This window comes from Bidens hawaiensis, unplaced genomic scaffold, assembly GCF_021521415.1.
Source record: "Bidens hawaiensis isolate Kalapana, Puna unplaced genomic scaffold, B.hawaiensis_p1.1 tig00004364_1, whole genome shotgun sequence".
Lineage (NCBI taxonomy): Eukaryota > Viridiplantae > Streptophyta > Magnoliopsida > Asterales > Asteraceae > Bidens > Bidens hawaiensis.
In genome coordinates this window covers 1486539-1558627 of record NW_027491263.1, presented here as the reverse complement: position 1 = coordinate 1558627, position 72089 = coordinate 1486539, and the positions used below count along the sequence as shown (strand labels likewise).

The window sequence follows — 72089 nt, the reverse complement described above, 5'->3', positions numbered from 1 at the left end:
TAGGACTCATTCGATCGAATGAGTCCTGACCGAATGGCAGCGGGTATAAATACCAGCTTTCAGGCGTGAACAGGTAAGGGTTTTAAGAGTTTTTGCGTGCCCGGAGCCCAGGTGCTGTCCGGATGAGGGGGGAGGCCATGCTCGACCTCCCCCTGCCATAGATCGTGATTTCAGTGTTTAACCAAGCATGTAATCTTTCGTTTTTATCAATGAAATCGTTTGTTTCGTGTTTGTTTTCTATCCGTCTTTGGTCTTCAAGCCTTCCGTCTCGAACGCGCTCGGATCGTCTCGGTCCCGGGCTGAACCAACAGTCAGTCAATTAAAGATTTATGGGATTACGTGATCCCTATTAAAATAAAAGATAGAAAATAAAAGCAACTCAAACCGAGTACACATGTGTCTGGTGTAAGGCCCCAATATCGGTGCCCTACGTTTGGTTGTTGGATTTACTCATAAACACAGTTCTCAATATCAGAGTTAATTAAAACCTTCGCGGAATATTAAAACTTTCATAAAACATTACATATTAAATTTATAACTTGTCTTAAGCAAACGTTCTTGTCTTTTAAATCAAAAACATTAAACATAAAACATCTTGGATCTTCATATGCCAACCTCTTATTCTTCTACCATGTGTCCCTGCTCAAGCCAGCTGTCTCATTCTACTTACCTGCGTGCATACTAAAAGTCAGCTACGCTGAGTGAATTCTAGTTAATCATACATCACATTCATAACTACATACTTTCGTACATACTTCATACTTTCGTACTTTAATATACTTACTTACTTTCATACCTTCTTTCATATTCACACCTTACGTTTTAAAGAGCATTACGCCATATAACCTTCGCATATATTATTAGGGTATGCAACCCTTTAACCTTCGCATATATTATTAGGGTATGCAACCCTTTAACCTTTGCATATATTATTAGGGTATGCAACCCTTTAGCATTTGCATATATTATTAGGGTATGCAACCCTTTAACCTTACATTACTTTCATCATCATTATCATTCTTACGTACCTTTAACAGTATCATACATACCATATTCATACATACTTCCTTATTCCTATACTCATATCATACATACTACACTATACTTCACTTAACAATGCGTGCAATATCCGAAGATCGTTCACGTACCATTAAGCATTCATTCATATTATAAAAATAACTATCACATTAATCATTAGGACATACAGTTACCATTTAAGGTAAGTGTATTAGCATTCACATAGAGTATGCACATAGCCCAGAAAACATAACAAGGAAGTGGGGCTAGAAGCTCACGTGGGTCCTGTTTCTTTCTCCGCTAATTGTTCATCCCTTATTTAATTGATCTCTGCTAACTGTATAGGAGTTACACGTATCAATACTTGTCCTATTTGTATTTCAGCCAAAAGTGGCTAGGTCTTGTCTAATCAAATGGCCTCGTTTTAGATTGATTTTACTTAGATTTTATTCTTAAATCCTAACATATTTGAATTTGTGGTTTTCATTTACTTCAATATTCTGTCTTTCTTTGGTAATCTTTCTTTCATTCCCTTGCATTCGAACCATCAAGGTATTCCAAAGTTAGCGAGCCTTAATGTAATCGAATCTTGGATTTGTAAGTGAGCTTAAATGTAAGCGAACATAAATGTAAGCGAACTTATATGTAACCGAACTTTTATGTAAGCGAACATAATTGTCAGCTAACTTATATGTAAGCGAACTTGGATTAAGCGAACTTGCATGTAAGCGAACTTGATGTAAGCGAACTTGCATGTAGGCGAACTGCTGCTGTCAAAGGTTCGTTTTATCGTCCAAAACGCACGTTTCGTGACTTAATTCCCTTATTATGGTTCGGCCTTAGCCACAAACGTTTCCTTGACCGTTTATGGTTCAAACTTGACCCGAACGAACGTAAAGCTTGGATCTTTTAAGGCTAAGATGTTCAAAACTAAATCTAGGGTTTCTTTAAACGAGCCGTACATAGTCGTAGGTTCGTTAAGTTCATTTCTAACATCAAGTTTGCTACTTTATGTTTTGTTCATACCCGATCTACTCTACGTTTAAGTTTTGAGGCAAACCGTTCATAAAAATGTAAACTTTAAAGATCAAGAACGTACATTCATTCATTTTAAAGCTACGGCTTTTGCTTGGTTATGAACCTTTATCTTGCACCCCACGAGGAAACACTTGGTCTAATAAAACCCTTGTCGAGGAGTTCTTATAGTCGGGGCATCAATTCTTTCATCTCGGACGGTGCTAGAAGGTAAGGCGCTTTCGCGACGGGCTGGGCTCCTGGTACTAAATCTATCTGGAACTCTATCTCTCGCTCTGATGGCAACCCTGGAAGATCCTCAAGGAATACTTCTGGGTAGTCGCACACAAAAGGAACATTTTTCATTTCTTTCATCTCGGCCGTAGCGTTGACAACATACGCCAGGTAGGCACCGCACCCCCGCCTTAACAAACCCTCGGCTTTTATCATCAAAATGACATTAAGCCCAGAATTTTCCTTATCACCATAAACCGTCACCACACTACCATCCAAGGACTTTAACCTTATCATCCTACTCATACACACTATCTGAGCCTCATACTCAGACAACCAATCCATTACCAAAACCACATCGACCCCTCCTAAGGTCATAACATACAATATAATAGGGAACTCTTGTCCCTCTAACTCTATCTTATAGTCCTAAACCATTTTCATTATTTTAACCGAAGTGTCAATAGAGTTTTCTACTATACAAGTTTCAGACACTCGGAAACATTACATTTTAGCTAAATTACTAAATGGAGTGGCTGCGAAACTTTTGTTCGCACATGAATCAAATAATACTGAAGCGGAAATATCGTTTACTAGAAACGTACTTGTCACGACATCTGGAATCTGCTTGGCTTGCTCTTGGGTCAACATGTAGGCCCTGGTCTTTGGTCTTGATGGTTCAACATCCTTATTCCCACTTCCTCCAGCTTCAGTACACTCTCTGGTCATGTGGCCCGTCCTACCACATCGGAAACATGCCGGCTGCACTCATGAGTATAGTGCCCCGCCTTTCCGAACTTATAACAGGCGTTTGACCCTACCCTGAACTCTCCTCCATGCGCCTTTCCACATTTATAACATACATCAAATCTTTTACCCCACTTGCAATCACCACCATGCATCTTTCTGCAGGTCTTACACGACCTCTTCTCCCAAACTCTTGGCTGCTTGTTCTTAGGGTTCCACAACTGAGTATCGGGTCGTTTAATAGGAGCGACCCATTTCTTATCCTTCTTCTCTTCCGCCACCACAACATCTGCTGACAAGTCGTCATAAACCATTTCTGCGATCCCTGCAGCAGAATCAAAGGTACCAGGTCTACTAGCCTTGACTAAGACGCGAACATTCTGCGGCAGTCCCCTAATGTAACACTTGATCCGCTTGGCCTCAGTGTTCACCATGTCTGGCACCAACCTTAACATGCGGTTGAATTCAATGGTGTATTCGCGGTGTGTCATCTTACCCGCCTTCAGACTCAAGAAATTCATTTCAGCCCTTTCAACCTCTGCATCCGCACAAAACCTCTTCATCACCAATTCCTTCAGATCATCCCACCTGATAGCTTTGATCTCCTCCCCGGTCATCCTCAGTTCAACAGATTCCCACCAGTACGGCTTCATCACCAAATGACTGGGTAGCATAACCCACAACTTTATCGGGACGGCACTCTCTAATGCGAATAACCTTGTCCATAGAGGTTATCCATTTAAGAGTAGCAATTGCGTCTCCCAAACCGGTTAGCTTCGGCGGGTCACAACCTTTGAAGGACTTATAGTTGCACCCACCTCGGCCTCTTTTACTATCATCAAACTTCACAGACTTAACCACACTTGATTCTTCCTTCTCTCTCTCTCTCTCTCTCTCTCTCTTACTTTTCTCCCCAGACTTCTCAGCTCTTCCCTGGCTTCTAGCAGACCCTTTAGGAGTCAAGTTCTTCACATCAGTGGCTACATCTTGAACAATGGCTGCTTGAACTGCAGGGTCAAGTTGATGCCCTTCGTTGTTGCTCGGGTTTCGTCCAGCTACGCTTCCTTCGTCTTCCATGTTGGAAGTTGTTTCTACCTAAGGTTGTCGAACAAGACGAGGCCTGCCACGGCATCCAGTGCGACCTCCTGCGCTCACAATTTCTCTAGCTCCAGCCATCGTATTCTAAAAGGGAAAACATAAACTTCATCACTCAAGGAACTATTTAGTACAAGGATAGTAAGGCTAACAGGTAATAGCAGTGGCCAGCTGTGATTAGTTGATCACTTTACTCTCTGTGTCCTATACACTTCCCTTTATGAGTCTATTTGTGCTAAGTTCCACTTTAAACAGTTAATCAATCAGATGATCACATAATCCTATCCCTAACATTCACATATCCTTTCTTTAGCAATTAAGCTAACATTAACATACATTATTTAATCATACCTTTACCTTTCCTGAGCTTCCTTGAGAGACACATGGCATTCTTGAACTGGCATCTGCTTTCTTTTCTCTTAAATCACATTTTCTTCTCGAGTCTAAGCATGTAAGATGCTTAAATCTCTCAAACTTTGCTTTGATACCAACTTGTAAGGCCCTGTTACAGGTGCCCTACATTTGGTTGTTGGATTTACTCATAAACACAGTTCTCAATATCAGAGTTAATTAAAACCTTCGCGGAATATTAAAACTTTCATAAAATATTACATATTAAATTCATAGCTTTTCTAAAACAAACGTTCTTGTCTTTTAAATCAAAAACATTAAACATAAAACATCTTGGATCTTCAGATGCCAGCCTCTTATTCTTCTACCATGTGCCCCTGCTCAAGCCAGCTGTCTCATTCTACTCACCTCCATGCATACTAAAAGTCAGTGAACTTGCATTAAGCAAACTTGCATGTAAGCGAACTTGCTGTAAGCGAACTGCTGCTGTCAAAGGTTCGTTTTATCGTCCAAAATGCACATTTCGAGACCTTAATTCCCTTATTATGGTTCGGCCTTAGCCACAAACATTTCCTTGATTGTTTGTGGTCCAAACTTGACCCGAACGAACGTAAAGATGGGATCTTATAAGGCAAAGATGTTCAAAACTAGATCTAGGATTTCTTTAAACAAGCCATACATAGCTGTAGGTTTGTTAAGTTCATTTCTAACATCAAGTTTGCTACTTTATGTTTCGTTTAAACCCAATCTACTCTACGTTTAAGTTCTGAGGCAAACCGTTCATAAAAACGTAAACTTTAAAGATCAAGAACGTATCTTTATTCGTTTTAAAGCTACGGCTTCTGCTTGGTTATGAACCTTTATCTTGTATTTAGCTTTTATATCAAATATCTATCAAGATTCAATGTTCTTTTGATCTCGGATCTTCCTCTCTCTCTCTCTCTCTCTCTCTCTCTCTCTCTCTCTCTCTCTCTCTCTCGGTCGTGTATGGTGTAGGTGTATGTGTGTGTTTTTGAGTGTGTAGGGATTATGGAAAGATGGAAATGAGGATTTAGAGTTTTAGAGGGGTTTAAGGGAGTATTTATACTCTTCAAGGCCCATGGACTTAAGGCCCATCCCATCCTTTATTCCATCTCTAATTATCCAAGTCCATACACTTTATTTAATCTAATTCAAATATTAACACACGCCTAACAACATAACTCCTTTTTATTATTATGAATTTTAGGATGTTACATCTGGATCCAAACATAATCAATCTAGTCTTCAATCAAGGCTAAGTGGCCGCAGACTAGAGGTCATAATAAAAGTTCTCCAATGGGCGTCAGTTCCCGGAGAACCGTAATTATGTGTGTATGGCAGTGGCACCATCCCAAAAATAAGAGACGTTTCTGCTGAGTGTGTTCAAGAAAACTATCTTGTCAGTCAAAGAAAGATTAATAAATGTTTTTAGAGTCAACGATTCACCAGCATATCGCTGACGTATTTTTCCCCCCAATATTACAGGAAATAAAGTTAGTACAGGTAGCAAGGAAGTAGACCCATTCAAAAAGATAGACGCTCTCAAAGTAGAGATGGCTAAGTTTTTAAATTATTAAAAGATTGTAAACAATATATTTTGTAAAATCAGACGAGGTTTATAAATTAAACACTCGGGTATTTATTATCCGAAAATATTTTTAATTAAATTAATATTTTATTTTATTATTATAAACAAAAGTTTCAAAATATATATATATTAATATTTTATTATAAAATAAAGAATTCCGTTAAACTCTGATGTATTTACAAAACAGGTACCAACTATTGGTCACACGCCTAGGTCCTAAGTCGGGGTGTGACACGAGAGTTGTTATGAAGTTTCTCAAAAATTTGTTCACTCGTTTCGGCACTCCAAGGGCGATTATTAGTGATCGAGGTACTCATTCTTGCAACGCCGTCATGGAGAAGGCATTAGCTTGTTCTGAAGTTACTGATCGCACCTTTACCGCTTACCATCCACAAACGAATGGTCAAGTTGAGAATGCAAATAGAGGGGTGAAGAGAATTTTAGAAAAGACAGTGGGAATAAGTCGAAAGATTGGTCGGAGAAATTGGATGACGCGCTATGGGCATTCAGAATCGCGTATAAGACACCGTTGGGTACTACATCGTTTATGCTAGTTTACGGTATGTCATGTCATCTTCCCGTTGAGTTAGAGCATCGGGCATTTTGGGCATTGAAGAGGATTAATCTTGATCTCACCGAGTGCGCAAGGAAGAGATATTTTCAAATTCATGAGTTGGAGGAACTTCGTGATGCGGCATATTCTCGATCGTTGGATATCAAGGAAATGACGAAAGTGTTGCACGATCGACGTTTGAAGGTAGGTGAAGACTTCATGAAAGGTTATAAGGTATTATTATTAAACTCTTTTTTGAAGTTATTTGCAGGTAAACTGAGATCGAAGTTGACGGGACCGTATTTGGTGAAAGAAGTGTTCCCGTATGAAGCAGTGGAGCTAGAGAATCCGGACAACGGAACGTCGTGGAAAGTGAATGGCCATCGCTTAAAGCATTACCTTGGAGGGCCGAAGGATTCAAACGAGGTGAAGGAAAATCCCCTCGACTCATCGACCTGAATCATAGAAAGGGTTCTTGAGTGAAAACTCAAGTGTAGAATTTGTATATTTTATCTTATTTTCATTTAATTTTTAATTTTCTTTGAGTCACTAACGATAGTTTTTGAAGTTTTGTTTGCTTCGTTGAGTCGTTTCAAGGAATCATCACCGTCATGGAGAGAAGATTTCACGAGAATTAGAGAGGTTTTAGATAAGTTTTGCACGTAAAAATGACATAAAATGGGCATAAAAAGATTTGGTAGTTTTTTTGAACATTTTTTAAGGCAAAAAGGCTTCAAAATTTCAAAACTTTCTGGAAATCACGCCTCGTCGTGCCACGCGACGAGGTACATAACCCCCCCCCCCCCCCGCGGCGCGGGCTTAAAGTGGACACCAAGAGGGCGCTGCGCGGTCAGGTGTCCATTTATTGTCGCGTCGCGCGGCCAGGTATATACACATCATATTTTTTTGTTTTTTACCACATTATAACACTTTTTCACCAAATTTTCAGAACCCCTTTTCTCCCTCACCCAAAACCAATGAACCCTAACCCCTTTCTTCATCAAATACACCATTTTCCACCAAATTAAACCTTAAAATCATCATTATATCATCACATTATTGTAACCCACCATTAATTTTAACCCATTCTTCATCATTCAAGTCACTTGCACTACACTAAAATTCAAAATTTTTGCAACTTTAATCCTTATTTGCTTCACTCAAAGGTATGGTTTCCTGTATTCTTATATTTTTTTATGTATTTATAGTGTTAGTTTTTTACTTTGACTTGGTTAGTTGGTTGTCGGGTTTGGTTAGAAACTAGTTGTAGGAGTTCGTTTTGGGTGCGGGTTGGTAAGGTTTGGCACATTGTTTCAGTTTTTTGGGTGCGGTTGGTTGGGTTGGAAATTTTTGAAAGATTGTTTTCGTGGTTGTGGTTGGGTCGGTTTGGGATTAACCGAGTATATCTAGTGTTGGGATTTTGGTTTTGGGATGTTGAACATAAAGTTTTTAATGGTCGAAACGTGATGGAAAACGGTTTTATAAACTACTAGTGGGAGTCCCTGCGCGTTGCGGCAGGGACCCCACGGGGTCGTATGAGGGTTTTAGCGATGACGTATTTGTATTTAGTTTACAAATAAATATTGATGAACCGTTAACTTACTTAATACCATAAACTTTATTAATTGTAAATTGAAAGTGTTAACACCCACGAATTACGATGGAGCAAGTCAAATACATTACATGTTCAGATAATTTTTAACATGTTAAATTTAAAGATTTACTTAAAAAAGAAAACCCGAATAAATGTGTGGTTAACATGTTAAATCTAAAGATTTAATCAAATGCATAGACAAAATTTATTTTGTCGTTATTTCTCAAAATGTATTGTTAATCAAACGGCAATCCTGGGATATTTCAACCAGCTTTACTATCCAATATGGTCATCATAATAAATTTACCCAAAAAGTATGCTTGTCATCTATACTTGTATGCTAACCCCACGGCTGGAAATTTTGTTCCCTTTTAACCATGACTCCAATAGTCCTATGCACAAAGCTAACTTGAAAGCACTCAACTATTGTGATATGATAACTACAAGATGAAGACAAAATGTGCCGGTCACCTCGCCTTATAGCAACAGTTTCTTTCACAACACTGTTTTTTTTTGTTTCTCTAAAATAAATGTTTCAAAGACAAAAAGGGTCAAACTATCATTAACAACTGCAAGTGTAAACAAACTGACATACCGACACCAAGAATATGGCTCCCGGCTTCTAATACCTAAAACGAAAAACCAAAAAATGAAAGAGAAAGAAAACCCTGTTCACCAATCAAACAATTGTGTTTTGTTGTCCAAAGTATGTAGAAAATCCCTCCACAAAACAACACGCCTTGCTATAAGGGGATGCCAAATAGTCTAGGATTTTATACTTATCGTTAATTACATTATGTTAACGACACCTTGCTATAAGGGGATGCCAAATAGTCTAGGATTTTATAGTTCCACCAACCAAAAGCGATAAACACATAAGCATATAATCATAGAACACCAAATCGAGCAATTATTTAAGTAGAGTATACAATAACGTTTGTGGTTTAAGACTCAATTATAAAGCATTTAGTTTGAATAAGTATGAAATGTCACCCCCAAAACAAAAGATGGAAAACAGGGTATGAAAGTACTCACGTTCAAGTAACAAACTTAATAGGTAAAATGACGAGTAACCGGAAGGATGAGGTTGATCGAGCAAGGTGTAGGTGAAAGGAAAACTTGTATAAGAAAGGTTGTCTAAGAAATCTTTAAATAAAATAAATGAAAATAAATGCAAACAATTTAAAGTTTAAGGTTTAAAAATATAAATATTTAAGAACTTATAATAATAACCCTTTAAAAATGAAAGTTTACTCGAAACCGAGTTAAAGTATCTAACCTTAATATTTACTCAACCTATGTTAAGTAATAAGGTAGGTAAAATGCAAGAATGCAAGTCCATTTGAAATAAAGATACTAAAACGGGTTTTAACGAGTGTTTCGGTTTTTGGCTCGGGTCTTGATAATTGGTCAAACCCAAACTCAACTTTCAAAGATAATGAATGTTATGAGGTAACTCAATAAAACTTAATAAGACTTAACCAAGTATGTAGTTCTATTGTTTTAGAACTAACAACGCACGTTAAGCGAATGTTCTGTTTTGCCGGTCCAAATTTTGTTATGAGATCAAGTTGGATCCAACATTTCCAAGTACTTAAAAAATAATTAAAATCTGTTTATAAAGTATTTTTGAAGATTTATACAAGTCTTGATAGCTAAACACACATTTGTGTGTCTTAAGCGAGTGAAAATCAGTTTAGTTCGGTTTCCATCTCACAATAAGTTCATAGATGGTTTCCACATGCCCAAATATCAAATAATTTATAAATGATGAAACTTAAGTTTTGCAACCCAAAAGTTAACAATAAAGTCTTTAAACGAAAGTTGGTTTGGTTCGGTGACGTGAGGTCGAAGACTCACTCAAAAATAAACCGATTATAACTAATTTGATAGCTGATGTACATAAAATTATACATATTTTCGGCATCAAATAATCTCTAAAAACTGCAATTTCTATTAAATAACATAGCACAAAAATCTACTTATCATAATAAAATGTAATTTCAGGTGAAACCAAGCCCCAAACGAAGAAACAAGCGAAAAGACGAAGAAAAACGAAAGAAAAACAAAGAAACACGCCCCCATGCCTCAAGAAACACGCCCTCATGCTTCTGAACACCAGAAAAGACAAAAGTTTACAAGAAAAGACAAACCCTGGGAACAAAAGCACGGGGCCGTGCCTCTCAACCACGGGGCCGTGGTCATCTACAAGAAAAGACAAAAATGAATTTGGCACATGTCATAAAAATGCATGGGGCGGGCCTACGTAAGCACGGGGCTGTGCCCCTCACTCCAGATTGCCTATAAATAGTGGTTCATGTCACACTCATTTGGTGTGCCTTGAAAAGAATTCTATCCAATTTCACACTAACACTCATATTGAAGGTCTAGTGAAGAGTTTGAAGGATTGGAGGTCATCACCATCAACCATCATCATCATCATCATTAAGAAGGAAGATTCATCTACATTTGGTTAGATTGTTCTAGTTTGATCATGTGTTTATTGTTATCATCCATCCTAATTTAATCACCATGCTCATTATGAGCTAAACTCCATTTACCATCTAAAATCTATGAAGAAGCTTTGTTTTACTTGATGATTATTTAAAACATGTGGTGTAGTCTAGTAAAGTACATGGTTATCTTACAATTATCTTTTGATAAGAAATGTTTCACCATCTTAAAATACTAATTCAAAGTTGGTGATTGCCAATTATATTGGCAATCATTCATGATCGATTCATGTTCTTGAAAGATAGAAATACTTTGATACATTATCGAAACATGGATCCTTATATTGTACTTAGAAATGATGAGATATAAGTTATGATGTATTTCTCTAAGTCTTGGTAATCCGAAAATAGCTTTGCTTAGGATATCATGCTAGTTAAAGAAATCATATGTTAACGAAATGTGTAATTATAACCTACATAAATCAACCAAGGGGAGGTTGTGAGACTAAACTACAACCACCCGAAGTTGTTAGAATTGGTATTTGACAAATCGAAGTCAATCCTAATCTTTCTATTTTATGAAAATACTTGCCAACCTAAATTGACATTCTGGAGGTGGCATGACATTAGGAAAGGGTTGACTTTAAAATGCGCATGTTACCTCCCTAGTGCCAAAGATGCTCACTTAAGGCTTAAGGCGCTATCTATCATATATTGTGCTACGGGCAAGTTTACCACATGTTTGAATATTAATTTTCAATGCTAAAATGGAGTGGATTCTTGAGCTGAGATGTTAACCTTAACGTAATTGAAATACTCGTTTAGAATCTCTCGTCTTGGTCACCTATATTATATATATAATTATTTATATTTTATACAAAGTTCGAAAAAAATTAGCCCCAAAATGATTAAAACCTCCGATTAAAGTAAAACAACGATTTATCATTAGAAACATTTGTGTCCACGGATCGATACTTGGTTCTTACCAATACTATTCTAAATGTACGATAGGTACACTTGCCTATTTTGTGTGTATCCAGTCTTTGTAGAAATCACTTTTATAAATTTAAAACACGATCTTGTGCAAATGCAAATCATTCCATCTATTAATATTTAACCGCAACACACAGCACACATCAATAGCGATAAGCGGGTATCGAATACAAGGAGTTTGTGGAAAATGCGTTAATAAGTAGCTTTATAATTAAACTATATTAAACTAAGTGCACAAATTAAATTCAATGATTTTGTTGTTGATTTGAATAGCAAAAAGAACTAAAGCAATTAAACGAGTTTTAATCAATATGAGAAAATATGCCTTCCCTCGGTTTCAGGTTTCCATGAGTGTTACAGTTAATGCTTAACTGAGATGAACACTAAATAAAGTTCGTTTTTATGTAAAGGATTGCGATAATTGAATATCAAGTACTTGGATTATACAACGCAAGGTAATCGCTCAAAAACCAATTAGTTTATCCAACACTAAATCCCTCCCGATTAATCTCGATTACTTAAAGCACCAAGAACTGACGGTTTAGAACACAAAATCGATAAACTAAGAATCTATCAACCAATACACAAACACCATAATAATGTAATCAATAAGATCAATTATTATCTAAGAAATTGTCTAAACATTCAACCAAACAAACAAAGCAAACCTTACAATCTGAGGGAAAACATAAAGGAATTTAGCCGAGCATGATTCGGTTCGTCATCCCTTCAATTATAAAAGTCATACGAATTAAAAACAAGTGTCTAATGATTACCACACTCACAATAATCTCCAAAAATCGCCCTTGGGTCGTCTCTAGATGAAAAGATGTGATAAATATATGAAAAGTCGTCCAAAATACAAGTGAATATGGCAGTTATGAAGTGCAGCGACGCGTCCATCGTAAGCTACGGTGGCCATCGTAGCTTACTGTGGCTTCCAAAAGCTCTACGGTAGCTTTAATCTACCATACGGTGGGTTTTTTCTTCAGATCCCACCACCGTAAGCTACGGTGGGTTTTTTCTTCAGATCCCACCACCGTAAGCTACGGTGGCTTTAGCATTGCCTTCTTATTTTTTTCTTAACTTTCTCGTTCCAAGTCCGTTTTCTTCACCGTTTTCGCCCACGTTCTCGTAATTCCATCATCTAGCTTTTCCTACCTGCCATTATATGATTAAACGTAGTTATCTAATTCAACAAGATAAACCAATTAAACGCATGATTATTAATGAACTTAAACCACTTAAGGGTTGTCCTATGGACCACCCGTCATTCGGTTTCCATCTCACAATATGTTCATAGATGGTTTCCACATGCTCAAATATCCAAGAACTTGTATAATAATGTACAAATGAAAATACTTAAGTTTTACAACCAAAAAGTTAACAATAAAGTCTTTAAACAAAAGTTCGGTTTTCAGTTCGGATCTAATTTCGGGTTAAGACCGAGGTTAGAATCCACAAACCCATAACCATAGAACTTATAAAACTGATTTTATAAACTGATATCTAACATTAAACATGTTTAAACAAGTATTTAACAAAAACTAGTAATCAAAGTTCAATTTACGGTTTAGAGCTATTTACGGTTAAACCAAAGCATAGACTCTTAAAACCCATGACAATGGAACTTGTAAATAAACTAAAATGAGCAGAAGTTAAGCATTTTTAGTATGTATAAACAAGTTATATAAGTATATATATATATATATATATATATCAAGAACACGAAGTCCTTCATGAAGCCTTGCCTTACAAGGTCCGAAACCTCACCGATCGAGACAGGAGAAGTAACTACCAAAGGTGACAAGGGGTGTATATTATATATATATATATATATATATATATATGTTGCAACAACAAGTTTGAATCATATGGAGTTAGTAGTAAACAAAGGAAAACTCTTGTTTGACTCTTGAAGGTCAAACAAGTAAGAACATGAAAGTTGGAGCTTAGAACTTAGGTTGAGAGTGTTTGATGAGTATGAGCAGGTTCAAATGAGTGGTGAGGTTTGGTTTTATGAAGGATAAGGTGTTAGGGTTATTCATAAGGTTGCTTTATAGATTTCCAAGCTTTCTCATTGGTTTAAAGGGTCAAAAAAGTGATAATAACAACAAATAACAATTTTGGTGACTGCAGGTCTGAGGCCGCCACACGCGGTTGCCCTAGTCTTCATAGCCGCTGGGCGCGGCTCCCATGAGGGTGGGGTTTGGTCAGCTCGTCTTGTGTGGTTCGTTTTGCGTCCCGGAAGTTCGTTTTTGATATAATTTGATCGTTTTAAAGGCGTTTTCGAATCCATAAAAGGGGTTTTTCAAATTGAACATGCGGGAATGATTTAGTAACATAAAATCCAATGTTTTATATATTTGAAATGTTCGGGATATAAATCAGGTCGATTTACATGATAAACGAATACACAAAAGAATACAAATGATACCCGAAATTGACGAATGTCACAGTATTCCCAACTTCTTGGAAATTTCGTCCCGAAATTAAAATAAACTCAAAAAAAATAAATAATTACTAACGAATGTCGCTTTTAGTAAGACAATTGCATGAAAAATTTTAAACAAAAGAATAACATCAAATCATTGCATGATTCGAAAAACGCTACAAATGAGAATCATAATAAAGGCACTTATATATAGGATGTACCGGCGGCGTATCCACCATACCTTATCATAATTCGCATTTCTACCATCTTTCCGCTATCATCCTCGAGTCTGAGTTATCGCACACAAGTGTACTTACTATGCCTTCCATACCGGGATTTCGATAATTAAGTGTGCACCCCTAATTATTTTGATCGTCGTACGGTCCACATGGTCCGTTCTATTGTGTGGTTTAATAGACATAAGTTTAAACGTTAGAAACATACATAAAGTTGTTGATTTTTACAAATTATTGATAAAACAATACCAACGGTTGAAATTTTTTTTTGGGGGGTTGACTTTTAAGTAAGTAGGAAAATGGGATAAATAATTGAAAAAACTAAAATCTTAGAATATAAACCAAGGTGAAAATAACAATTCGGTTTAAGTAAGTAAAGACGATCGAATAAATAAAATTCAGGGTAAACAATTACGAAACGAGATTTGAAGTCAAAGGTCATCAATGTGAAGGAATAAACAAATCATTAAAATCCATGGTTGAAAGTTGGGACTAAATTAGTATAAAATCCGATAAGTGAAATTTTAATAATGAGAACTCTGATAAAATGAGAAATCCAATAAATGAAAACGAGAATCCAAAGAGTGAAAATGAAAAATCCGATAAGTGTAAAAGAGAAAACCCAATGAGATCGCGATAAACAACGTTACAATCAATAATAGCGTACGATGAGTTTCTTACGTGAACAAACTCGAGGTTATAAGCAGTCGAGAATATGATTTCGTGAAATGTAATAATATGAGAAAAGAGGTGAGTTCCTTTGGGTGACGCATACATGTATCAAACTTAAAATAAATAGAATTTGATTATCAACCAAAGCAATCGGTGAAATGTGATAAAACGTGAATACGGCCACTATTGTGAAACCATTTATATAATCTTCATTATAGTAAAGGTTTCTAATAGCGCCAAAACTTGCGGACAACCACACATAGTCCGCTTAATAGATTAAATGAAATGATGTAGAATAATACATAGAATCGTGCTTCGCTTTGAAATGCATAAATGCTCAAATATGAATAACATAGTTATGAAAATATCGTTTAAAAGATAAACGAATTTTTTTTTTTTTTTTTTTGAGAACTTGAGGTTTTGAAAGCTTTACACAAATTGTTATTGAATAACTTGAATTCGGTCATGAATAACCAAAACTCAAAATGAAATCTCATGTGTGTAATATTACTATCGAAACATGTCATCAATTGAAAAGAAATCGTAAATAAAAAATCTGTGAGACTCGAATAAATGACGAAATATATAAGTCGCGTGTCATATAGAATGAAATTGAAGAATGAAGTCTTTAAGTAAAGCCGTTCATTCGTTTCCAAGAAAAAATGAATATAATACATAGCCTCGCGGTAACGCGTAGCTAGAGAAACGTTTTGCTCATTATCGAAAGTAAATCTTGTAAGCCAAATTGTTAAGGGAATTTGTATATATAAAGTTGTTGTGATGAAAATAATTTATATAAAGTAATGATGCTTGAGATAATATGAGGTAATAATTCGCATAAATCGTTGCCGAACGAAACTTTGTGTCACAATATCTAGTATAAAGTATTTATAAATGCTTCCCAAAAAGATTTGTAAAGTCATGGTCATTGAGTTTGTGCAAGATGGTGAAAGTTGTAATCTTGTTATTGAATAAATCTCGAATTCAACAATCAAAATGAAACCTCATATTTATAAAGTTATTTAGAGATTTATCACCTTAGATGACAATATTTAAAACCTTGAAAACACGCATATAATCGTTTAATAATCTCTTTAAAAACAAATCCTCATAATAGAATTTTGTTGTCATGACAATCTTTATATTTTTTTTCAAAGATGATTTATAAGATTTGGACATAACATGTATATCGTTAATCTTGAAAGAGTTTATAATCTATAAGTGATTATCTGAACACATGAGGTTGTTATGAATATACTAGTTGTATATATATAAAAAAATTAAGGAAAAATGAAACTCGCGTGCGTAGGAAGGGGTTTTAGGCTTCTAATGGTGAATGGTTTGGAAATTTGGTGAAGGGTGAGTGTGTTTTGGTTGTCTTGCGTAGTTGGGTTTTCTTGAGTTGGATTGATGAGGTTTTTTGAGTTTAGATCGTTTGAGTGGGTTAGGCTTAGATGATTTGTGTGAGTAGTGGTTGGGCTATTTAGGTGAGGTTTTGCTTATTTGAGCTCGGGTTAAGTTGATGGGTTGGATAATTTGATCTTGACTAGTTTGGGTTGAGATTCGGTTTATATATGTATTTTATAAGGAGTGTTTGAGGTTGCTAATTTCTTTGATATCAAACTCTATGGCTGGATGGTAACGGTGTGGCGACACGGTTTGTGATTTGACACAGTATAGGTCGAAAGGTTGAGTCATAGTTGGGTAAGCTTAGGTTTGTATACGTTCAAGGCATTTGTGTGTGCATTTTTCGGTGTCTTTGAAGTATTTGGATAGTGAGTTTGATAGGTTTTCATGGCGTAGAGTGTCGTTATTTAGGGATTTTGTTGGGTTGATTTTGTCGGTTTGAATTTGCATGGGACTTGAGTTGATGAGGGTATACTTTTGGATGTTTAGGTTTCGTTCCTATTGGAGAAAGATTTGAGTGCGTGGGAAAAACTTTTGAAGTGTAAGGATTGTTGGTTTAAGGTGGTAGTTTGAAAGGGAATACGGGTGTTTGGAAACTTGGGGTTGCGTCTCGGGAAATTTTTAACCAATAATAAGTATTAATTTGGAAATATCATAATTTATAAATAGTGTTTGAAACCTTCATAAATCTTTTGATAATTAAAATTACAAGTTACTGTATATATATATTGTAAATAAAATATTGGGATTCAAGCTTGTGATTACAACAACAATTTTTTTCACTAAAACAGGAGATGTTACAATACGTCAGGTCGCCTTAACTTGTAAAAATAATTTACGAGGAAATGTTGAAATAAATCCAACTCGCATAACGTAAATCGTTCTTGAAATGCTTAAAATTAAGTAGTGAAAAATATCACAAAAAAACGAAGAAATAAGGTTTGCTTAATTTAGGTTTTATTGTAAAAATAAATGTTGATTGTCACGAGGAAGCAAAATAAATTTTATAAGGAAAAACAAAATTCCTTGTGTATAAGGAAATAAATATAAAAGAATAAGTGAATTTGAATGTCGAAATTTATTATGAGGTATCAATATTGAATGATGAATTTCGTTTGGGTATAAAAAATTGTGTAATGAAATTTTTTTTACAAAGTTCGTTATTTAATATCGTGTAACTAAAATAATATGGTTAGTTAAAATGACCGGCATTGTGAATCTAGAAATCGTCATAAACTATTTTTTTTTTGTCTTTAAAATAGAATATCTATGAAGTTTTGCATAAGGATTTCAAGAAAATTTCAAGCTATAAGTTTGTGAATTTCTTGAAAAAAAATCAAGGCGAAACCAGCATAAGAAATTTTAAAACGAGGAAAATCGTATGATGTAGATTTTATTTGTGAAAAGTTATAATGAACCATAAATTGCACAATGGAAATTGTTATGAAAATAGATATGGGGTAATGAAAATTCTACCATGTGTATTATATAATATAGTGTAATTAAAACGTCGTGAAAATTTAAATAATCGATTTTGTGAGATGATAGTTTCAAAATAAACGGAATTTTTATAAAAATAAAATTTTATGAAATTTTTATGAAAACTTTAAAGACAATTTTAAAATCTATATAATGAGAATTTACTTGAAAATTTAAGGTAAAATTTATCATAAAACGTTTTCTTTAAATATGATGAAATTCATATGATAAAAAAATTGGATTTATAAATAGTCTTAATGAACAAAGATGGCATATTAAAAATCACTATAAATAGTTCAATATATATATATATATTATTGTTACTATTTTTTTAACTTACATTGAAGAGATCATAATAAATAAATTTTTGTAACAAAATCGCGATGTGAAATCAATATAAGAAAATTTGTATAAAAACTTTATCATGTGAAATCAGAACATATTAGAATGAATCATAACGGTCAAATAGAATTATAAAAATGAGAATTTTGTGACGAGAATTTATATGACAAAGTAAAAAAGGAAAAATTGTTAAAATCTTTAAAATTTGTAAATAGTGTCTTAAGATTTAAAGGCGGAAAAATAGTGTATGAACCACATGACTTTATATTCCTACCTAAAAAACCTTTTTACAAAAATACCTTGTTGGAGTCTAAATATGTGCACGTACCACCGCGTCTTTTTCATTTTTTCTACTCAAATAATGATTGTAACAAAAATAATAAATCGGAATACAACGTCATGTCAAAACACTAGTCCACGAACCACCGTGGTTCTATTGTTTCAACACCGAAAATTAGGATGACGACCGGAACGCTCGCATTGGACAACTTAAAGTGGTCATCTCATTTGAGACAATATTTAAGGAGATTTGAAACAACGGGATCCAAGTTAAGCTCGTGATCCGTAAAACACAATAAAAACTAATGTTTTTGTGGTAAGGTAAGGATACCTTAGATTATTATGAGAACACATGTATGTGCATATATAAAACTAAACAAGAGTAATGTAAGGATACCTTAGAATGCTTCGAGTGTTTGTGTATATTTACGATTTGATGAAATAAATAAGTATATAAATAAATGAGTGAAATGAACAATCGAGTACAGTAAACACGTATAGGCAACACGTATAAGGACCCTAAAGCAAAAAACTATACTAGGTCGTTACGTCTAACCACCTATCCTATAGTCTTGTGGCTCTGATACCAATCTGTCACACCTTGACCAAAGGCGGCGGAACATGCCGGGATGCAACGGGTTACCTAAAACACAAGACACTATTTAAGTGACATTATTTAATCAACTCATTTATTTCATAAATCAATAAACAACACATCTTGTTCATACAAACAAATTGAATACAAGTAAACAAATATATTGTTCGTTTTACTAATATCCTAAATAGTCTTGATAACATTTTTCGTCAAGTTCTCGAGTCAACCAAAGTCAAACCTGTAACATTTCATAAAATAAAGTTTATCAACACAGAGGTTGGTGAGCAATTCATAAGTTTGTGCATATAGTATATAGTAAGGAAAAGTCATAAAACTTGTATACGAAACAATAAATAAAAGCAATAACTTGGATAAAATAATACAATCGCTAATTCATAAGTTTGTGCATATAGTATATAGTAAGGAAAAGCCATAAAACTTGTATACGAAACAATAAATAAAAGCAATAACTTGGATAAAATAATACAATCGCTAATAAAATTACGTTAGCGACACCTAGCTATAAGGGGATGTCAAATGGTCTAGGATTTTATAGTATCGTTAATTGCATTACGTTAAAGACACCTTGCTATAAGGGGATGCCAAATAGTCTAGGATTTTATAGTTCCACCAACCAAAAGCGATAAACACATAAGCATATAATCATAGAACACCAAATCGAGCAATTATTTAAGTAAAGTATACAATAACGTTTGTGGTTTAAGACTCAAGTATAAAGCATTTAGTTTGAATAAGTATAAAATGTCACCCCCAAAACAAAAGATGGAAAATGGGGTATAAAAGTACTCACGTTCACGTAATAAACTTGATCGCCCAGTAACTGCAAGGATGAGGTTGATCGAGCAAGGTCTAGGTGAAAGGAAAACTTGTATAAGAAAGGTTGTCTAAGAAATCTTTCAATAAAATAAATTAAAATAAATGCAAACAATTTAAAGTTTAAGGTTTAAAAATGTAAATATTTAAGAACTAATAATAATAACCCTTTAAAAATATAAGTTTGCTCGAAACCGAGTTAAAGTATCTAAACTTAATATTTACTCAACATATGTTAAGTAATAAGGTAGGTAAAATGCAAGAATGGAAGTTCATTTGAAATAAAGATACTAAAACGGGTTTTAACGAATGTTTCGGGTTGTTGGTTCGAGTCTTGATAATTGGTCAAACCCAAAGTCAACTTTCCAAGATAATGAATGTTATGAGGTAACTCAATAAAACTTAATAAGACTTAACCAAGTATGTAGTTCTATTTTTTAGAACTAACAACTCACGTTAAGCGAGTGTTCGGTTTTGTCGGTCCAAACTTTGTTATGAGATCAAGTTGGATCCAACATTTCCAAGTACTTCAAAATAATTAAAATCAGTTTATATAGTATTTTTGAAGATTTATACAAGTCTTGATAGCTAAAAACACACTTGTGTATTTTAAGCGAGTGAAAATCGGTTTAGTTCGGTTTGGTTCGGTTTCCATCTCACAATAAGTTCATAGATGGTTTCCATATGACCAAATATCAAAGAACTTGTATAATAATTCATAAATGATTAAACTTAAGTTTTACAACCCAAAAGTTAACAATAAAGTCTGTAAACAAAATTTCGGTTTGGTTCGGTTTCCATCTCACAATAAGTTCACAGATGGTTTCCACATGCCCAAATATCCAAGAACTTGTATAATAATGTACAAATGAAGGTACTTAAGTTTTACAATCAAAAAATAATAAAATGAAGTCTTTAAACAAAAGTTTGGTTTTCAGTTCGGATCTAGTTTCGGGTTAAGACAGAGGTTAGAATCCACAAACCCATAACCATAGAACTTACAAAAATGATTTTATAAACTGAGATCTAACATTAAACATGTTTAAACAAGTATTTAACAAAAACTAGTAAGCAAAGTTCGGTTTACGGTTTAGAGCTATTTACAGTTAAACCCAAGCAAAGACTCTTAATACCTATAATCATAGAACTTGTAAATAAACTAAAATGAGCAGAAGTTAAGCATGGTTTGTATGTATAAACAAGTTATATAAGTATATATATATATCAAGAACATGAAGTCCTTCATGAAGCCTTGCCTTACAAGGTCCGAAACCACACCGATCGAGACCAGAGAAGTAATTACCAAAGGTGACAAGGGTGTATATTATATATATGTTGCAACAACAAGTTTGAATCATATGGAGTTAGTAGAAATCAAAGGAAAACTCTTGTTTGACTCTTGAAGGTCAAACAAGTAAGAACTTGAAGGTTGGAGCTTAGAACTTAGGTTGAGAGTGTTTGATGAGTATGAGCAGGTTCAAATGAGTGGTGAGGCTTGGTTTTATGAAGGATAAGGTGTTAGGGTTATCCATTAGGTTGCTTTAGAGATTTCCAAGCTTTCTTATTGGTTTAAAGGGTCAAACAAGTGATAATAACAACAAAAAACGATTTTGGTGACTGCAGGTATGAGGCCGTCACGCGCGGCCACCCTATCCTTCATATCCGCTGGGCACGGCGCCCATGAGGGTGGGGTTTGGTCAGATCGTCTTGCGTGGTTCATTTTGCGTCCCAGAAGTTCGTTTTTTATGTAATTTGATCGTTTTAAAGGCGTTTTCGAATCCGTAAAAGGGGTTTTTCAAATTGAACATGCGGGAATGATTTAGTAACATAAAATTCAATGTTTTATATATTTGAAATGTTCGGGATATAAATCGGGTCGATTTACATGATAAACAAATACACAAAAGAATACAAATGATACCCGAAATTGACGAATGTCACACGTTGAGACATTTGATGACTGGGTTACACATTGGTTTACCTGATTATCTTCGACAGCCGGATGTTGCGGGTCCGAGTGGTTCGAGTGCCCCGGGTGGTTCGGGTTATGGTTATAGGGCACCTTTTTACATACCAAGTGATCCGGAGTTTGATAATGCAGAGGCGTATAGGACGTATGAGCAGAGTTCAGAGGACGAAGACTGAGTGTGGGGAGGACGCACCAGCTTTGGGAGTTTGTATCTTATATTTATCTATTTTTCTTTTTATGATGTTTTTATTTCTATTTGGTTGTATTATATTATTCTAGATTATTTGGTTGGGTAAGAGGGTTGGAGTATGGTGATTATTTAAGACTTATGAGTAACTGTTATTTTCTAGATATTATGTTTGATGTCACTTAGGTATGTCGAGAGGAGTGGCTGTGTCCGTTCAGAAAGAGAGACTGAGTTGCTAAATCTTTTCCATTGTACTTTGTTTTTCTATTTTTATGTTTTTACTTTTTAGGTCCTTGTTTTTACTTTTATAAAATTTTAGGTTCCGTTCCTGCATTAGGGACAATGCAAAATTTAAGTGTGGGGATGAATATTAAAATTCACAACTCCTAAGTGGGCTTGTGAATATTAAAAAGCTATAAAAGAGCAAACCCGTATATGCCACATAAGTCATTAAACATGATCACTATGTACTTAAAGTACAAATACACTACTGACTTGATCATCCACGCTGTTAGCCATGTGGGGTCCTCTTGCTCGCGTCTCATTGCCATTAAGAAACGGACCACAAGGGACACGCCACATGTAAACCCTATGGATGAATTCGTGCATACTCACCTATAGTGATGGGTTCGGGGTATTGCTTGATGACGGGGGTATGTCATGTTGTGGGGAACACTAGCTAATTAATTAATTATACCTTAATCATATATAATGGCTGCTTTGGTAGACTTTGATGCTTAACCTTAGGTGGATAAACAATACTCTTGATCGTCTTAACTATTCATAATAAAAAGAGAGCAACAAAAGTTTTAAATCTGCTAATTTTGAGGTTTAAGTCAAGTTGGGGTGGTCTGGTCCAGTAAAAGCTGAAAATAAGTGGGTTTTAATTGTGTAAACCACTAAGTAATATTAATGTTGGATCTTATTTGTCCCGGTAAAGATTAAGGCATGGGTTTAAGTGGACAACAATATCGGTGATCGCGGTTTTTACGTTTTTTCTGAAATTTAAATTAATCTGTATGTTTTTAAGACTGTATTTTCCGATTCTGATTCCACTACATTAGACTTTTTCAAGGACGAAAAAAGACTAAGTGTGGAGATATTTGATATAATGCCAAATATATGTGTTTCCCTTGTATATTTTATTTAATATTTAATTAGTTTTTGTTTGTTTTTTGTCAAGATTTGCATACTACTAACATTATTATGTTTTGTAGGTTCCGAGAGTTGATCGTGATTGAAAAGGGCAAAAAACGAGTCAAAACGAGCCAAAACGAGAAGCCGGAACGCGTAAGGAAGGAATCGGAAGGAGAACCGATCAGACAAGGCTAGTCGGACCGCCCCCTACTCCTATGCGCCGCACGACCATGGGGGGGCACACCATGGCCGCGCGATGCCTAGATTCTATTTTTCCAGATAGTTTTCGTTTTTTGTTCGGTGTTGGGCCCTGTTTCAGTATATAAGCATCCCTAACCTTAACCTGAACAATACCTTAGAGCCAACAGACGTTGGAGTTTACTTGAGCTATTATTCGAGATTCTTGGTGGTTTTGAAGGTAAGAGAGCATCCGGTGAAGAGTTAGACATTCAAGAGTGAAGATTACGGGTTTTATCACCTTTGATTTTCTGTTCTTTATTATTTCCCCATGTTTTCTTATTCTATTACTTTATTTGATTTTGATTACATGATGCTAGGCTAAACTTTATAAACAACCTAGTTCGTGATGAACCTTTGTTTGGTTTGATTTTGGGGATTTTGTTCGTTATGGATTTCATGTTTCAAGTAAATTGTTGAGTTTGATAAAATTGATGCATATGATTACTTGGTTTTATTTGTTTAGGTTTATTGTTTCACATTAACCTTGTTGATTGTTTCATAGGATAGGGTTTTGTTAGGTCATTTACTACGTATTCTTGACTAGTTTGTGATTGAATTCGAATAAGATCATAGAAACAATAAAACTAATCAAATAAATAAAGTGAGCTGCTAGCCTAGAAAGTTGTAAGATGATAGGTTATTGATAGATATTTGTTGGTAAGGATTTCTAGATTTAGTTTTTCGTAAGGAGTCCGTCTATGTTTGATTGTCAACTTAGACTATTAAGTCAATTGAGTCTGCTTATCTATCTTTGATTTCCGCGCTGTAAGGTAGGATTTCGCCATAAAGATACTTAAACATAAACGATTAAATAATCGTAAGGAAGTTTAATACATATAACTGGTGTGTCTTAAAACTTGTTAGAAACTCATAGGTGTATTCTTGAAGGGTCAAGGGTCTTCAAGGGTTTATCTTATAATCCCAGTTCCATAACTTAATTTTCCTAGTTGAATTGATAGCCATAACTTTGAGGATTCTAGCCTAGGTAGTTACTTTCATCATCTGATTTAATCTAAGTAATTTATTAGTTTATTCATATCTTAGTTAATTAGGGTTTAATTTTAGTAATATAATAATCATTTGGTGTTAAGTAATCATTATAGTTAATTATTATTTAATTAATTAGGGTTTAATTTTAGTTTAATATTATTTAGTTTAAAACCCCCCTTAAACAATATTAATAAATTGTGTGTCATTTAGTCGAGTCTAATTTGCTAGTTTCATAATTTAAATAGTCTCATGGGTTCGATATCCGGACTTACTTAGCTGTACTAGAGTCAATCGGTCCACTTGTCGGTTAGTAGTTTAAGTTAATAGTCTAAAGTATTACTTAGTGTCTAGATTGACATTTTTTTAGTTACTAAATTGTTTGACTACTTTTAGCACATAAGAAAGCACGTGATGTAGCAACCAATTAGATAAAGACAACTGGCAGGGTTGTTATAACCATGCACATGGCCAGCTATCACATCCTATCACATGCGGACACGTGTCCAAGTTGTTATAAAGGCATCTTCTAGAAACGGACAGCTCTACCAATATAATATTCCTTTACCCTTCGGCTATAAATACCTTCTTCGTCATCTCGAGGTATTAATTCACACCTCACTGATTACGTCAAATTACTTAAGTATTATTTCTCTCTTTAGGACGGTACTTACTCTCACGCCGGAGGGTGGTTACGGGAAGACCCCACCCCCTATTGTCATTATCGTAACGAGCTAACGATGGTTTGTTTTGCATGTTTCCATCATCGGACTTGTAAGATTGAGCTCATACCATCAAGTTGTTAGTTATCCGACCCGTATCCTGTGAAATCATCGGTCTAACCTATTAAGGTTCTGATCCGTGTTTCTTCAACCTCTATAATTACATCTTTGATACCAGTAGATTATAAGTCATTTGTTTGTTCTCAAACTGAGTCGTCTTTTCTACACTCATGAGCCCAATCTCGAAAATCCTTACTGAAACTTCAAATATCAAGTTCCCTATCCTCTAACTAGACAATTTACTCATGTGAGCAACACCATGAGACATGGCATTTTCTATTCTTTATCCCTAACTAAACAATTTGCACAAACCTACATTTTTTTTCTTCTGCTTGTTGGGTTCGTAGGCCTTGTTGGCCTGGTTTATTAATTGAAGTTCAAAGGGCAGACGGGTGTAGGGTGGCCAGACCGAAGCCCGACCCGGTTTAAATTTCTTGTTCAATAATTTACAAACCCTAGACTAGTCTCTATTTAAACAACGTTATGTACTTGTAATCATTTGCCACTCAATAAAGAATATCTAGTTGCCACACGTGGACGTAGGTCAGTTTAGAACGAACCACGTTAAATCCTCGTGTTCATTTATCGCTTTCGTGTTTGTGTTCGGTTCGTGTGTGTGTTTAATCCTAACAAGTGGTATCTAGAGCTTAGGTTCAGATCACACGAAGAACACGTAGAAGCGTCACGTCGCGGCCGCACTAGATCAGATTAAGGGTCCCGGCGGTAGACGCCGCCACCCTAGTTTCGCTGCTGCTGCCGCCGCCGCCGACGTCACCTGTGAATTGCTGGTTAAGGTTTGTCGATCCAGCCACCGTCGATCAGGTTAGGTTATGTTCGAAAGTTGTTCACCGCATCACCACCGTGCGCTTCCGTAGTGTAAGGTCATGAGTTAGATTTATTGTGGGTTGTGGGTGTTGTTTACGGATAACCAGAGAAAAGAAATTAAATTAATTTTTTTTTTCTACTAGGAACTCGTGACATAAGGAATGGTGAAGGAAATTTTTATTCCTTTTGTTGTTATTCGTGGTATATAACACCGAAGAAGAAAGGTTTGATTATTTGACCAGAAGTGCTTTTATATTTAGGCCATATAAACAAAGGCCAAGACCCGGTTTGTTTGATTTGAGTAGGACTAGATATATATTGGGCAGTTTAGCCAAGGGAATTATTTGGGTCAAGATCATACTTTTTGCAACTAACGAACCAGTCATATCTTATTTTTGTGAAGAACCGTTGTTACTCAGAAGAGGCATTAAAGAAACGGAGAATCGTCGACAACAACGCTTGTCAGGTTTTATCGTTTCAGTTTAAGGTTTCAGTTTTCTGATTTTCATTTCGTTATTCCGCTGCCATTTAAATAGGTTGATTGTTTAACAGAGTTCAGTAGAACAGTTGTTAAGTTCAGTCCCATGCGATTGTTGTGTATGTCTCTGTTTTATCCAGTTTTTCATTTTAGTCATTGTCATGGCAGAAGACGGAAAGGTTTCGATACAGAAGTTTGATGGGCAGAAGTTTGGTTGGTGGAAGATGCAGATTGAAGCGCTACTTTGACAGAAAGACTTGGATGTAGTGTTTGAGGATGAAAAACCAGATCAGTTGTCAGAAGCAAGTGGAAGAAGTTAGACAAGAAAGTTATGGCTTGTATTACATTGTCGTTGTCGGAAGATGTGGCGTTTAACGTCATGAAATAAACCACAGCCCGTGGTATGATGGAGGCACTATTTAACATGTATGAGAAGCCTTCGACTGCGAATAAATTCTATCTTATCCGAGAGCTAGTGACAACAAGAACGAAAGAGTATGGGTCGGTTACAACGCATATTAATAATCTTAACTCGAACCTCTCCCGCTTAGTGTCAGTCGGCATTAAGTTTGATGATGAAGTTCAAGGTCTTTTGTTATTATCCTCTTTGCCCGACAGTTGGTCGTAAACAGTGACTGCAGTTTGTAGTTCGTCTACAAAAGTTACTTTTGATGGGATTCGTGATTTGATTCTTGGAGAAGATTCAAGACGCGAAAATTCAGGTGAATCATCAAGTGATATATTGGTCACAGAAGGTAGAGGTTGGGGAAAAGATCGAGGCAGTGGGAGCAGGAAGAGGAGTCAGTCTGGGACTCGTAAAGATATTGAATGTTGGGGTTGTAAAGAGAATGGACACTTCAGGAATCGGTGTCCGAATGGTAAGAAAGAGGTGAACGTTACAGAAGACAACACAGATGACGGAGTCAGTAGTGATGAGTTTTTAGTTCTTAGTGTTAAGATTAATGTTGATTCTTAGGTGATGGATTCTGGTGCATCATTTCATGCCACTCACTGTAGTGAAACGATGAAGAATCTAAAGTTTGGGGATTTTGGAAAGGTTCAACTTGCGAACGATGATATTCTAGAGGTTACAGGTATGGGAGATGTTGATTTGATAACTTCAACAGGTACTTCTTGGACTTTGAAAGACGTGAGGGTTATTCCAAGTTTAAAGAAATGTTTGATTTCAGCTGGCCAGTTGGATGACCAGGGGCACGATGTTAAGTTCGGGAATGGCCAGTGGAAGGTAGTCAAAGGGAATCTCGTGGTTGCTCGTGGCAAGAAAATTGGTTCGTTGTATATGGTCGATATGTCACCGAAAGGAGCAGATCCAGTTTTGGTGAAAGACAAAGTCCGGTTCACAGAATCTCGTGGGCAGAAGAAGGTTCGTTTTGCAAGTAACAAACCCAGAGCCAAAGTGAAGATTCAGGATGAACAAGCTAGGAAGGTTAAATCAGTCAAAGGACATCGTGACAGTGGGAGCACAGGTCGTGTTTCAGTTACAGTTCCAGGTCAACAGTGAATTAAGAACCAGTATTCCAGCTGTAAAAGTATCTGCAGCGGATTACTTGCTGCATATGTAGAGTGTTTGTTCTTAGGGTATCTCAGAATCCGGTAGTTTGTTTTAGTGTGAGCCGGTAGGGACAGAGAACGGGTCAGGGGCAGTTTTATCTGTGACTGACGTGTTGGAGCTCCAGGGAGCTTCAACGGGCCTTCAGATTAATTGATGAGAAGGCGGTGACAACTAGAAAAATGTTTAGATTACAGAAGTACAATCAGGAGTGCAGACGAGAGTACTCAAGGCCTCCAAGTGGGAGATTGTTGGGTTCGTAGGCCTTGTTGGCCCGGTTTATTAGTTGAAATCCAAAGGGCAGACGGGTGTAGGGTGGCCAGACCGAAGCCCGGCACGGTTTATATTTCTTGTTCAATAATTTACAAACCCTAGACTAGTCTCTATTTAAACAACTTTATGCACTTGTAATCATTTGTCACTCAATAAAGAATATCTAGTTGCCGCCCGTGGACGGCCCGGTTTATTAGTTGAAATCCAAAGGGCAGACGGGTGTAGGGTGGCCAGACCGAAGCCCGGCACGGTTTATATTTCTTGTTCAATAATTTACAAACCCTAGACTAGTCTCTATTTAAACAACTTTATGCACTTGTAATCATTTGTCACTCAATAAAGAATATCTAGTTGCCGCCCGTGGACGTAGGTCAGTTTAGACCGAACCACGTTAAATCCTCGTGTTCGTTTATCGCTTTCGTGTTTGTGTTCGGTTCGTGTGTGTGTTTAATCCTAACACTGCTAAACATTGTCCACTTCTATCCTCCCTATCTCTCTGTCGTATCGTTATTAATGTTTAGCAAGCGGGACCGTGTCAAAAAATGGTTTTTAATAAGGGTATGAGCAAGCCGAACATTGACATCGGCTCATTTTGAGCTCCATTATAAAGCTTGAACTCAACTTATGAGTAGTTTCTCAACATTGAGCTCGTTTATGATTTATTAATTAATATATGTACATATAACTTCGTTTTTTATATTCATTTTATATATGACTTTTACTTTTATTTTTGTTTTTTTTATATTATCGAGTTATTTTTTTATAATTTTATAGATTTCTAGTAATTATATAAATATATTTAGCACATTAAATAAACATTATATTAATAACAAGCTTGTTTAAGCTCATGTGTCAACTCAAACTTAATGAGTAAAAAACACAGATTCACTTAGTTCAATTTTATTTTTAGGCTCGAGTTTGGTCTCAAGCTCGGCTTAAACTAAGCTTAGCGTACCGATAACAAGTACCTCACGAATAGCGCTTACAGCACTAGCTTTGACCTAAATAACCAAAGCGTCCATAGAACTAACCTGTTAAAAAAAAGTAACATATCAAAGGAACGCGTCGGTGTTAAAAAAAAAACTGAAAGAAATGATGAACACAAATGGGTAATTTAACCAAAATCACATCCACCACCAAAAGATACTTGACTTCATTTCGAGATAAACTGTCTTGATTTTGCAACAAAGTTTTTGACTTTTGACTAGAATACATAATCTCTATCTATCTATAAGTATAATAATATAGGGTGAAAGAAACCAAACCACACCCACCTCACTCACTCCATTCGATTTCTTGTTGAAAACCATCCATCCATCGATTGATAAATTAATAATCTGAAATGGGTTTCCTTTAATTTCTTTCTTTCTTTCTTTCATCAAGAAAGAAATAAATAATGACACTCAAAATTTCTTGTGTTTCCACTTCTTTATCTTCTTCTTCTTCTTCATTCCACCCCAGTAAAAAGGTACACTTTTTTTTCTTATAATAATAATAATTTAGTATTAGTTAATCCTGGATTACCAATTTCATAATTAGGCTTTCTTTAATTATTCATTCCTAACATGTTTGTTTATGTCACTCAACTCATCTAAGCTTTTGTTGTTTAGGTTATTGTAGATACCTTTGAATGCTGGATTGCTTTCTTTTGTTATTCATTCATATGTGATTATTTTTTATTAGTCTACTCATTCATAATATTAGGGTTTTTTTTTATTATTATTATTATTATTATTATTATTATTATTATTATTATTATTATTTTTAAGTTTTTACCAAGAAACACAAACCTGAACAGTAATAGTCAATTTGGAATGGAACACATATACATATGCAAACATCACTTAATTCTTCAAGTCAAAGCTCTAGTCTTTGGTGTGTGTAAGGTCCATCATCCATGATCATGATTTTAATTCAATCTTTTTGTTTTAAGGCTTTGTTAATTTATTTATACAATTATGTGCAAAATATAATATTGTAGGTGGTAACCGCGAACCGTCGTTTGTTTCAGTTTTCAAATTACTCTGGACTGCATTGCATGTTTCTAATTAAGGAGTAATACATACATACATATAGTAAATAAAGAATGTTGGCTTCTGTGATAGTATCTTTGCAATTATAAAAAATCGTGCTCTTTGGTAATATAGGACTGTAAATGAGTCAAGCTGTGCCGAACCAGGGTGGGCTCGCGCTCGTTCACCTTAACGAGCTGAAATATCGAGCTAGCTTGTGGCTCATCAAGCCGGCCCGTTTCTTTTCTTTTTATTTTTACACATATTGATTTATGTAGAAGCTAAAATTAATTATTTTTTTCATTAAAAATAAACAAGATTTTTTAATAATTTTTAAACAAGCTAAACGACAATTATTAATATTATTTTCATTAAATAATAACACACATATAATAATAATAATAATAACTATTATTATTATCATTATAATTACACTACAACAAAATGAACTAGAATAATACGATACTTATAAAACTATAGTGTAATGTTAACGTCCCCCCCCCCTCCCCCCCACCCCCACCCAAAAAAAAAAATTCTAAAATCAATTACAAGTTTCCCTTAACATTACCTATATACGTATTAGTCCCTCCAACATTTTTTTAACTTAATAGTCTCCACTTAATATATCAAACTAAAAACTATTAAGACGTTATTATTAATTTTTTTTATTATCAATATTGTAAGTTCTATTAATATATTTTTTATTTTTAATAATACCAATCTTAATACTAATATGTGTATACACACACACACACATATATAGTTTTATAAATACAATAAGCGTCGACGCTAATAATATAATATATTATGATTATGATCAAGAACAATAAACACAAAAAGAGAGAAAAAAACTAAAAGAAAGACTTTATAGTTTTTGATTTAATATTTTAAAGGAAGACTACAAAATGGAAAAGAAAAAAAAATGTTCGGTGGGGGGTGGGGCGTAGCCTAACCCTTGTATTTGATCCTAACACTATATATGTGCACGTGTGTGTGTATTTGGGCATATAATTTAAATGAGGCAACAAGGAGCCGCAAGCCGAATTGACCATGGGTCAGGCTCGCCATGACTTGTTGCCTATTTCGAGCCAGCCATGAGCTTTTATGCCCTAGTTTAATATTTAATTATGCATATGATGGGTTAATTTATTTTAAACTTTTCCTTCCTTAACAAGGCAAACTTTTCATTACTTAATGAAGATTAGAATTTAGAATGTTTTGCTCAATGTGTGTCATATGTTGATTAAAGTGCTTCTCACTAAATGTCAACATGTTGCTAATTTCCCATAATTATATATTTTTTTCCATTTGTAATTCAGCAACTTCTTTTCTCAGGTCAGCTTACCTCCAAGATTACATGATAGTAGACAACTGAAAATCGGAGGTGCGTTTGTAACTTGTTAATTTGGTTCCGTGTATAAAGTAAATAAAAAAAAGTAATAACCATCGAAAATATTCAAGATTAAATATTTGGCTTTTGTTTGGTTATAGGGTTGTAAATGAGCCGAGCTGGGCCAGGTTGGGCTCGTTTATCTATATGAGCTAAAATGTTGAGCTTGAGCCAGCTCTTTTATTTATTATATTTACTTTTATGTTTTTACACAATAATACACACACAGACATGTAAAGGAAAAAAGATCATTTTTACATACACATAATGCATACTCAATGAAGTAATGAACTAAAATAATCCGAGTCGACTCGCTCAGCTCGTTTACAAATGAGCATGTTTCAAGCCACGAGCCGTGAGCTTTTTGAACAACCCTAGTTGATTAAGAGGTTCAAAAGAGGCAAGTTTTGGTATGGGTCGGTGTTCGTTGACCAAAAACACTCTTAGTCCACTTTATGAACATTTTTTGTTAATATTTCGTGCTAAACGTGATTTTAAAATTTACATTATTCACCTAGAAATTATGTTTCAGTTAAGTGATTTAGCAAGTTGCGACCGTTAACAATACATTTTAGCACGACTATTAGCCTATTATCATCTTTAGCTATCTATTTCTATTTTAACACATTTGACCCATTAGAAACAAGCTGAATCAACCCATGATAACTAATCAGGTTGAATATTATGTTTCTACAGTTAATACAAGATGTTCCCGACACAGAAGATTGAACACAAACCAAATTCTCCCAAAAAGCCGATTTATATTCTTTTCATCCATTAGTGATTCAGTCTCAGACAGTGAGATAGAATCAGATGATAATAATACAGACCAAGAAGACGACATTGATGATGATATTCTACTTCAAGATGACGTGGTACCCAAAAGAAATGAAACTGCTGAAATTCGCAGAGGAAGGCCCGGTTTTATATCGTTTTATAATCAACCGTACAAAAAAGAACCCGAAAGTATCGTGTCTACAATCTCCACTACCAATCAAAGCAATCTTTTATGGTTTGTGGGTCCCTGTGTTCTTGTAGCCTCGTTTATTTTCCCGTCACTTTATATGCGAAAAATCCTCTCATCTGTTTTTGAGGATTCTTTATTAACAGGTATGGTTTCTGAGACTCGTTAACTTTTTAGAAAAATGGGTGGGTTGAGTAACAAGTCAAAATGGGTTATTTGTTACGCGGTTCAATTCAACCTGTCCGCCAAATAACCAATACTTCTTTTTGTTCGTTTTTAAATACTGATAATAATTTAATATGATTAATAAATTAAAATTTTCATAGTGATATGTATGATGTTTTAAATAAAGTAACAATGACCGGGTTGGTTAACCTGCATCCAATTTTTCTCCATGTTTTAAGACTTTATATTAGATAACTAATTTGTTAAAATATGATTACAAAACTTAATAGTAAAAAATGGTCGGGCTGTTCATTATATAAATACTTTCTTAATTAAATATGATTACAAAAACTATATTATGTACGATCTTTTATTAAAACAGGTAGTTATTAGATGTGGCAAGATTCATAATGCCTTTGTGTCAAAATGAGTAATCTTTTTTGTTACTGGTTATAGCTGCCAGGTTGGTTAACCTGCAGCCAATTATCTGTCCATGTTTTAAGAGTCTTCAATAAATAATTAATATGTAAAATATGATTTCAAACTTGAAAAAAAGAGGTTGTGTACATTAAAAATACACTTTTAGGGAGACTTTTCATTCTGACTCATTTGATCTGTTTCGGATACAAGTAATTTACCCAAGTTGACCAGTTCAACCAAACGGGTCAAATTGCCACCACTACATTTTAAACAGTTTTTACTTTCACTCATTTGACCTCTTAGAATTATATATATATATATATAACCCAATCGATCCATTTAGATACACGGGCCATTTCATTACTTTTTCAAATATGTCTTTGTTATTTGCAGATTTCCTCATATTATTCTTCACGGAAGCTCTTTTCTACTGTGGGGTAGGCATGTTCTTATTCATAGTAGACCATTTGCGTGGGCCTGTTAATGCCAAAAAAAGCCCGATTCCTTCGCCTCAACTGGTTTACCGCATCACATCAGTGGCTGCATTGGTTCTTAGTCTAGTGATCCCTATGGTCACAATGGGCCTCGTTTGGCCGTGGACTGGCCCAGCAGCTTCTGCTACACTTGCACCGTATCTTGTTGGCATTGTTGTGCAGTTTGCGTTTGAGCAGTATGCACGATACATCAAGTCACCTTCGTGGCCCCTTATTCCTGTTATCTTTCAAGTAATTCACAGATTTATGAATTTTATCTTATGATTTATTATTTCTTGAGATGAGAAAATGATAGGGGTGCCCATGAAACCGAAATAACTGAACGCAAACAAAGGTTTTTTGTATGCAATTAAAACCGAACTGAATTTATGGTTTTACATTTTTTTATTTTGATTTTTAAGTAATTTATAAGAATTTATAAATAGTGTAACCCAAATATTTTAGCCCAAAATATAATAAAAATTAATTATTGATTATAAAATGATTTAGACCCAAACTGATTATTTTGGGTCAAAAAATTTTCGGCCCAAAAATTTCAAGCCTAAATGGCAAAACCGAAAACTGAAAATGGTGGTTTGTTGTTAGGGTATGGGTTAAAATGGGTTCGGGTCAATAGGAGTAACTTATTTTGGGTTCCGTAATGGATCAAAATGACTAGTTTCTGGTTTGGGGTCGGTTTGATGAGCTGAAATGGGCCTGAGTCGGGTTACATGTACACTTTTGTCCAGGATCTAAAAGTCTTCATTTAATAATTAGTGTCAAATATGATTGAAATTATTATATATACTTATATAAAATGGAGGGGCTGATGGATTCGGTTCAAAACAAGCTTTTTATAGAAGTCCCCATACACTTTTTATCCGAAGCTTTTAACTTTTGTATAAATACTGTGTTAAATATGAATACAAATAGTAAATATGAACAGTTGATTACAAAATTCGCATAAGCCTAATAGTAATCTAATTTACTGAATAAAATGTATTTTGAAGGAATTCGTGTTTTACTTATTTGACCCGTCGAAGATGAAACATAGTCCAAAAAGACCCGTTCATATAAGGTCAAAATTTCCACATCTGATGGTTTCCTTTGCAGGTGTATAGATTGCACCAACTCAATCGGGCGGCTCAACTTGTGACCGCGCTTTCTTTCACAGTTAGAGGGGCGGAATCAACACCGCATAATTTGGCTATTAATACTTCATTGGGTATGCTTTTGAATGTTCTTCAATCTCTTGGGGTGATTTGTATCTGGTCTCTTTCTAGTTTTCTTATGCGGTTTTTACCATCGGCTACAATAACCGAACAATGAGCATTGAATGTATTTGTGGGACAATTTATTGCTAGATTTCAAAATAACCATTTGTTGTAGGTATGAAGATGCTTGTTAGTGATTAGTTGCTTTCTTGAAGCAAAGTTGGAATTTTTATACAACCAGATGGTTGTCTTGTTGATAAATACATTTAGTCCATGTCTAGTGGGGGTGCTTTCTCCACCCAAAAAAGCCCCCATAGCGCCGCCGGGACACTATGGGCTTCCCACAAAGCGCCAGGATGGAGGGAGAAGGTATTTGTTGATTGGTTGGTTGGGATTATTTGTTTTTTTAGGCCTATTGGTTTTAAATACTCTCAACTTTGACTCATTGGTAGATATCACTATCAATTTACAAAATGTTCTCCAACACTCTCAACTTTTAACATGTTTTCTTCTTGCACTCCCGGGGTAACGAGACACTAACTTCGTTAGTGTTTGGGGTAAAAAATGTCATTTTTCAAAGTTCAAGGATTAAAAACAAAATTTTTTTAATTATATATTACAACACCCCTCTCATCCCAACCACCACCTCTCTTCCCTGCCGACAACCACCACTGCATTTGACATATACCCCGAACAAGAAGAAGAAGAAGACTCATAATCCGACACCGAAGAACCCCAATCACCAAACCCACAAACCACCACCTCGTTTAGAATACAAAGTGTTACCAGAATAATATTCTTTTCGGGAAATTAAACAATACTTTCCGACCCGTTTAAAAGTTTTGATTTTCTCATCCGACATGTCTCCGATCAACAAACCCAGTTCGGAATTGATGTTAATTAGCAAATAATGCCATCCAATCGGCTCGGCGCCGAAGCCGTACTGAGCCGTTGAAAGATCGTAACAAATTTCGAATCTTGACCCGTTGAATTCGAGGGTTTTGGTGCCTTTTTTCTTACGGAAGAGGCCGGAATGTGTGTTTATTCTGAAAATGGTGGTGGGTTCGTGGTTGTCGTAGGTGGTGGACGACGATGGTGGGGTTATGGTGCTAGGTGACGGTGGTGAAGCAGAGGTGCACAAATCGGTTTTTTTAAAAAAACCGGTTCGGTTATTAACCGGACCGGTTTTTTTGGCCCGAAAAAAAACCGGTTCGGTTAATAACCGGACCGGTTAATAACCGGTTTTTGTCTGTCAAAACCCTAACCGGTCTAACCGGTTAGGACCGGTTTAGAAACCGGTTAGAACCGGTTAATAAACCGGTTTTTTTATTAACCGGTTTTTTTTTTTTTTTTTTTTTTTAATAACCATTATTTTTTCACAGTATAAACAAACCGGTAACTACAAGGCAAACCAGTAACTACAAGGCAAAACGGACTGACCGAAGCCATTCTTTGCTTTCGTTGTTAGGGTTCTTTGCTTGGAAGATGAGTATGAGTGTGTGTTGGTGAATGTGTTTTCAACAAACCAAAGATTAAAAACACATAACTTTCATTTATTGTTTTTACATTAAAAATACAAACATTAAATCGTTATCGCATATTCGTAACTCAAAAATACAAACTCATAACTAATTTTCTTCGCTACCCGATCCCGAGCTATTTCTTAGGTAATCGTCGTACGCGGCTTCTTCATCGGTCATTGGTTGAGTGTGTCCTTCATTGACCTCGTCTTCATACAAGCCCGCTTCATACTCCATTTCCCCCTCGAGTGAGCGTTGATGTTGTGCCCTATCTAAAGAGTCCAAGTAATCATTGTAGCAAATCGACATCTCTATAGCTGGTGGAGTGAGTCGAGTCCTCCTAATCGATATAACCCTGCCAGAAACAGAAAAAGCAGACTCCGAAGCTACCGTGGAAGCTTGGACCGTTAGTAAATCTTTGGCCATGGCGGCGAGGATCGGAAACTCATCCTCCTTACCTCTTCACCAAGCCAGCAAATCAAGACTTCTAAATTCATCCGGAGTCATGTGTTTCACAAAGTTGGTACCACCATACCTTCCAAGTTCACTGCTTGGGGTGTTTACCTTTTAACGTTTACCGGCGTCTTCCCAAATCATGTAGTACATCCCCATTTCAAGGTCGGTTTGGGATTGGGATTGGGCAATAGCTCTTAACGAGTCATGAATTTGGGAAGACGACCCGTATTTTGTAAGGTAGACATCATACATGTTTGACAAGGTGGTGTTGAAAGCATTCTTTAAAGTTTGGCTATAATAGGGGTTTTGATCGTCGTTTAACCCTAGCTCATCACAAATTTTTTCTATTAAAGCTTCAACACCACCAACATTGATGCAAGGGTTTAACGCAGCAGCACATGTCAAAACAGCGGGTAGTTCTTGAAAATATTTTCTAAATTTTTCTTTCATTTTTACACCCATATCAAAATAAGGTGCACCCCTACAATGAAGTTCACTCAACTTTGTGCACATGACAGCAATTTTTGGTAAAGCAATGGGGCTTGTTGGATAGTAAACCCCGGATAAACTAGTTGTGCAAGATTTAAAAATTTGAAGGACCTCCGTAACGATCTCAATCAATAACCAGTTTCTAGGATCGTACGGTGCACATTTACCCCTACTTGACAAAATTTGATGAAACGCAATTAATGATTCTTTTTGTTGGATGGCTTTCTCAAACATATTACAAGTCGAGTTCCATCTTGTTGGACAATCCCAATTTGGCCCCAACCATTGACAATTAGCTTCTACACAAAATTTTTTGTATCTTGAAAATGTTTGATTGTTGCTAAAAACATCTCGTAACATTCTTTTAAAATTGTTTCTTTGCGTTTCGATCACGTTTAACCCATCTTGCACGGCCAAGTTGATAATATGTGCAATGCATCGGCTATGAAAAAACGCTCCATCACAAATAGGTTTATACTTTAATTTTAAATGGCCAACCGTGGCCGTATTGTTGGACGCGTTATCAAACGAAATTGAAAAGATTTTATGTTCAATCTTGTATTGTCGAATGACTTTATCCAAGATTTTTAAAAATATTTCTACCCGTGTGCGGGTAATCAAACAATAGAAACGCAACGGTTCGTTTCATCATTTGCCACGACTCGGGGTCAACCCAATGAGCCGTCACACAAATGTATGAGTCGGGCGAACCATGAGGTGCCGACCACACATCCGTTATTAAGTTTACACCAGTTTGTAAGTTTGAAAAGTATGAAATTAGTTCGGATTTAGCGTCTTTCCATGCTTTAAGACAATCTCTTCTAAGGGTCGAACGACTTACGTGTTGGTAGCGTGGTTGAACATACTTTTGCATCATCTCCGTGAATTGAGGGTTGTCGAAGTGGTTGAAAGGAAGACCTTGTTGAATCACAAAGTTTGAAAACTTTTGACGTACCGCGTCAAGGTCGTACGTAAACACCGCTCCTTGATTCGTCATCTCCGGCTGCGAACTACTTCCCGATTCGTCCTTCAAGGCCTTGCAAAAGGGCCTTTGTACATGCGCTTTTAAAGTGGAGTTTGCATCTTTGCCATAAAACTTCAAACAATGTTTGCATCGAGCTTTTTGGCTACCGTTAGACATTTCGCATAGGTCGAAATATTGCCAAACGACCGTTTCTCCCGTGTTCGAGGCACCCATGTTGACGGATGAAGCAGCACTTTGGGAGGCCATGATAATCGACTACGAAATAAGAGCGTATGGAGTGGTAATGTGGTATAATTGAGCGTGAGATAACAAAATAATCGCGTATGAAATAAACGTTTAGAGCGTTTGGAGTTGTATAATCGAGTGTGATCTAACCAATACCCAACCTAAACTATATATAGATGTTTGTGGGGGTAAAATGGTAAAAAAAAAAACGGTCAAAAAAAAAAAAAACGGGCATATAGCCGTTACAACGTTCAAAAACCGGTTTTTAACCGGTTAACCGGTTATGGAGAAACCGGTTAACCGGTTTTTCCACAACGGTCAAAAACCGGTTTTATTTATAAACCGGTTAACCGGTTTCTCCATAACCGGTTATTAAAAAAAACCGGTTTTTTCATTAACCGGTTCGTTAACCGGTTTTGGATCTAAAACTTGTAACCGAAATACGAACCGGCGGTTTGTAAACCGGTCAAACCGGTTTTTAAAAAACCGGTTTTCGTAAAAACCGGTTTCCGGTTTAAACCGGCAAACCGGTTGGGGAACCGGTTTTTTTGACCATCTCTATGGTGAAGTGATAAAAGGCACCAACATGAAGTAGTAAAAGACACACCACCACCTCTTGAACTCATCGGATTCAAGGATTTGGGTTACTTTTTTGAAGTATGCTTCGGGTGAGTCGCCGAGTGGCTCGGTGTTGAATATTCCGAGTCAGGTTGTGGTGGGTTGGTTTGGGGGTTCAGTTGTGGGTGGTGGGTTTGGTGATTGGGTTTCTTCAGTGTCGGATAATGAGTCGTCTTCTTCTTCGGGGTATATGTCAAAGGCGGTGGTGGTTGGTAGCTGTCTGTGGCGATGGTGGTTGTTGCCAGGGAAGAAAGGTGGAGGTTGGGAGGAGAGGGGTGTTGTAATATATAATTAACAAAATTTTGTTTTTAATCCTTGAACTTTGAAAAATGACATTTTTTACCCCGGAACACTAGTGTCTCGGAACCCCAGGAGTGCCAGAAGAAAATATGTTAAAAGTTGGGAGTGTTGAATAACATTTTGTAAGTTGGGAGTGATATCTACCAATGGATCAAAGTTGAGAGTATTTAAAACCAATATGTTTTTTTATAGAAGAATAATAATAAAATAATAATAAGGTATTGATTTGAATGAGCTCTATCCACTACACTCTTTTTAGCCAAAAAGCCTCTATGATGCCGTGACGTCACATGACGCAAAACGTCTTATAGGGGCTCCATCTACTACACGGTCTTAGAATAGCTTTAGAACTTGTTCTTGTTAGGGCTTGAATTTCTGAATGACACATGATTTGGGTTTCGTCTAAATGGATTTGAGTCGGCCACGCATTGATCTAACGGGTTCATGGTTTGTCCTGTTCATTATCTTTTCGAAAAAACAATCTTTTTTGCCACACAAATCTATTTTAATCTTTTTTGTTGTTAAAAATAGAATAAATAATTTTTTAAGATGCATTTGTATGCAGGTTGTCAACTTGTACTTTTAGAATATTAATACGAAAATATATAACTTTTTTCTTAGTCATGTTCATGTTAAGTTGCTATACGTCTGATTGCCTATCATGATCTGGTTTTAGTGTCATTTTCAACTACAGGTGCATAAACCGGATATTTTCATGATTCGAAACCAGGTAGGAACCAGTTTTGGATATGCTCACAAAAATCAAGAACTGGATTGGATATGAACCGGTTCCGGGTTTTTATTGGGTTTCGGGTCGAGTCGGGTTGACGGGTATTGGTGGAACTAATTCCTGTGGGCCCGGGCCGGTTACAGGAAGAAACCCAAAATCCGGTTCATACCCGTAGGTGGGGTCCGGTTCCTGTTTGGAACCACCGGTCGGTACGATGGTTTTTTGTGCACCTGTATGTTCAACTCCTAAATCTCTCATTTAATAGTTGACCTCTGTAGTTCCATTTGGAGTTGTGATAGTAAATATAAAAGAAATTTGGTTTTGCTAAATAGTTTCTTGGAGCAAATAAATTAGATAACAAGTAACCAAAGCCGGAATGGAATAAATAAATGATAATAACAAAGTTGTATTTCAAGATAGTTATGTCTGGTGGTGCTAGTGCTAGTGCTAGTGCTAGTGCTGGTTTTGACGCAAAATTCTTGATTATATCATTAAATAAGTTTGGTGGTTCGACTGACTGTAACACGGTTTGTATGAGAATTACGAAACGATCAGTCGGTTTGAATGAAAAAATTTTAAATGATAAAAGACGGTATATGATTGTCATATATATAAACTACAATATATATAAAGATTCAAAATATATTTAACTATTAAAGGTTGAAGTTTAAACAACCGGTTTTCAAACCAAACCACAATCCCCAAGGTTGCGAATTTGGACACAGTCACACCATTAAAACATTTCTTGGCAAGATAATTACAAAATCGCAATTCATCCCATGATAGTCAGTCATATGAGACATTGCATCTATGTCATCTTTGGTTTCTACTTCTAGTGATGCTATGTAACTCTAATCTTCCTGTCAAGGGTTACTCCCCGTATTAATTAGTACTATTTAACCATTTACATGTTCTTCACAATTTGGCTACTTTTCCAAAACTCTCCAACAAATCATCAAATTCTTTTTTAGCTTCTTCTAACACTGTTTTGAGGTTCATCACCTGCCAGTTAGCATCTATCAATAAAGGAAGGAATCCACACACACATTGAATAGTATCTCTAACGAACTAAACGTGTTCAAAAAGGCATAAAGGAGGTATTGTTTACGTAATCAATAAAGGAAGGAATCCACACACACATTGAATAGTATCTCTAACGAACTAAACGTGTTCAAAAAGGCATAAAGGAGGTATTGTTTACGTAATCAATAAAGGAAGGAATCCACACACACATTGAATAGTATCTCTAACGAACTAAACGTGTTCAAAAAGGCATAAAGGAGGTATTGTTTACGTAATCAATAAAGGAAGGAATCCACACACACATTGAATAGTATCTCTAACGAACTAAACGTGTTCAAAAAGGCATAAAGGAGGTATTGTTTACGTAATCAATAAAGGAAGGAATCCACACACACATTGAATAGTATCTCTAACGAACTAAACGTGTTCAAAAAGGCATAAAGGAGGTATTGTTTACGTAATCAATGTTTAGCACGTTAGGTATATACAAAATGGATACGTGTTTGCACCCGGCCCATTTCAACCCATACTATTAAAATGTAGCAGGATTGTTAAAGTACCTTGTCACTAAGTTCATTCTCACTTGTCTCCAAATCCAAGCATCTGAAACAAAATAAATAAATAATACAAAATAACCCAAAATAAATAAATGCTAGTATAAAGAATACTCACTGCTTGCTTAGCTTCTTATTTTCTTTTAGTACTTTTGTCTTCCTTTGATCCTGTGAATTATATATTTTCATAATAGAGTATATTTCAAAAAATATTAATATTTTTTTTCAAATTTTAAAGACTGTATTACCGTCTTTGCCCCGCTGGTCGTCACCGGGGCGTTCGGAGACAGGGAATCATTGGGTAATTTCATCTTTGAATTTGACCCTAAATTTACAAAAATAAGACCATAATAACCTTGGCAAGATGTGACTAAAAATTAATATGAAAAGGTTATAAAAAAATGAATCATACTATTAGCACTCGTCATCATTGTAAGGTTATCCGACGGCATATCCTCAGGTTGATCGGGTAATTTCCTTTTCGAATTTGACCCTAAGTTAACAAAAATAAGACCATAATAACCATGGCAAGATATGACTGAAACTAAATGTTAAAAATTAGTATGAAAAGGTCGTATAAAAACGAATCGCACCATTAACACTGGTCGTCGTTGTAAGGTTATCCGCTGGCATACCCTCAGGTTGTTCGGGTAATTTCCTTTTCGAATTTGACCCTAAATTAACAAAAAGTAAGACCATAAATAACCTTAGCAAGAATGTGATGAAAACCAAATATTAAAAAATATGCAAATTTAAAAGAAAAAAAAAAGGTTTACAGACTTGTCTTCACAAACATAGGATAAATTTAAGAAAGGCCCATCAACTTTCACCTTTTGTGCAAAAAAGTCCCTAAAGTTTTTGTAAATTTAGTCTTTGTTAAATTATTTTTCTAAGAAATTTATTTATATTTTCCTTGTTAAATCCCTTAAAAAGGATATTCTCTAGCTGGATTATAATAAGTTGAAGGACTTAGTATGAAAAAAAAACTTTCTGGAAATATATGCATAAAAAAAGTGAAAGTCCGTTGAAATAATAATAACAATACGAAATATTGGCACCTTCAAAATAACCATTTGATGGACCTAAGTTCTTTTTTTTTATTGAACGATGAATTGCTGTCATTTGGGATACTTGAACCGAAGATCTCTCAATGCCTCAACCTAAGTTCTTAGATACTTTTTTGGGGTTCTTTATTTAATATATATATATATATATACTTATAACGGCTAAATGTTGCACTTTGCATGGATTAGTTGATAACTTTTAACATATATATAAATTCAAATATGTGATTACAACGTAATTATTTCTACCTACATTTATGAGCCATATTAATTTTTAGGAAAACTTAAATGGTCACATCAAAAGGTGTAAAAAGTTATAATGAAGGCGAAAATAAATAACCCTTAATAACAATAGATAACAATAAGATTAGACTTCTTACTCTCTTTACGACTACTACCAGAAGCAAATAAATCTTTACCTTTTGCAGGGACTGTATATCCAAGATATTCAAAATGTAAATCCCTGCCAACATATAAATAATACAAATTGGCTTCTTGTTGTTGTTATAATATTTGGCATGAAACAAATAACTCACCAGTATTCGTACGTCATATCCCTCAATCGTGTAACAAGCTTTTGATAAACATTTGTTTTCTCAAATTCTTGTTTGCTGTGCGTTGGCTCAATAAAATTTGCCTCAAGAACACCTAAACAAAGTCATAACACAAAGTTAATTAGTAATGAAAGTTTATAAATAATAAATATGCTTCTTGAATATAATACACAAAAACATCTTAAATACATATTCGAAAAATTATAAAAATAAACAAGTAAAACGTTGGTCAGTTCCAAGTTTGAAACCATGGGTCGATCAAAATTGTTTATTAGCATTATTGCATTAAAATTTTATAAAATAATGAAGATGTATCACGAATATAATATATATAAACAGAACTGATGTGCATATTCCAAAAATAAAAAAACAAAATAAATAAAAGATTAAACGGGTGTTTCAAGTTCGAAACCATGGCTGGTCAAATTGATAATTAGTATTAGAAGTTTTTAAATAATAAAGATGTTTCATGAATATAATACATAAATACAACTTCACGTTCCAAGATTTAAAAAAGTATACAAATATAAGGTTAAACGGTCAATTTCAAGTTTGAAGCTGAGGTCGGTCAAAACCGTTTATTAGTATCAAAAGTTTTAAAGTAATAAAATGTTGCATGAATATGAAATGCAAATATAACTTATAATCATATTTCAAAAATCGGTTTAAATGGTTTATGAACACTGTAAGATGGATATATCAAAACCATTAAACAGTCAAACTGTTAAAATCGAACCATGCAGATCCATTTATATGGTTTATGAACACCCCGACGGAGGGTTTGCAAAAATTGGCCCGTTTGACTTATCCAAAGAACCAATCTGGGTCTTAACCAAATCAGATGCGTATAGGTATTAGAAAAACGGTCTCCAGACAAGCCAGATTTTACTTTTTTTCTAGAAACAACATTTAGTATATCTTTGTTTTTGAAATTATTACATCTCCAAACTTACCAACAACACCTCGTCCTTTGCCGTTGCTAGCATAGGCGACATGTAAAAATGGCTGCAAAAAAAGGTCAACCATATGCAACTGTTAGATTCCAATTTTACAAAAAGTAAAAATATTAAAAATGAATAACAGAAATCACCAATATCAAACGATTCTTGTGGTAGATACTAAAACCGTGGACACTCACGCGTGGGGCCTCCTTAAGGAACCCTATTGTTGTAATCACTGATGCCTGAGTATTCAATACATAATATTTGTAAATAAGCAAAACAAACAAGAAATAATAATAATAATAATAACAATAACAATTACCCCTCCTGATCCACCCTTATGAGGTTTATACACTATGAATTGATGGTGCTTCAAATCTGTTGCCATGTTATGATACAAAACCACTTTTCCACGCAACTCGATGCGAAAAGTTGGAGGTAGTTTAAGATACAATATTGACAGATATGCCTGAAACATGAATTTAAGGAAAATTTTCAACACTTGGTTCTGTGTTATCAGTCAACCTGAAACAAAATGTACTTACACGAAGAGAATACTTAAGTCGATTAGCAAGGTGGTTATCAGTAGTTGCTTGATTAGAATCATCTTTTAATTCTGTTTTCTCTACCAATGAAAGACAAATATCCTGCATCAAAATTGTGTTTTTAATCAGAGGATAAAAATATCCTGAAAATATAAAAGATGAAAGAATTAGAAACCTGAGAATCAGACTGGAAATCAAGCTCCATATTACCGTCATCATTGAGCCATAAATTGTAAACAATGATTTTCGTCCCGTGATCGCCAACATCAACAAACTACACAAATCATAAATGCTTGTTACATTCCACAAAAAGTTTGACCCGAACCCGTTCGACCCGTTTCAGGGCGAGCCAATTTTGGTCAGAACCCGTTTTTACCCGACCAAACTGATACCTTCATCCGAACACGTTTCAGCCCATTTCAAGGCGAGCCAACTTTGGTCAGAAACTGTTTTGACCCAGACCAAATTGATAATTTTTTAAGAAGGGCTTTTTTGACCCGAACCCGTTTTAACCCAATTCAAGGCGAGCCAATTTTGGTCAGAATCTGTTTCTACCGGGGCCAAATTGATACTTTTTAAGAAAGGGTTGTTTGATGAGAGCCCAATTTGACCAGATCCCATTTCGACCCATTTTAAGGCGAGCCAATGTTGGTCAGAACACGTTTTTGCCCAAACCAAATTGATACTTTTTTTAGACAGCTGTTCTGATCAGAACCCCGTTTGACCCAAACCCATTTTGACCTGTAACCTGCCCGTTTTGTGAGGCTTGCTAATTTATAGAATAATTGCTAATAAGAACTATTCAATAACAAATAAGATATGCAAGGGTCAATTAACATACTTAATTTAGCAGTTGTTCTTCTGTTGAATAAGGAGACCATTGCAGCAACATAGATAAGTTTAAATTAGGGTGGCTGTCACTTTCTGGGTGTAGTGACTCATAGGAACCGGTCACAGAATTGAACTTATAATGCACCTGCAGTTTATATAAAAACCAATATAATTGAGAACTTTACATAAACATAACATTTTTTTTTCTGAAAAAAAAAAGAGTTAAAAACTTCCTCACCAATGGAACCACTATTCTATCGTAACCTAATCGCGTCAAAAATGTATATGACAGAAGTCCAATGCTTTGTGTCAAAGTCCTATCAGCAAGGTTAAAATTGGGTCAATATATTTACCCCTTTTGGGTTTGACTTCTAGAAAGTCAAACTTATGCATTTCAGTTACAAAGTAATTGAAAAGGCACATATGCAGAAGCATACTGATCAACAACGTTACGAGTGAAAACTATTGCATCTGCTCCAAGCCTCATAGAACTGGCTTTGAAGCCATTCCCATCTAAAAGTCAACAAGTCAAAAAGTTAAAAAGAATATTAAAAATGATCACTTTCACACATTAAGAAGACCAAAATTCTTACACTTTCCAATTGATGATTCTGACTTATCTGAAAATCCGAAACTTAGACATCTGCGCAATGCTTCCGGCCCCATACCCGCCCCGTCATCTAGTTTAAATCATCAAAGCAAAATGTCATGCATATATTAATAATCTTGTAAGATTTGTAACTAAAAGAAGAAAATCTAAAAAACTGGATACCTTGAATTAATAATGCTGGACTTCCATTTCTTGGGTTTTTGATCTTATCTATCACTACAAAGGTGGCCTTATTTTTTTATCTACACAACATATAAAGCAAAATTAAAACATTTTAATGTTTCATGTAATGATGTAAATAATATGTTTAATATGACCACCTCATCCACAGCATTATCAAGAAGCTCAGCAATGGCTGCAAAATCAATAGAATAAATAGACTTTTAATAAGTATACAAAATCACAACTTATTACAGCATTTTACATAATGTACAACAGGTGAAGCTCAACATACCACCAAAGGCCCATTTGTGTGATGTAGCGTTGGAATGAAGAAACTTTGGGTGAATATGTAGATAAGTTGATCCCACTGTTGATTACATGATAAGTAATTATTAGTTTATAACTAGATGAGATGAACTCATCAATCGTGAATGTAATTTAATAAAGATTTTGATGAAGAATTACCAAGAGTAGAAGCAGGAGCCACATCAACATTATACACCCCAGCTTTCCAAAACTGGCGGCAAATTGGTGCTCCATGTTCTGTTGGTGTGGAACAAGGGCTTGTTGACTCATCAACTGCCTGCTTCCATTTTTCCATGACACATGTGCCACTTTGACCAGTTGACCAGCTGGTGCTTGTAGACTCTTTCTCAGTTACTTTTCCAACTGAATTTGGTTCCATATTAACCAATCCAGTATCCACTTCACCAAAGTCATCATCTGAACATAAATCAACCATATCCACCTTTTGCAATTTCTGAAAAGCCATTTGAAATCGTGATGATACAGATGGTGAGAGAATTGGTTTTTAAGAAAACAAAACAATGCTTTTTGATTAAGCTTTAAAAACTTACACTATATACAGACAAAATAAAATAAACTACCCACTTGACCCGCTACTCCATAACTTTGACTTAACAAATAAAACTAACCCATAACTCATCAATAATTAAAAACATGTGACTGAAAATAAAACTGCTTACTGAACAAATAAAGGGAATACTATAACAATTCTTTCAATGTATATATCTACAATAGAAGAGAAGAACCATTTTTTCCTATAGATTGTTTACACTGTAAATTAGAATAAAGAATGTTTAAGTTAAGAAATTCAAGCTCTTAATCAAATAAGTTATCCCTACAATGTTAAACAATGAATTTATATAGACTACTAGATTCATCAGACTACAATACAAATTGCTAACTTATAGGATATAAATAATTAGAAAACTAAACCAAACTTGTCAATCTCAGTCCCCCAACTTCACCACCTTGTAGGTCGGGTACTGAAATTATTGGGAACAAGAAACATATACAAATGTATGTTACGCTATCTAAACACTAAATCATTTGGGGCATTTAATGAATAATCATTCCATCAAATTTACATCTGATAAGTGATAACTCAGTAACATTTTAAGCCCAAACAACATTCCAAAAGACAACAAGTAGTATTTTGATCAATAACAGCTGAATGTTGAATCATTTACTAATACAGGACAAAAATATTACAAAATTCTCAAATAGCATACTAATACAAGTTTACAAAACCCTAGATTACGACATTGATCATGTTAAATCGAACGAAATCAAATATTAATAATAAAAAGCTAGAGTGTATAAGATGAATTAATAGAACAAAAAACATATAAAATTCTCAAATTGCAGATTCATACAACTTTATAAAACCCTAGATTATGACATTGATCACTTAAATCGAACGAAATCAGATATTACTAACAGAAAGCTAGAGTGCATAACAATAACAGCTGGATCTTAATAATATACTACTAGAGTGTATAATAATAACAGCTGAACCTTAATAATATACTAAAATAGAATAAAAAACATACAAAATTCTAAAATCGCATATTCAAACAACTTAATAAAATCCTAGATTGCGACACTGATCACGTAAAATCGAATAAAATGAAACATTACTAACAGAGAGCTAGAGTGAATATAATAACAATAATACCCGTGTTGATGTAAACACATTAGGTTTAAGTTAATATCAAGCTAACAACAAAATCAGATGTTAAAATCAGCTGCAGAAGTAACGAAATTAGAGGTTTTAGTGTTCATGAAACGGCGAATATGAGATGTATAAAAATATAAATAATTAGGAAAGTAAACCAATTTTGATGAACTTGTCAATCTCCTTGATACCAAATCCAAACACCAAATCATTTGATGATCTTTTTTACATTTAATAACTCAATAACATTTTAAGCCCAAACAACAATCCAAAAGGCAACAAGTAGATAGTCATAATAATCAAACCTAGGGCTGCAATTATTAGTCAAATTCAGAATGTCTTCGTTGAGCTACAAGTTAACTATCATGCTCATTGATTGTTACTTGTAAAACGAAGTCAAAGACCGACCTACCTACCCCCGATTTCACCCCAAATCAGTACAGATATGATCAACATATATATATATATATATATATAATTCAATACACTGTATTTTGATCAATAACAGGTGATCAATGTTACAAAATTCTCAAATAGCATACTCATACAAATTTACAAAGCCCTAGATGACGAAGGAATCAAATACTAGTAACAGAAAGCTAGAGTGTATAATTAAATAAATAGCTGGATAGATGTTAATAATACTAGAGTAATTAAAATAGAAGAAAAACATGCACAATTCTGAAATCGAAGACTCATACAATTTTATAAAAGTATAAAGCCTTAGATTGATCACGTGAAATCGAATAAAAATAAAAATGAAATATTACCAGAGCGACTAATAATATTATTATTATTATATATAGTCGGTGTTGAATGATGGATGTAAACACCACGTTTAAGTTGAAATGAAACAAGTAAGTATTTGAATCGAAATGAAAAAATCAAATGGAGGTAGCTAGGTTTTAGAGTTACGGAATTAATTAGACTCACGTGATGTGGTGCAACGAGGAAGATGAATGTCAGAAGAAGAAGAAGAAGAAGAGTAATAATAATACACCGAACGACAGCGGTCGGAAAATGAAATGGAAGTAAAAGTATTAATATTAATATTAATTCGGAAGCTATGAAAAATGGAGGAGGAGGAGGAGGAGGTATAGAGTAGTAGAGTACGCAACAACGGAAATGGAAATGGAAATGAAAATGAAAATGAAAATGAAAATGAAAGAAAGGTGACACTGACAAACAAACAAACAAACAAACACGCATTTCTTATGGCAATGGACATGGATGATATATTATTTACTTCTAAACCCCTATTTTATTTTTAAATCAACATTCCTACACTTTCATTTTCACTAACTACACTTCCTACCATTTCGTTTTAAGACTAGTATTCAGGTTATATAATGAGATTATATAACCCATTTAAGGTTATCTTAGTTTGCTGAGACCTATACCCATAAATTCGGGCCAAATGCATAAGAAATATTCATTTACAACTAAACCAATCTGGTAACTTGAGAGTATGTAAGAAGCAACCAGAAAACTTTTAAATGTTTCATTTATATATATATTTAAGATTGAGATTCTTAATTATATAGTTTTTCTTTTCTTTTCTTTTCTTTTTCTTTCATTTCCTTTTTTTTATTCAATATGTATTGTAATTTGTTTACATCCTCATATGTTGTTTTACATTATTCGTTTATAATATTTATATTTTTTTTTAATTTTAATTCTATTTATTATAAGAAAGTTAATAATATACTTAAGATTTGATGATAAAATGGTTTCATAAATAAATGAGATGCTTTACCGGTTTAAATGCTATCTAGGTTTAGTCAAACCCATGACCCACTTATTTTTGTATTATAAAATTGTTTCTTAATTATAAATAATATTTTAAAAAAACGGATATTAATTTTTAGTATATCCCTATTTTATATGATTTTCATATCAAATATTTGATAAGATTAATTTTTAATATAATGAGATCTTATAACCCGTTTAAGGTCTATTTGGATTTGGTGAGACTCATACCCATAAAATCGGGTCGAATGCATGATAAACCCTCATTTAAGAATAAAGCAATCTGATGGCTTAAGAGAATTTAAGGAGCTTTCGTTCATATATATTTAAGATTAAAATAACAAATAGAATCACCGTTTCGAGATAAATTGTACATCAAGCGAATCATATCGTTCTTTCGATCAAAACCCTAAACTAACGGTTTGAAACTTGGTAAAAAAACTTAACGTCGATAAATGTTTTTTAACGGATGTTCATTGAGACAAAAAATAGTTGAAAGTTGAGACCGTTGATAGTGATTTTTAAAGTTAGGATTAATATCGGCCAATACACAAAAGTTGGGATTATTTATTTTCAATTTGCCTATTAAAATATTATCGACCAATACACAAAAGTTTGGATTATTTATTTCCAATTTGCCTATTAAAATTTTATTAACCAATACAGAAAAATTAAGATTATTTATTTTCAATTGGTGTATTAAAATTTATAATGTATGCTTTATTTGATAATTATAATAAATTTTACCAACATCTTTTTATTTTAACATAATGTATGATGCACGTTTGAGATAACTAAAAGTAATAATTTAGAAAGCTTTGTTTAGCATGATTTTTTGTTTCGTTGGTTTTATATTTGGGGGGTTTTTGCTAATTTCCCTGCTAATTCTTTTATAAAATTTTCCGTCCAAAATAATTATAATAATAACTTAGAAAGCATAAATATAGTTTCTTGAATGATGTTTTTCATTTTCGTAGATGTTAGTAGTCTGTCACTTGTTTTTTCTTTAAAAACTATATAGATTTTTGTTAATGAGCTCATAAACAGTTTATAGAAAGATATCAAAATTCTATACTAATAACAATAATTTGTAAAAAAAAATTAAAAGTTAATTATGTTTGATCAATTAGATTAAGAGAGAGAGATAAATTTTCAAAAATACATACTTTGATAAATAATTTTCAAACTACATCAATTTATTAATAAAATTTTCTACTATGGGATTAATCTCATAAGAAGAACATAACATTAAGTTTACTTTTTTTCTTTTTTATGTTAAAGAAGGTTAAATATTGAAGATTGCATGTTTATCTACTTTTTAAAACTATTTAAATTGAAACGCTTAAACTATTTATTGCGTCACATATATTGTGTCACATATCACTTGCCCACTTGTGCTTTTACATGCATTCTCCCTCATTCAAAAAAACCATTGAATAGTCCCTTTCTTCTCTCCTTCCTTGATTCTTCCACTCATAAAGCCATATATAATGGGCGAGACTTTGGGCAAAATGTGGGCGACTAGGGGCGGTGTCGATTTTGGGTGATAAGGGGCGGGAGCGGGGTTCTTTTATCGCCTGCAGTGTTTGAGAATATTATTATTAAATTCATTTGACCGTTGCAAATATAAAAAAAAATTAATTAAAACATTATATATATATATATATATAAACATACACATTCTTCTCCATTTTATATCCATTTCATACACAATTCATACCCAAATTCTTCAAAAAATCTAACAAAATGAATCCTACAAACAACTCGAACCAACCAACACTCGTGAAACTCGCCGCTACCATGAAAGAAATCATCAAAAAACACAAAAAGTGTGTCGAGGAACTCAACGATGCCTTGAGAGAAACCGACAAACAACACGAAAAAATTGCCCAAATGTTGGAATTGAGGGAAATGAGTGAAGAATACAAATCCCTCAAAGATGTCGGGTTACACGAAGAGGCCGCATTATTGCAACGACGACAAATGGAAAAAATGCGCGAATATTATGGATATTAGTATTTTATTTTGTTATGTTTTTTAATATTTTTAGTTATGTATTTTTTTTTTAATTTTAATGCATTATTAGTTATGTTTTTTAAGTTTTTTGTATTTCTTTTTAATTTTAATGCATTATTAGTTATGTTTTTTAAGTTTTTTGTATTTCTTTTTAATTTTAATGCATTTTTATCTAATTATTTAAATAAACTGGTTTTTATTTGTTTAGTTTAGTTATAAAAAGAAAATAATAAAAAAAGAAACTGTGGGCCCAACTTGTAGCCCCTACACCATTACACCCCAAAAACAAATTTCCACTCCATGCTGACTGGGCGCCACGTGTCACAATTCGCCCCCAATTGTAGCCGAGGCACATAGCCTAACACACGTCTCATCACATCTTTTCACGAAAAACCTAATATTTTCCATGTCTCTCCTCTCTTTTTTATTTCTTTAAAAAAATTATTCAAATATTTTTTTCTACCATAAAATCCTTAATCGAGCTAGCTTGTGGCTCGGCGAGTTGGCGTGTTTCGTTTTTTTATTGAAGTTTTGAATAGAAACATGTAAACAATCTTAAATTATACAATGTCTCAAATATGCGTATTAGATTACCAATTATAAAAAAAGTAAAATAATTTATTCAAATAAAGAGGGTTTTGATAAGAGAAAGCTACCTTTGTCTTAATAATTATGCCCGGACGTATATACTGGTCAATAAGTTCATATCAAATTTAATTAAAGAAATAATTTATGAAATTAAGTTTGATGGTGAAAAAAATATAAAGTTGTTATAAAACAAGCCTAATAGCCAAACATGTGAGAGAGAGATGTAGGGAGAAAAGAAAGAGATTTTATTAATAAGGTGTGTCATATAAAGATGTACAATGAGATGTATATATAGGATATGAAAACTTGGAGAAGAAGCTAATCTATATTAGGAGTTGATAACCATAATATTAATATATTTATAACACTTCCCTTTGGTTATCAACTTAATACGCTTGGAGATGTTGCCTCATTAAAAACCTTGCTAGGAAAACCCAGTGGAACAAAACCATAGCTAAGGGAAAAAGAGTGCAACGCGTATTGTCTCCCCCCTGATTTATATATCCGTTAAAATGGTAAATATCGATATTCTATGAAAGTTGCCCAAAACTTTTGTAGTCAATCATTTGCGTCTTCGTCCCTTGACATTTAAGTCCTCAAGTTGAATAATGTTGTATTATCTTCACGTGAAAACTTCTATTACTTCATCTGGTAAACACTATGATCCTGTTGCGTTTCTCTGCATCAACAAGACAAACCAAACTTGTTTTGATGGGTTAGTAAAATAGAAACACATATCTTTCATACCTGAAATATTTGTTTTAACCCATTCTGGTATATCCTAGAAGGACACATGCTGATAAATATAAATAAAGAAAATAATAATCATATATAGCTAACAGTACGACGTAATGCACATATGCATTTAATTATGGTATTTCCGAACCAATAATATTCATATGCAGATAGGCAATGATATAAAGTCATTGTTAGACATCCTTTAACATGCTAAATAAATATGGTTTAACTTGTCCATGGTAAAATGTCTCAACATTTTCTAGATGCACTTTGATGGATTTATAAGCATATAATTACACATCTACTCGAACTATAAGTCGAACAATAATCACACTATGTCAAGGTCTTTCAAAAGAATTTTCTCTTTAAAAGCTCATAAGTTCCTCTTGATGATATGTACATCATTGTAAACTGTGATTATACATCATCATCATCATCATCGTACTCAGTATATCCCACCAATAGCAATGCTATGGTAGGGTCTGAGGAGGGTAAGATGTAGACAGCCTTACCTCTATCATAAACTGTGATTATGATAACCTTTTAAGAGTGAAATTTTGATAAAAGTATGGTTATATCCAACTTATCTCCCCCTTTATCAAAATATCTCTTGATTTGTATCAAGTTCAATCCGAATAATTTAATCCATACTTAAAAAGCATAAATCCATGCATTTACCAATCCCATCATGGACTTCTTTTCAATTTGACAAATTATGCATACGCATTCACTTTTCTAGGATTTTTCTGCATAAACTTGCTCATTAACATATCATTTTATATCACATATCAAAAATCCATATTGTACAATTTCTTTGTTTATTGAGATATTGTACTCATCATGTACATTCTCTTCTATGTGTATGCTTATTGATACACACAATCAATTAATTTTTCAAGTATTCAATTACCTTAGGAAACTCTTCAAGAGTTCCATTTATGTTCAACATATTCAATATCGTAAAGTATTCAAATATGAATCTTCATACAACATGAGTCATAGTGATCTCTAGAATTTAATTAACATGATTTGATAATTCAAATCCTTCGAAGAATTTCTTTTAAACTTTCAGTATCAACTGAATCACAACATTTATAAGACACATATCAATTTTCTCTTTGTATTACCAGACTATTTAGATATATTGGAAAGTCATTGCTTCCACCATTAGAGAATGCGTCTCCTCATAATTAATCACGGGTCTTTACAAAAATTATTGTACCATCAATTTTTGCCTTATATCACTTGATGAATTTTCATAACTCATATACAATACCCGTTTGTATCTAACACATTTTACAACTTTAGTTGTACGGACTGTTGGTCCAACAAACTTTCCGTTATTTAGAGAATTCAACTTTGCCTTGTTTGCGTCTTTCCACTTTGGCCAATCATTTTTCATAGGCAGATTTATAATCTTGATCCTCATCATTATCATTTCAAGCGCTAATTATACATATATATATATATAAAATTATAACGACATCGACTTTATTTCGATTCCATATATCTTTGTAGACATGATACAATATAATTTACTGAGAGCTCTTTGTTTTTTGGTACCTAAGGTTCTTCAAGAACCATCATGTCTAATTTCTTTCAAGAGACCTTTAACTGCACCTCGACTTGACCATCTTTATTACTTGCTCCAATTTTCGAGGAAATTTTAACTTTGGAACCGATCAATCTACCATGCTACAAGCGTGCATTAGAATTATTATCAATTTGTGTTTGTCCTTTCGGGACATTTATTAATTGGAGCATTAGCACTTCGTATAGGTGTCCTAGCTAGACACTCTCTTTTGGTCAGTGAATCGTCTGGTAATTCATTCGTTGATCTTTATTCATGAATTATCCTTTGAACTTTTAGTTCATATAATTTAGTTTGAGAATCAATGATAATTCATTCCAACTAAATTTGTTTTCCAACTGCTTTAAATCTCCCCCTAATGTTGGGAATGTTGATTTACTAAAGTGAAAACTAATGAGCCATAAGCAAATATCCCATTAATGGCTTTCAGTATTTAATCATATATAATATTTAATACCGACATATATTCCCAACTTCCTTTGTGTTCTCATCTTTGTGTCTTGTGGTGGATTAATTTCAGTATATAACACATATGAAAAATTAGATGAGAAATATTTGGTTACTGACAAAAAACCAATTGCAATAGGAGGAAGTATCATAACTTGTTGGCTTGATGTGAATTAGTTTAAAGACAGTAAAATCATATTTACTCAAATACAAACATGAACCTTTGCTCTCGTGATAATTGCCTTTGCAACGAATTATAGACGTTGAGTAATTTTCTTTAACAATACCATTTATCTAAGAACATAATATGTTATGAAGTTCAACACTTATTCCAATGATCATTATTAACTTGGGAATCAAATTCATTATTATAACCGAATGTAAATATACCAATTTGGAATAATATGCTTGCTATCTTATTAGCTAAGCCACAGATCATGCAAACATGAAGTTGCGATCTTGATAACCATTTAGACGATACACCGATTTTCAAAACACTAAATGGTATCATGTTAGGATATGTGTATCATTTTCTCAATTCCATAACATCTAGGGATTCACACCCTCCTTCAGTTGGTAAATAAATGATTTCCCTTGAGAGCAAACTTTGCATGTTCAATTATCACGAAGAATCAAATGGTTCTTCAATATATTTCATATCATTGACTCGGTGTGGTCTAACCGGTCGTGCCATTATATAATCATGATCCATAAACTTCTTGTTTATGATCGTATATGTATTATATGTTCTTTAATACAATTACTTAAATATAAGAGAACTTTTTATTATCGTTTCAAGCGATCATGCGGTTTCACTTGTATTTCCACATTTTGTTCTCACATATGATCAATCCATTTGCCACTTGTGGTGGTCGATCTTATTATTAACATAAATACCAATAAAAAATTTTATGGTCGATCTCAGTTTTATCATGACCATCGTTACGACTTGCTCAATTATGTCAATGATCATGATATATACAATGATCATTAAATACTCAATTCAGTTAAGGGAGTAGAGTATAAACAAGTTTCATGCCTTTTATTTTCTCGAACACATGATGGATATGAAGCTATTTCAAAACTTTCATACTCTTTCTGTAATATTAAAACTTCAAGAAAATACTTGAGATATGGCAAATGCAGGTTGTTTTATTCATATTATAAATATCGGTCAAAAAGCTTATGACCTTTTATAAATCAATAATGAGATTTTAGAAGGAAGACACTTCAGATGTCATATGAAGCATATTTATATTCTTTCACTATAGTTCTAATAATAAACAACTCTAATTTAGTTGTTCTATACTAAATACCATCTATAGAATAAATAATAGCATACATGATACAATGGATACATAAAGATATAACATTGTAACATGTCATTATATAAAATAAGTTTTAACAATATGTTCTTTGTTTATATATATTAGAAGCATATATATAGATTATATATCGATCAATCTAACTATTATGGTGTAACGAATCACAAAAATATCTACATACAAATACTTATTTCAATCACTTTATTGATAAAGACCATAGAAGTTATATGCTAAGTTAAATAGCCATCTCAAATTAAAGCTACGATAAAGAATGAAACCATACACATAATACGATATTAATTAAAACATATAAAACTAGTAACAATTTCTATATTTTTCTTTTTACGATCAAAGACTTGATTTTATGTAACATTTGATTCAACACAAGCTTTTATGTGTTTTCTAATCACTAAAACAATATTGTTAAACTTGACTTCTTTGTTGTGGTCTAAACAAAATAAATCTATTTAAATGTACAACAATAATTTCATACAGTATAATGCTTAAATCAAAATCTCATTTATATTTATATGAATGATAAAAGAGTGTATTTTCTAAAATTGAAAGATTACGTGCGTTAATAGATTTTAAAACATGACGGAGATACTTGCACTAAATTATAAATTACATATACAATATAATTTTTGTTCCATATGATAAAAAAATATTGATTTTAAAATATATTAGCACACAAGCGTTTCATATATTTAACTTTTATACACATATATTTAAAGTCCAAATATAACACAAATACATGTAAAATATAATAGAGATCTTCAAAGTAAAAAAAGAATATCTAATTCTTTAAATTTACTAACATGTTATGATGTCTTCAGCGTTGCGTGATATTCATAATTAAGAGAATATTGTTTTTGTTATTTTCCTAACATATATATTGCTTATGCCAATTAGTTTGTAACTCCAATAAAATAATAATAATTTACTTGATAAAAATTTGAAGTGCACACAATTCAATTTGTAATTTACAAGTATCAAACATTTTTTATTTTTTTTATCATCTTAACTTATAAAAACAATACTCTTTAATTGATTAACATAAATTATTAAAAGGATGAACGTAACTAATAGAAAGTTTTAAAACTATTGTTAACTGTAATAAATGTAAAAAATATTTATGGCTTATAATTACGCAATCTGCCATATAATTCCATTATGTGCATACTGAATTAATAGTGACCAAAATACATATATATTGTTTAAATTCATGACTAATTTAGATATACATTTGCGTCTAAAGTTAATCTATATCGTTTTCAACTTTCAATTCATTAGTATCATAATCAATTGTTTTTATTTCATATTATAAACTAAAAGATATTGAAAAAAATATGCCCTCCGTTCTTTTGATAAGGATAAGTAAATAGCAAAGAATAGTTTCTTTGTTCTTATATCATTATATTATTTGCGATATTTCTTTGCAATTATAAACTTATAATCATCTTTTTATGAATTCAAACGAAAAATAGGGACATCATAAACTGAGATTATTATAATTTTCTTTAGTAGTTATCATGATATTCAAATAATAAGCATCCACTATTTGGTTAGAAAACAACTGAAATCTAGAGAATAATAAAAATAGAGCCAACAATGAAAGTCGATCATTTGATAATACCCACAAAATCGATTGTCGGTCATGCGATATTTATTTATTAATATTCGTAATTGTATTGGAATAATAAAGATGGTGAATTAAAAAAAATACCAACTTACCTTATGATGTTTGATCCAACTCCATAAGCAATTCGTGCTTACCTTATGATGTGCTCCAACTCCATAAGCAATTCGTGCTGATAACATGTTGTAAAACAAGCCTAATAGCCAAACATGTAAGAAAGAGATGTAGGGAGAAAATGGAGAGATATCATTAATAAGATGTGTCATACAAAGATGTACAATGATATGTATATATAGGATATGAAAACTTGGAGAAGAAGCTAATCTATATTAGGAGTTGATAACCATAATATTAATATATTTATAACAAAAGTGTATTAAATGTTACGTACGTAAGAACAAAATAACATGTACTTTGAAGATTGCCCATCTACCACCATCGAACTCTCTCTTTCCTCTCTTTTTCCTCCCTCCTTCCTTCACCAATGAATGCACTTTCCTTCACATTTTCTTCTCTTCCATATCCTTATTCTATTTCAACGTAACAAAAGAACCTTATATTATCTAATAATACCATAATGTTAGGGATGTCTGATGTACATAAAATTATACATTTTTTCGGCATCAAATAATCTCTAAAAACTACAATTTCTATCAAATAACATAGCATAAAAAGCTACTTATCATAATAAAATGTAATTTCAGGTGAAACCAAGCCCCAAACGAAGAAACAAGCGAAAAGACGAAGAAAAACAGAATAAAACACAAGAAAAACAAAGAAACATGCCCCCATGCCTCAAGAAACACGCCCTCATGCTTCTGAACACCAGAAAAGACAAAAATCTACAAGAAAAGATAAAAACTGGGAACAAAAGCACGGGACCGTGCCTCTCAACCACGGGGCCGTGATCACCTTTCAGAAAAGACAAAATGAAATTGGCACATGTCATAAAAATGCACGGGGCCGTGGTGAGTCATCATGTACAATCTGACAACATGCAACTGGAACACGTAGACACGAGACCGTGCTTAATAAAGCACGGGGCCGTGCTTCTAGCTCCAGACAGCCTATAAATAGAGGCTCTTGTGTCATTTGAGAAGTGTGCCTTGAAAAGAATTCTATCCGGTTTTCTCTTATAAAAACACACACTAACACTCACATAGAAGATTTAGTGAAGAGTTTGAAGGCTGGAGGTCATCACCATCAACCATCATCATCATCCATCATCATCATCATTAAGAAGGAAGATTCATCTACATTTGGTTAGATTGTTCCAAGTTTAATAATGTATTTGTTATCATCATTCATCTTAATGATTATCATCATGCTCATTTTGAGCTAAAACTCCTTTTACCATCTAAAATCTCTGAATAAGCTTTGCTTTACTTGATGATTATTTAAGACATATGGTGTAGTCTAGTAAAGTACATGGTTATCTAACAATTATCTTTTGATGAGAAATGTTTCACCATCTTAAATCACTAATTCAAAGTTGGTGGTTGTCAATTCTATTGGCAATCGTTCATGATCGATTCATGTTCTTGAAAGATAGAAATACTTTGATACATTATCGAAACATGGATCCTTATATTGTACTTAGAAATGATGAGATATAAGTTATGATGTATTTCTCTAAGTCTTGGTAATCCGAAAATGGCTTTGCTTAGGATATCATGCTAGTTAAAGAAATCATATGTTAATGGAATGTGTAAGTATAACCTACTTAAATCAACCAAGGGGAGGTTGTGTGAGTTAACTACAACCACCCGAAGTTGTTAAAATTGGTATTTGAGAAATCAGAGTCAATCCTAATCTTTCTACTTTACGAAACTACTTGCCAACTTAAATTGACATTTTAGAGGTGGCATGACATTAGGAAAGGGTCGACTTTAAAATGCGCATGTTACCTCCCTAGTGCCGAAGATGCTCACTTAAGGTTTAAGGAGCTATCTATCATATATTGCTATGGCAAGTTTACCACATGTTTGAATATTAATTATCAATGCTAAAATGGAGTGGATTCTTGATCTTAGATGGTAACCGTCGCATAATTGAACAACTCATTTAGAATCTCTCGTCTTGGTCACCTATATATTATATATATAAGTATTTATATTTTATAAAAAGTTCAAAAATGAACCCCAAAATGATTAAAACCACCGATTAAAGTAAAACAACGATTTATCATTAGAAACATTTGTGTCCACGGATCGATACTTGGTTCTTACCAATACTATTCTACATATACGATAGGTACACTTGCCTATTTTGTGTGTGTTTAGTCTTTGTAGAAAACACTTTTATAAATTTAAAACACGATCTTGTGCAAAAAGCTAAATATCCAAATCATTCCATCTATTAATAATTAACTGCAACGCACAACACTACATCACTGTCCAAACTGCTCGTCGCTCACTTAGAATTTGCTCGGAAAACGCTCGCTCGTTTTTCGCTCGATTGTAAACGAGCCGCTCCACTCGGTTCGGTTTGTAAACGAGCCAAACAACGAGCAAAGGCCTGCTCAGTTCAGTTCGGCTCAAATATTTTTAATTCATTATATATATATTTATATACTCATAAATATATATTTTGTTTTAATAATTATCTTGAATATTAAAAAGATAAACATTAAATATAATATCTTCTAATTATTTAATATTTTCTAGTACTTTGAATATATAAATATACTATATTTAGTTTTTAGTATTTCAATATTAAAGATAATTATAAAAATAAGATATATATTTGTGCATATATATTTATATACATAATTATTATTTTTTTATTAATTGTTTTATAAAAATAAGTTATATAATGATGATGGTAGCCTTCAAGACTTCAAACTCTCCACAAAATCTTCAATATGAGTGTAATGTGGGTGTTTTTATAAGTGAAACCCGTATAGAAGTTTTCTTCAAGTACACCAAATGAGTGAAACATGCTCCTCTATTTATAGGTTGTCTGTCAACCAAACATGGCCTCGTGCTTCATGAAGCACGCCCCCATGTCCAGGTGGCCATTCGCATAAATGCTCTGTCAGATCGTACACGATGACTCACCATGAGGGCATGCTTCATGAAGCACGGCCCCGTGTTTCTGATGATTTGTTTATATTTGTTTTGTATTTTCTGAAAAGTGACCATAACCCCATGTGTAAGTCCCAAATCTGGATCACTACAATTATGATATCAATATAACAAGTATAGGTGCGGAATACCGATAGTTGGTGATTCAAGAACACGAGTAAACACAAGATAGGAACACGAGATTGCTTCAAAACACACGTATATTAAGATACGTCGGGTGCTTAAGCACTTACAATACACGATACTCAAATAACAAGTGAACTAACAACCATTAACCTATACACTAGAGAACTATATATAGGAAAACCAAACACAAAGCCCATACGCACCCAAAAGCTCGCCGAGAACTCTAAGGAGTTCTCGGCTTACATGTTAGCCCAAGCCCAAATACAAGTTAAGTCCAAATACACTTGGACTAAGCACAAACCATATAAATATGGACCCAATAATCTCCCCATTGGTTTGTAGATTCGTTCTTGTTTATTTCACTTCAGACTAGCCTAACCGAAATCCATATGGATTTCAGTATTACACCAATGCAATTCTTCAACTCATCTTTGTTTATGTCACTTTAGTCTTGATCATGTCATGGCCTATTGATATGCGTCAGTCTAACCAAATTATGGCCCAACAATCTCCCCCTTAGACTGATGCTTTCAAAACCTTCAGACTCTTTACTTGAACATGATCAACAACATCAGCATCTGTATCCATTACTCTACCAATTGTAAGTCCCGAATATGGATCACTACAATTATGATATCAATATAACAAGTATAGGTGCGGAATACCGATACTTGGTGATTGAAGAACACGAATGAACACAAGTAAGTAACACAAGATTGCTTCAAAACACACGTATATTAAAATACGTCGGGTGCTTAAGCACTTACAATACACAAGACTCAAAACCAGTGAATGAACAACCTCTCTAGTTTCTGCTCACCAACTCTCTTAATGTGAACAACCAACGAACTAGCTAGAAACTTAGAACCCTATACAATGCATTCTATATATAGGGTACTCAATACACAAGCCCAACCATAGGCCAAAGCCCACCGAGATCCATAAGGATCTCGGTTTACATTCATAGCCCAATACGAAATCCAATAAACATAGAATTAAGAACAAACCAACAAATATGGACCCAACAATCTCCCCCTTGGTTTGTAGCTTCGTTCTTGTTTATTTTACTTCAAACTAGCCTAACCGAAATCCATAGGGCGGTATTACACCAATGTAATTCTTCAACTCGTCTTTGTTTATGTCACTTTAGTCTCGATCATGTCATGGCCTTTTGATATGCGTCAGTCTAACCAAATTATGGCCCAACAATCTCCCCCTTAGACTGATGCTTTCAAAACCTTCAGACTCTTTACTTGAACATGATCAACAACATCAGCATCTGCATCCAATACTCTACCATCTCCCCCTTTTTGATAGCATCATCCAATTTGAATCTCAGATACTTCATATGCTTCCGTTGCAAGAAATCAGTCTTGAAAGAACAATCAACTTTGATAGAAAGATCAACCAAAATATTTTGAAAATAATTAAATAAAACAAAATAAGACAGACATATTTTTTTAAAATTTTTTTATTTTTCTGTTTTTTATAATTTTCTTGAAAAGATTTGAAATGAGATCATACCAGCTGAACCAAATATAACACAATAACTGAAATCATATTTCATTAGCATAAGACAAATTTTAAAACGATTTCTTAACACATTTGTTTCAACAAGAGTTATCAAGAAGTAAAAATAAAATAAGACCAAAAACAACAAATAAAACAAATTTAATCACTCAGTCTTCTTGTAATTTAGCTAAAATTTGAGATCAAATTTCAGTTTTTTTGATAAAACTGCCGCCTTTATGAAAAGATCCGAACATGAAATCATATTGTTTAAGGTGCTTTCACAAAGATTCATGTTCAGCGTTATTATGATATAAAGAAACAGGTTGATAGCAGGTATAACGAACTTAGCATGATTTTCATTGCATCAATGATATGAATTAGGTTCAGTTCAGCATAAAGCTTAGATGGACATCACTCATGGACCTGTGATGCCTCCTATATCTTCTCAAAGCGTATTTGGCTTTCCCCAGATAACCCCAATTTAACTCCAACCCCCTAGTGCTTGATCAAAAGATTTTTATAGATAAACAAAAAAGAATTTTAAGCTTTAAGGTTGAACGTTGGACTTACAAGCCATCTGAACTTACAAGCCTTTCATTTGAGACATGACAGGACTTATTTTTGTGCCCCCATCTCTGTAGTTCTAGTTTGACCCTTTAAGTTTTTAAAATACGAATTTTTAATAACACAATAATCCTTCCTTTTTTATATATTTTATTTTTTATTTTCTTTCTTTTTCCTCTTTTTTTTATAACTTAAGCAAATAACTTAAAAACATAATATTTTTGGTGATCAAGATACTAACGGGCTCGTGTATGACTGGGTAATTGCAATTCTGCCTATCATTCGGAGAGATGTATATGGAGACATGCACATGTCTTCAAAATGACTCTCCATAGTAAGTTTAGCAAATTTAGTTTATATCATTTCAACTTTTACGCATCATGGAAAGCTACCATACAAATCAATGACTGTTCTAGAGCCTTTTAAGCTTAATAACTTCACCCGTTAGGCACACAGAAACAATTTATCTATCATTTTTCAAAGGTTGGATCAATTTTCATTTGAAAATATTTTGATGCTTCTAAAAAGCTGTTAACTGAATAAATATATAACTTCACAGAAACTTATAGAAAACACAAATGTTAAGAACTCAATCACCCCAGTCACTCTTTAGTTTTCAGGTAAATGGCTATCCCGTATGACCACAAGTGGTTAACAAGACCAAACACATATGAGAATACGTGTCCCTCTAACTTGGAATTTCGGACATAATTTTAAGTGAAAGAATTCAAAACACGAAAACACATCACAATCGCCCCATATGCTTTCAGTCATTAGATAAATGGCTATCCTGCGAATCTACAAGTAGATCACCAGACCAAACATATACAAGTATATGTTCTTCAAACTTGAGCAATCGACATAATTTTAAGCGAGAGTGAAGTTTGAAAGACATAGACAAAACTTTTATAAATTAAAATATTTTATTTTTTTTATTATTTTTATTTTTTATTATTTTTATTTTTAAAAACACACACACTCTTTTTGAATTTTTTAATTTTCTCCCCCTAAATTTGTGCAAAAACTTTTATGTACAAATTTAACCTCAAAAAACTCAATCGTTGAAACGTAGTATTTAAAAAAAAATGAAGTGTGATAGTCAGCCAACTGATGTACTATCATTTCTCATGTACGTTCAAGTCATTTTCTCAATTTTGGGAAACAAAATACCTTATACATGAAAAACTATACGTGAACATATTTTTGTGTTTTTTAATTAAAAATTTTAAAATCTTTTTGATTGATCAATCTTTCATACCAAAGTGATATGGTTACCTTTTATCTTCAAGACATCATTTTTCATTTGTGAGAATCTCCCTTAGGAATAAACTTGTTTTGATATTCTGCATCCTTGCAAGTTGAATGTCTGGAACAAGCCTTTTAATATGCAATGTAAACTCTGATTTGTTCCTACACACTTAGAGAGCAGATTAAAAACGTTCTATCACCCTAAAATCCCGTCCATGCAACAAATAATCCATTTCATGGTTTAAAGATTTAAAAACAATGGATATTTGCCCTGTCATGTGCCTGGAACAACCCATTTAATAAACAATGAATTTGTGGTTGTTCCTACACGCATAGTGGGATTAGTTGAACATAGGAACCCAAGTCATAAATGTATTGGGGGTTCCCTTGAGCATCAACATATGTGACCTCTTGCCAACTCATATCTTTTCCATCTTTAACAGAATCATTTGTTAATACAGATTCTGTTTGCTGAGTTTTAAGTTTCCAAGTCTGTCTTGGCTTAGTGAAATTGGAAATAGCAGACTTTGGAGTGGAACAATTCGAATTCGAATTCTTAGAACTCTCAACACTCTTTGATTTATGAAAATTTATTCTTCTTTTAACAGTTTCTAAATCATTTGAGTGTAAACATGTCATATTAACTTTGAGTCCTTGAGTATCTGTGACCCGTTGTACAGATGCACGTGGTTTTCTAAAATAAGCATTTTGTTTAACCACTGGATTCGGTTGAAACATGTTACATTTCACTTGAGAAGCTTGTCTATTAACAGCACAGTAGTGACACTCCTCTGCCAAATGCCCGCCGTTCCCGCAGACGAAACACGCCTTCATCCGTCTTCTAATGTCAACGGAAGCACTTGCTTCATGTTGGAATTCTTATGTGCCTTCCCTTTGTTGCCACAACTCTGTGTATTATTATTAGTACAATTTTGAGTTGTGGTGTCATCTGAGTTTGATGACACGTTAGAATGAGATTCATTTTCACTAGCCTGGACCCCTTTACTATTAGAAACAACATCATTTACTATATCTGCACATGAAGTAGAAGCATCAAAATTGTTCACACATTTAAAACAGACTTGATTTCCTCTAGAGATCCTGATCCAACAGTTTCATATTGAACCTGTTTACCATACTTCATGTCCTTCATCTTTTCCTTCTATTATTTGGTAACAGGGGTAGGGACATAATTGTGGTTGTAGGGTGGGGGAACTTGACTGAATCCTATTCCCTCACCTTCATTCTCTTTCCACCACAATTGTTTTTCAATCATTGAGTTGACAACTTTACTGGAGCCATCGAATTTTTTAAAATCTAGTTCAGCACTTTCAAATTTACTAGTTAGATTTAAAATTTCTAACTTGGAGGCTTCCAGTTTAGCAGTCAATTCAACGATTTCCTGTTTGGCATCAAGATGATGACAAGACTTTACACTAAAATCAGACTTACGCTTAGAAATGTCCTTCTTTTGAGCTTCTATTTTATCTAGAAAACCTTTTTCATTTTTCTTAAGTTTGAAATTTTCTGATTTTATTCTCTCCATATCTCCACTTAGACTGTCGTGATGAAGCTTATACATTTCTATTTTTTCACCACAATTTGAAGAACATGGTTTAAAGCTTATCTCAAATGAATTTTGATATACTACTTGTGAGGGAGCAGACTGATTAAGAGTGCTTCCAAACATTGAGATGGGTTGTGGAGAATCCGTTGAGTAATTAAACGAATTAATATGATTTTCCCGCCAAAATTTTCTGAGAAAAATATGATTGCCAAAATTCTCAAGAAAAATGTCCCAGTCAAGATAAGTGTCTAGGAAAAATTTCGTTAAAGACAAATTTTTCCGTATTTCCCGCCAAAAGTTCACCGAAAATCATCCGAAAAAAAAATTGTTTTCGCCAAAATTTTCAAGGATGGATTTTTACTAATAAGGAGTATTCTGGAAAAAATCCGTTCAAGAAATATTTTCCCGCCATAATACTCCTTTGACCGAGAACTAAGGTAGACCGAAAACTCACTTTGGCCGAGAACAACAAAGTTTGACCGAAAACTAGATGTTGACAGAAAACCAAGGTTGACCGAGAACACACGTTGACCGAAAACAACTGGTTTACCGAGAATTCACTGATCTGACCGAGAACGAAAAAATATGGCCGAAAACCCTTGTCTTTGGCCGAAAATGATGATTACTTGTTCAACAAATTAAATCTTGGCCGAAAACAGATGATGTTGGCCGAAAACCAGAGAATCAGCAGAATATTAACTGTAACAAACTCCCAAGATTAATGGGATTTGATTTGTTTCCAAAACACCACAAATCTCTGACCAAAAATACCACTATCTCTTCTCCGAAATACAATTCGCTGGAAAAATCAACAACACCACCAAACCTTGATATCTTGAATCCGTTAATATCAAAATAACGAACCTAAACTAGTCTAAGGCTCTGATACCAATTATAACTCCCGAATCTGGATCACTACAATTATGATATCAATATAACAGGTATAGGTGCGGAATACCGATACTTGGTGATTCAAGAACACGAGTAAACACAAGATAGTAACACGAGATTGCTTCAAAATACACGTATATTAAGATACGTCGGGTGCTTAAACACTTACAGTACACGATACTCAAATAACAAGTGAACTAACAACCATTAACCTATACACTAGAGAACTATATATAGGAAAACCAAACACAAAGCCCATACGCACCCAAAAGCCCGCCGAGAACTCTAAGGAGTTCTCGGCTTACATGTTAGCCCAAGCCCAAATACAAGTTAAGTCCAAATACACTTGGACTAAGCACAAACCATATAAATATGGACCCAACAATCTCCCTATTGGTTGTAGCTTCGTTCTTGTTTATTTCACTTCAGACTAGCCTAACCGAAATTCATAGGGATTTCGGTATTACACCAATGCAATTCTTCAACTCGTCTTTGTTTATGTCACTTTAGTCTTGATCATGTCATGGCCTTTTGATATGCGTCAGTCTAACCAAATTATGGCTCAACACCATGCCTACTGGGTACGGTCCCGTGCCCTGCTGTCCAGTATTTTATCTTTTCTTGCAGATTTTTGTCCTTTCTTGCACAGGAAAGCATGGGGGCGTGTTTCAGTGTTTTCTTGGGTTTTCTTTGATTTTTCTTTGGCTTTTCGTTCTTTCTTCGTTTGAGGCTTGGGTTTACCTGAAAATATATGTTAATTTGATACTAGCTATTTGAACTATATTATTTGATAGAAGTTGCAGTTTTTAGAGATTATTTGATGCTAAAAAGATGTATAATTTTATATACATCAAACATCCCACACTTGAACATTGCTTGTCCTCAAGCAAGCTATTTATAAATATTCTCTAAAATAGCAAGTTAGGACCATAGCTTAAAATCCCTAAAAAGTTTTAAGAGAATGGAAACAAAATAACCAACCTTAAATCATAGGAATATATGTAGTGATATATAAAAAGGCGATTTGTTTTTATGAGCTTCTATTTATGCAAAACGTCACGTTCTCACAATGTTCACTCACACTCGGTTTTATATCTTATCATACATGTGATGTATGTATGTGAACACTCTTAGCCAAAATGTGACCTATGATAAATAAGCTTGTAACAAGTTCAAATCTCCATATTTGTGAAGGGTTGCATAAATCAGAAGGTAATATGGGTTGGTTTTGTTTGAGTAGGGAGGTGGTTCAAGGGTTTAGGTTAATGAGGATGAGGATGGTAAATACAACTTCTACTGATTGTCGGGAGTCTTAAGATGTCTTCAATGGTTGGCTCTTTTCTCTGGATTTTTTTAGAGACCTAGTGACTATTTTAAGGTCAGATCATCAAGACCAGTTTTATCTAGGATGTGAATTAGTTCTTCCTCAATCATGCTCTGAACATAACTCCCAACTTTAATGGATTTTTCGACTTCGAGCCTAATAGCCCCCACCCTCATTAATTTGGTATATTCATGTTGAGACTGAGCTTGATGTTTTCTACATCTTCCTTCATGGGACCAGTTTTCGCATCCTATGCATCGTCGTATATTTTTGCTCTTATTTTTATTGCGCTTTTGGAAATTTCACAAAATGGTGGCCTTTATTCGTCTTGACGCCACTTTTTCCTCACCTCATAGCTAAAGAGAAAGATTCTCTCCCTAAGTTTTAGAGGCAACCTAGGTTTTGCGAAATGTATGCAACAACGGAAACTGAAATAGAAAGAATGAATTTCTAGTTCTTTAGGGTCTGCCGGTAAAAGACCAGTGTTGTATTTTACCAATGAGAGGGATAAAGTGGTAATGTTTTTGGGTATTGTGTTGTAATTTGGAGAATGGTTTGAGGGAATTGAGATAATATCACCTTCTTCTTTATACAACGCTTCATGTGGTCTTGATATGAACATTTGCGACAAGTTCTAAAGCACACGAAACATATGACTCACTCAAAGCTTCCGAAAAAAATATTTATATGGCATGACGTTATCTCACAGTAACGGAGGGATTGAGTATAAACGCCATATTTTGCATAAATTTATTCTCAATATTACAAAACTTCTTTTTCTTTTTAACTTTTTTGGTTTGTAGATTTTTAGTTGGTTATTCTCAAAAAAGAATTTCATGGATTTTCTTTTGGTTTTGTTATAAAAATAATATTTGTTTGCTACAAAAAAATTGTTATTAGAAAATTTTATAATTAGTTAAGCAAGCAATTGGTCAAGTAATTCCCTTCCCCACACTTAAATCTCACATTGTCCTCAATGTGAAAAGATTCATAAAAAGATTCATATGAAGTATGGTGGGTAAAAATGAAAAGGAACTTCCCTACAGGCTAACGAAATTTCGACAGAGCGTCCCCTGTTTTTCGTCTGTTTTCCTGGAGTGTACCTAAACAATAAAAACTGCACACAACCAACAAACAACCAAAGCATGATACTACTGAAAATTGGGTATGAAATCATCCATACCCTGCTCACACGGGCTAAATAAGTCCATAGTCAAATGTCTTGTCCATACCCTGCTCACCCTGGACATAATAAGTAGTAAACAAACAAACAACCAAATAGAAATTGATTCAAACAAACATAATAATTATAAAGTCAATAAGTACTACCGCCCATGCCCATGCCCATACTGGACCTACCATCGCCGTTGATCGTCAGTTACCCGGGTGCTCCGGGTCGAAGGGTCCCTATTGCCTATCCATGCGCTCACCCAACTGATGAATCTCCCACCTCGTCTCTGCGTATTATTTGGCACGTTGTGCATCAGATGCAGCAATCTGTCCTGATAACCTGTCAAAAGAAGCGGTGGTGTGAGTCTGGAACTGGTTAAGGAGCTCGTATAGCCCCTCGAAAGAGTACTGGCTATAATATGACGAGTTGGGGTGGGCTCCTGATGATGATGGGCCACCCTGCTGAGAGTACATGCGACGGCGGGTCTGACGTGACGGTGATCTGATCCTCCTCTCGGGTATGTCTTGGATGGTCATCTCAGCGGGGTCCTCAGTATCCAAACTTGGTTGAGAGCATATTGAAACCTCCAATTTTTTGGGTTTCATTCTATCCGTGGACCATTTGCATACTGATACTGAAGTTGAGATCGAGTGGGTTTGGGCTCGGGCTAAGTTTTCCTTCTCTGTCTGCACTAAAAGCTTTGTAGAGCTTATAAATCCATGCACCACCAAAGATCGGGGTATTTGGGCTTCTTGCACTTGCATTTGTTTTAAACAGTTGACAGAATAGGTTCGTGATATTGCATGGTACCTCGTTCTTAATGCAATAAAGAGCCCATAAATCCCTCAATCATACAACCCCTCGCTTTGGCCACGCTGAGTGACTGTGTGGCTCAGCAGGTGGTGAACGTACCTCATCAGTGGTCCACGTAAGGCGGTGCTCTTGGTGCTGCTTGCACAATAACGCTTATCTCCATAACTGTGACACTCGGCAATTTCAGGTTAACTCCGTTAATCCAAACTCCGTCAATTCAAACTTAAGATCACTAGAACTATAACGCACATCTCATTACATTTAAACTAGGATTTAAATGACGCTTGACAATCACTACACATGTAGTCTTTCGGGATTGCACCGAAACGCAAACGAGTTGACTCAAACCATTGGTGAACAAACGACAAACATCAAAACAATAAGTATTTGATAATTATGTGTTAGGTTTATGTATTATTTGATATTTATATGTAGAACATTAACTCAAGATGCAAAAGTCATTTTATGCTAGAAATTTAATAACTAGAAGTAGAGGGGTCATTGTGTAATATGATTATTATTAAATAATATTAACAAAACCCTACACTCCCTCCCCCTCCCGAACCCGATCGGCCCCCCCCTCCCTCTCTTCTTGGCTGCCGTAAACATACACACACACATACAAGGATTTTTCAAGCTTTTGGTTGAAGAATTAAGGTGCTAGAAAGGTATTAACAACTACTCTATGCATTCTAGGTGTTTAATTTTAATATTGAATGGGTTAATCAAAACCCTAATTCACGAAATTGATGATTAAGATGAGTTAGGGTTTGATTATATGCTTGATGATGATTTGTTAGTGAATTGATAACTAGTTGTGTCATTGTTGCTTGTTAATCACTTGTTCTTTGATTTTAAACTTTCAAGAAAAACCCTAACTATGTGTGTAATGTGAGATTGATATGCATGGTTTGTTAATCTTGTGTCTAGAGTGTTATATGCATGGATTATAATTCATAGATTGTTGTTATGTTGAGTTTTGATGTAAACTGGTACTGGACAGATTGTTAAGTTTATGTTTAGACGACTGTAACTGAATGTTAATGTGGTAATTGGTCGAAATTATTAACACTACAGTGTAC

At 34.2% G+C, this 72089-nt stretch overlaps 1 protein-coding gene and 1 pseudogene across 2 annotated transcripts; one reads left to right on the top strand and one right to left on the bottom strand.

Moving 5' to 3' along the window:
• The first annotated feature begins 29754 nt into the window (after positions 1 to 29754).
• Positions 29755 to 35230, top strand: LOC143626453 (uncharacterized). The gene is made up of 5 exons (XM_077096542.1): positions 29755 to 29854; positions 31734 to 31782; positions 32485 to 32898; positions 33731 to 34062; positions 34924 to 35230. The coding sequence occupies exons 1-5, from the start codon at positions 29783 to 29785 to the stop codon at positions 35137 to 35139; spliced, it is 1083 nt and encodes a 360-aa protein (XP_076952657.1). The 5' UTR covers positions 29755 to 29782; the 3' UTR covers positions 35140 to 35230.
• Positions 35231 to 41189: 5959 nt separating this feature from the next.
• LOC143626448 (protein MICRORCHIDIA 6-like) lies at positions 41190 to 47403 on the bottom strand (annotated as a pseudogene). The gene is made up of 21 exons (XR_013152420.1): positions 47097 to 47403; positions 46924 to 46998; positions 46788 to 46824; positions 46632 to 46708; positions 46453 to 46539; positions 46297 to 46372; positions 46098 to 46176; positions 45870 to 46004; positions 45204 to 45302; positions 45029 to 45130; positions 44800 to 44952; positions 44633 to 44725; positions 44496 to 44547; positions 43525 to 43636; positions 43369 to 43451; positions 42518 to 42598; positions 42337 to 42417; positions 42173 to 42249; positions 42043 to 42092; positions 41931 to 41973; positions 41190 to 41349 (listed from the first exon to the last, which is right to left on the bottom strand). The product of XR_013152420.1 is annotated as a protein MICRORCHIDIA 6-like (transcript).
• Between the last annotated feature and the right edge of the window lie 24686 nt (positions 47404 to 72089).

Coding starts and splice junctions, on each gene's coding strand:
- LOC143626453 (XM_077096542.1), top strand. CDS start 29,783: ATGACACTCAAAATTTCTTGTGTTTCCACTTCTTTATCTTCTTCTTCT. Junction 29,855..31,733: donor CATTCCACCCCAGTAAAAAG/GTACACTTTTTT, acceptor TTCTTTTCTCAG/GTCAGCTTACCTCCAAGATT. Junction 34,063..34,923: donor TTATTCCTGTTATCTTTCAA/GTAATTCACAGA, acceptor TTTCCTTTGCAG/GTGTATAGATTGCACCAACT.